Below are 72,089 nucleotides of genomic sequence, written 5' to 3'. Positions count from 1 at the left end.
CATTTTCTTTATTGCATTTTAGGGAGAAGTTTGGAGGAGGTGACCAATTACTGATGTTTTTACCACACAAGTAATATATTAATGCATACTCCTCATAAAAGGTTCAAACAACGCAGGAATATTCAGAGGGAAGCACCATAGCCTCCTTAACCACATGCTCCCATCCTTCTTGCTTCCTGCCACAAGTGCCAAGCACTGTGAACACTGCTTTGCATTCATTCAGTCCATGTACATTGTTTTGTGTATTTTATGTACAATCTATATTTTTTGGTACATTGATCTTGTATTTTGCAAATTTGCTGACCTCATTTATTAGTTTAATAGTTTTTAGTACATTCCTGAGGATTTTCTCAATTCAAGATCATGTCATCTGCAAACAGATAGTTTGAGGGAAGATCACATAAAATAGTGCATGTATCTGGTGCATGGTGAGCCCTCCCTGGATGACAGTTTGTCTCATGCATTCCTTGTTAGAGTCAACATCCCCTCAAGCTCTTATTGTTGAACCCAAGTTTGTGTGCCTGATGCTCAGTGAGGCCAAACAAACCAAAACTCTAGAGTTTGGAGCAGAGAAAGGTTTATTTCAGGGCCAAGCAAGAAGAACAGGTGGCTTGTGCTCAAAAGACTTGAAGGTTTTGGGGGGGAAGAGTTTTTAAAGGCAAAATTTTGGATGAGGGCTACAGGGTGTGTGACTTTCTTCTGATTAGTTAATGGTGAGGTAAAAAGGTGGTGTTTCAGGAATCTTGTGCTCAGCCTGTGTGGTGAAGTTACCATCCTCCACCTGGGTGGGGGACTTAGTTCCTGTAGAAGAACTCAAGGACATATTGTTATGTATATCCCTTGAGGAGGAGCTAGGACTCTGCTTTATCACTCTACTATTGTTTGATGCTTTCTCTTTGTTTCTGCATTCCCTCACTTCTATGATTAATAACTGTTTGAATCTGCACTTTGGAAATCAGGGAAGGTCTAGGAAGCTGCAGCCTTTTTCCTACCAATAAGAAACAGAGGACACGGAAAGGCTTTTGTACCAGTAGGGCCCACAGGGTTATGCTCATCTCAATCCCTCCTTTTCTTTAATACTCCTCAATCTTGAGGGGAACAGGTGTTGGACAAGAAAGGGAATAACATTTTAGATAGAGAGGTTAATCATAAATTTGGCAGAGGAACTCAGTTTTACAGCAACTCAGTTTCAATCCCCACTCCTGTTTCAACCTTTCCCAAATCTTTGAGAGAACAGGGCAACAACTGCTCTGGCTACTTCCTGCTGAAATGGGGTGTAGTCCTGCCTCAATTTGGGGAATGGACACCAAATTGGAAATATTCCCGTGTTCTAAGTTTTGGGTCCAAGTCTTGTATGATTAAGACTCCTGTCAATGCAATTGACAAACTTGGTTATAATAACTAGAATTATGACTGATAACATTTTATCAGGACATACCATATTTTTAGGAATTCCATATTGCTTTTAGAATATCTATATTAATAACATTTACCCACACAGTATAACCTAAGAAGGCTTATCATTCATTTGACAATGCTTCCCGTGTAATTTAACTTATCAAATAATCCTAGTTAATTTAATCTCTGAGATGCCTCAGCATCCCAGAGTAAGCTGGAGGTCAAAAGAACATCAGTTAGAATTTGATATTTGGGAAGTTTGTCAAAAATATCAAAAAGGTTTCAAAACACTTGGTCAAATAGGATCACAGGTTATGTGTAAAAAAACTTATTCACTCAACCAAAGTGACAAAAGATTTCAAAAGCAAATACAGATCACTTAAAGGCAAAGAACCTCACACAGTTTGTTATCAAAAGCAGCATTCCAAGAAAACTTTGTTCTCTTAACAGAGAAACCAATTCCAGTGCTGTATCAGCCTACTCTTAATAACAAAATCCATTTACCTAATTAAATTTAATCCAGTCTTAGCCAATTCTGACCATGTAAAAAACTCTTTTCTCAGTGTTCCTTTTCCACAAACCTTGTACAACTTTCTGTATCTATATTATTCTGTCCCTTATTTTCTTTTTCATTCAGAAACAACCAGCTCTGGGGTAAAACTACCTTTTTTTCCTTTAACAAGATGCATTTCCATTCCTCATACCTTCTTTTACTGAAAAAACACATCCTACTTTTTCTGGCATACTGAGATGTTTCCCTCATTATTATTTTTTAAATTATTTTTTAAAGTTTACCTAAAAAACCTGCTTATCGGGCTTCCCTGGTGGCGCAGTGGTTGAGAATCTGCCTGCCAATGCAGGGGACACGGGTTCAAGCCCAGGTCTGGGAAGATCCCACATGCCATGGAGCAACTGGGCCTGGGTGCCACAACTACTGAGCCTGCACGTCTGGAGCCTGTGCTCTGCAACAAGAGAGGCCACGATAGTGAGAGGCCCGCGCACCGCGATGAAGAGTGGCCCCCGCTCGCCACAACTAGAGAAAGCCCTCGCACAGAAACAAAGACCCAACACAGCCAAAAATAAATAAATAAATAAATAAATATTTTTTAAAAAACCTTCTTATCTTATTTACATTTAATTTACTCGTTTCATCATATCAAGTCATTTTTCTTGTTGACAAATTTTATAACAGAAACAATATGAACTTGTTGACTTTTAGTAAGTACAATAAAAATATTATACTTAATACTGATGACTCTAAAGACATGTTTATATTAATCAAACCAACAAGCTTCCACTAGCTTTAATACCAGATATCAATTTAATATTGAATATCTCCAAGATCAGGTGAACCTAAAATTCATTCTGGCCAGTTTCTTTTATATTTCTGAGAACTTATATAAGTGCTTAATTTCTTTTAAGCCTTTTAAACGGAGCTCATCCACAAACCAATCTTCGCAATGCCATTTGGAGGCAGAGACACATCATATTTATAATGTACACATAAACATACATACATCTATATAGACACAGACAGATAACCCACAGTTTTCTTGCTTGAGTTTAAAAAGGCCTCTTTTTTTTTTTTTTTTTCTTCAGTCTCAGTGATCACAGATGATTAGATAAAAGTTCCTGAGAGCCCAGGTAGATCATTTACATCTCAAAGGCACAGGGAGAGAAGTACAAGTTCCTCCTAGAAAGCTACCTTCTACTAACTGCACATGCAAAAAAGAGTTTTAGAAGGTCAAAAGATCCCCATCTTGGCCATTTTTAGGGTGAGATTTCCTTCAGTTTCTAAATAGCCAATTCAGTTTAAATCAATAACAGTAATAGACAGTAATACATATCATTCACATGCCTCACTTCCAGAGAAACTTGAACCAGCATTTAAGTTACCAGGACCGTCTGACAAAGGTCAATACCAGGAAGAGAAAACAGGATTTGGACTCATGTACTGAGACACTCACACACACACCCAAGATAAAAGCCAAAGCAATTCCAAAAGACTCACTTTGTTACAATAGAATAAAAGCCTAAACATTAGGAAGTTCATCCTATTTCCTTTCCCTTTCAGAAAACAGTTCTAGTTGAAAGATGGTGTTATAATTTAGAGAATAATTAGGGACCATTGTTCTCCAGACCCCAAGGAGTACTGAGGCCAAGCAGTGTTACAATAAAATATCATTTTCTTTCATTCATGGAAGATAGCTGAAGCTCTCCCAGTTTTGCAGAATACACCCTAGAGGACTACAAGGTGGAACAGAGCTCTGATCACCCATATTTAATTACTCACTGCTGGTGTTGTCAAATATCAAGCAAACAGCAAACACTGCAATGCAGAACGTCTCTCAGGGTCACAGTTCCGTAGCCCTAGAAAGGGAAAATTCCCAACGAATGCTCCACTGTAGGTGAAGGCAATGCAATAGGGACAAATACTCTGGTGTCATCACATGCAATCTCTGTTACCAGAGATGTCTCAACCAGCCAATGCAAGTATTGATATACACACAAAGATACAAACAACAAATACAGTCACACAGACAAAAGATCAGATGAGATAGAGTCCAAATTCCACTCCCATTCCCAGACGGAGGCCTCCAAAGAGATTGCCCCAGCTCCCAAGAGGGAATGGGTCTAGATTGGCTCACAATGAGCCCAGAGTGGCTCAGTTCCTGAAAGGGAATGAACCCAGTTGGTGGGGACAGAATTCCCAGCCTGCACAAGTTGTAGTGACTCACACCAAAACAAAAGTAAAGGTGAACTGTAGATCAGGACATTTCTCAGCTCCAAACAGCCTTGTGCTGTGGTGGTTGGTGTCTGTCAGAGAGAGTCCCTCTGAGTTCCCCGAAACAAAATGAGCTTTAGCAGCTGCTGGGGACTCAGGGAAAGGACTGCCCCCAGCCAGGGTTGACCTGTCACAGGCACGGGCTCCTGGCTGGCTCGCCAAAATTGTTGTCGAATGCAAGTTTGTGTACCTAACACGCAGTGAAGCCAAACAAACCAAAACATCAGAGTTTGGAGCAGATAAAGGTTTACTGCAAGGGCCAAGCAAGGAGACTGGGCAGCTGGTGTTCAAAAGACCTGATGTTTTTCGGGGAAGAGTGTTTAAAGGCAAATTTGGGGTGAGGGCTGCAGGGTGTGTGACTTTCTTCTGATTGGTTAGTGGTGAGGTAACAGGGTGGTGTTCTAAGAATCTGGTGTTCAGCCTGAAGTTACCATCCTCTACTTGGATGGAGACCTTAGTTCCTGCAGAAGAACTCAAAGATAAGGAGTTCCTTGAGGAGGAACTAGGACTCTGCTTTACTTCTCCACTATTGTTTGACTGCCTTTCCTTTGTTTCTGTGTTCCCTCAGCTCCCTGATTGGTAAATGTTTGAATCTGCCCTTTGGAACTCAGGGAAGGTCTAGGAAGCTGAAGCCTTTTCCTACAAACAAGAAATGGGGGACATAGAAAGGCTTTTGTTCCCAAGAGGGCCCCATAGGGTCCTACTCAGTTTCACTCTTAGAGGTGGGGGCCCTTCTCCTCTACAGAGTCAGTCCTCTGAAGGCTGTCCCTGCCTGGCTGTATTCCCAAGAGATGAGCTTCATGGATACCACCCTTGCCTAAACGAGTTTACTCTAAGAGCCCCTGAGCTCCATCATTTGTCCCTGGCTCCAGCTTCTTCTGCCAGGCAGAAAGCAATTCCAGACCCGAAATGTGCCCACCCCCATGGTGTCTCCAAAATAGAGAAAGAAGAAGGGAAGTGGGGTTTTTCACAGCCCTGCGTTCCTTCTTCACAAGGTTGGCCTCCACTTGTGAGTCCTGAGGGAAGTGGGTTCTTTGAGGAGGGGGCAGAAAAAATATGGGAGAAGAACCTACCTTAGCATAGGGTCTTTAAAACCAAATTCTGCATGACTCCGAATAAACAGAAGTAAAAAGAACTGTATGAAAGCAATTTTATATTAAACATCTTAATACCTAGAAATTCTGCACCTATACATATTACATAACTATACAGCAGTTTCCAAAAACTCAACACACTTTGATTGCTTACCCATTGGGGCTGGGCCCTGATCCTGGTGCCAGGACCATGGCCTCATTCTGAGGTGCCCCTAGGTCAGCAACAGAGATGAGGTGAGCTGTGCCAGGTGGGCTTTGCCTGCTCCCTAAAAAGAGTCCAGCTTGAGCCAGGTAGTTCTTAGATAGCTCTGTGGGTTTGGGGGGCTTTCAAGTGCACAGTCTCTTCTTAGTCAAGGACACAGGCACAAGGGTACCTGTGGCCATTGGACATGCTTTGGGTCCCCTGGCTGCTCCCAGAGGGGCCCAGGCCTTGATGGGGACAAAGGCCCTCCTGCCTCTGAGAAGCAGATGGTTTCAATCAGCACCACGCTAGATTCCCCACCAAGCTCTGCCCTAGCTGCCTGGTGCCCAGTCCCCTATGTACACAGATGTTGCTGAACCCAAGTTCGTGTGCCCATGCACAGTCACAGTGAGGCTAAACAAAGGAAATGCCAGAGTTTGGAGCAAAGAAAGGGTTATTGATCAAGAGGGCACCAACCCAGAAGATGGGAGATGTAGGTTTGCCTCAGATCCATCTTATTGGCTGGCTGGGGTGTAAGGTATTTAAAGGCAATATTTGGAGTGAGGGTTGCAGGGAGGAGGACTTTCTTCTGCTTGGCTGGTGGTGAGGTAATAGGATGATGTTTCAGGAATCTTAATCATCAACCTTTTGGGGTCTGGGGTCTACAGTGTTTGTGCTCAGCATGTAGTCACCATCCTCCACCTTAGCTCCTAAAGAACAACTCAAAGATATGTGTCAGATTGTTATGTATATTCCTTGAGGAGGAACTAGGACTCTGTTTTATCACTGAACTATTGTTTCTTGACTGCTTTTCCTCTGTTTCTGCATTCCCTCACTTCCCTAATTAGCAACTGCTTGAGTCTGCCCTTTGGAAATCAGGGAAGGCCTAGGAGAGTAAAACCTTTTTCTACAAACAAAAAATTGCAGCACGGAGGGGCATTTGTATCTAGGAGGGCCCCACAGGCCACACAGGTTTCACAGACAGTGAGGGTCAATTACCTTCCCTCCTCCTTCCTGCACTGAGCACAAGGGTCCGTGGTCAGCACTGTCAGGTCGCTTCCTCTGAGTCAGGTGCTGTGTCTGCTTGCTTTTGAACAGAGTCTAATTCAGTCCTTGAGTCTGGGCGCCACATCCTCCTGCTCACTGGAACACAGAGGTAAGTTTTGGCTCCTCTGGAGCACTGTAATCAGGAAGGCCAGGGAGGAAACTCCAGGCAGAGGAACCCCCAGAGCCCAGAGCCCCCAGCCCCACTAGATGGATGCCATGCCCAGCTTCTGTGCTGCTCAGCCCATCTCAGAAGGCACAGGGGCACATGTGCTGATTCTGTCCCAGATTCCACCCCCACCACCACCAGTCCCTTGCCAACCCCAGGTAATCACACCAGCTGCACTCCATTGACACAGGCCTTCTCGAGAGATATTATTCTCTACGATGAAACAAATAACAACACTATTATGAGCAGAGCCTGATGAAAGAAGGGCTGAGAGCATTTCAAAGATGAATTGCTGTTAGTCGGTTTTATGGCACATTTGCATTTAAATAGATTCTTTAACTCTTTTTCTGAACTTCAAATAAGACAGCCTTAAAAGTGCTGACTAAGAGGGAGGCGTGTTCTTAATTTTCACTTTAATTTTAATACGGATACATTGTCTTATCACAGCCATTCCTGCTCAAATGACACTTGCAAATGCAAGTTTTAAATTAGTTTTCCTGTTCTTTTTGGTTAAAAATCAGACAGTTCTTAGACCTGTGTTACAGGAAAGATGCCCATCTCACAGGCTGACCTGGCTGGCCCTGCTCTAAGCTCTTCTTAGGAGTTGCCCAGTTGTGTTTCCTCCACAGCTTCCCTAGGAGGAAACAAGGCCTCTCAACATTGGGAAGCTGTGCGTCTTGCCGGAGAGCTCCATGGGAAAGGGCTCCTTGTGCCAAGAACCAGGACCCGTGCTCAGCATCAGCCAGTGATGTGTCAGAAATGGCTTGTAGGGATCCGCCTGGCAATGCAGGGGACATGGGTTCAATCCCTAGTCTGGGACGATCCCACATGCCAGGGAGCAACTAAGCCCATGTGCCACAGCTACTGAGCCTGTGCTCTAGAGCCCACGAGCCACAACTACTGAGCCCATGCACCATAACTACTGAAGCCCCCGTGCTCTAGGGCTCGCGTGCCACAACTACTGAGCCCATGTGCTGCAACTACTGAAGCCCGTGTGCCTAGAGCCTGTGCTCTGCAACAAGAGAAGGCACCACAATGAGAAGCCCGTGCACTGCAATGAAGAGTAGCCCCCACTCGTCACAACTAAAGAAAGCCCTCACGCAGCAACAAAGACCCAACGCAGCCAAAACAAAAAAAAGTAATGGCTTGTACCACCTTTCAAGAGCTGATTATTAAATTTTCTGGAAACGTGCAAGCTAGTTCTTCCACAGTCATTATTAAGAATTAAATTATGTAAACTTAAAAGTAAACAAATTATACTAAAAATTAAAGTGAAAAATCCTCAAAACTCATTACTTCGTTATTGTTGTACTACTATCGAAACAGAGGGTAATCATCAGTAAGATCCATTACACCTGTAACTTGCCTTCACTGACCAAGCTCAGTTTATTTTTACAAAACCTTGTGTGTCCTCCAAGCCTCATGTAGCCTAAACAATAAGATGTTTGCCCAAGTTTTATTTTCAGAAACTTGGACTCAGCTATGTCGAGTTTGAGCTCGAGCCAGTGAAGACTGGCTAAGACCACTGACCCTTCATCTGGGCATGCGCAAGAGTCGGCTCGGTGACTTTTTGATGTCAAAGGGCCCAAAACTCCACCCTCAGAGCATTTGGGCCTCACCATTTTCTGAGCACACATCTCATGAAGAAGTCTGTAGCTTAGTTGCACCTGTGCAGAATGACCATTACCTCACTTTTTTCTTATCTCCAATTACCTTTCCCTACACTTCCCACACCTCAGCTTTTTTTTCTTCTTTTTTAAAAAAATATTTATTTATTTATCTATTTATTTGGTCCCAATGGGTCCAAGTTGTGGCAGGCGGGCTCCTTAGTTGCGGTTCACCGGCTCCTGGTAGGCATCTGGGGCCTAAGGCCCAGCAGGTCCTCTGATCCTGAGGACACCCCAAGGTTCCTGTCTCCCACCTGGATGGCAGGAGCAGCATCTCACTGATTTCTCAGCCTTCAGCCCTGCCTAACCTGCCAGATCTTCACCCCTTGGGACTCGTGATATCCCTCCTCTCCTCTAGGACCTATGCTGGCTTCCTACTGCCTGCAACAACTCTCGCCATCACCCCTCTCTGGCTCTCAGGGCCCCACACTACTCCAAAGTGTAGTCACCACTCCTTAGAATGAGGCTCAGAGAGTGAGCAAGTAACAAACATCTTTGCACATGTTAGCTGGTAAAAAGAAAAAAAAAAAAAGGAACATTTGCCCATTCTGACATCACCAAGGCAAAGTACCCTTTTTATCAAAAAGAGACTCATTGAAATTTCTTAGATGTCAATTCCTGGAGCTTTCTGCCCCATGGTCTCAGATGTTGCTCTCACCTCCTCCTGCTCCCTTTCTAAACCCTGCCCCTGGGTGGGGCCCACGTGAAGGCCACCACCACCTCCCATCCTTTGTACTATATGATCCAGCAATCCCACTCCTGGGCATATATCTGGAGAAAACCATAATTCGAAAAGATACATGCTCCCCAATGTTCACTGCAACACTGTTTACAATAACCAAGACATGGAAACAACCTAAATGTCCATCAACAGATAAATGGAAAAAGAAGATGTGGTACATATATACAATGGAATATTAGCCATAAAAAAGAATGAAATAATGCCATTTGCAGCAACATGGACGGACCTAGAGATTATCATACTTAAGTGAAGTAGGTCAGACAGAGAAAGACAAATATATGATATCACTTAAATGTGGAATCTAGTAAAAAAAAAAAAAAATGATACAAATGGACTTATTTACAAAACAGAAACAGACTCAGAAATCTCAAAATCAAACTTATGGTTACCAAAGGGGAAACGTCGGGGAAAGTGATAAATTAGGAGATTGGAATTAACATATACACACGACCATATAGAAAATAGATAACTAATAAAGACCTACTGTATAGCACAGGGAACAATACTCAATATTCCGCAATAACCTATATGGGAAAGGAATATGAAAAAGAAGGGATATATGTATATGCATAACTGATGAACTTTGCTGTACACCTGAAACTAACACATCATTGTAAATCAACTATACTCCAATAAAACAAAAACAAAGGGCCATAAATACATGTGGAATGGGATATTCAAAAGGCAGTTAAGGCAGAGGCACCAGATTTATCAATACAAGCTGCCCCGTTTTCCAGGGTGGGACACAAGCCCACGATGCAGGACTACTTCAAAAGCCCTGTGACTCTCCCACCCACACCTTGTCCAGGGCGTAAAAGGCCCAAGATTTGGTATGGGGGAGTCCTCCTTCACCTCAAGTATAGAGAGGGCTTCAGCAGGGCACTTGAAGAGCTTGATTCATGTTCTCTGTGGTTTGGGGGGCAACATGGATGCATGTGCGATGCTGTGCAGGGCAAGAGGTTTTCAGCACAAAGCAGAACAGGGTGGGGGAATGGGACCCTTGTTGCCAGGGTGACACCAGAGAGGGAGTGAACTGAGTTTTAAAGGGTGGGTGGGATTAAGAAAAGACTAGAGGGAATTCCCCGGTGGTCGAGCGGTTAGGACTCTGCACTTCAACTGCTGGGGAACCGGGTTCGATCCCTGGTCAGGGAACTAAGATCCCGCAAGCCACGTGGCCAAAAATAAATAAAAACTTATGGCCACTTGGTCTTTCCGGGCCCCCTAATCTCTCTAAACTTAATGCCCCCTATGCTGTGACCTATCCCAGTTCATCCTCCATCCCCAGACTCCTCCAGTGGCACTGCCTCCCTCACATGCCACTTAGATGTCCAATCAACTTCTTAAATCCAACACATCCAACTCGGAACTCCTGATTTCTCCCTCAAAACCCATTCTCTCGTTTTCCTCGTCTCTGTGAATAACATCACCATTGTAGGGGTTCAGAACGACCCTCCCCCGAAATGTGCCACTTTTGAGCTCAAGGCAATTGACACCCTGTGGGCTCAAGAAAAACTACTGGTGCTCCCTTAACCACCTCGAAGAATTTAAATTGAAGATGTTTCCCAGAAAAAGAGTTATTACCAAAAATAAATTTTATCTGAGTAGCCCTATCCATATAGAAGGGCAAACATCTAATTATCAAACATCTGCTCTTCTTATTATCTTCCTGTGAATGACCCTCCTGTCCTCAGAAGCCCCAGGCCCCATCCCATTCCTTAGCTGAGGATGGCATATATACCTCATTTTACCCTTCTGTCTCTGACCCTCATGTTTATGGTGTTCCTGAATGTATGAAATTAAACTGATTTTCTCCTATTAATCTGACTCATGTCAAGTTAGACCAGCCGGAAGAACCTAGAAGGGTAAAGGAAAATTTCTGCCTGCCCAACACCATCCTTCTAGCCAGAAGTCAGGGGCCATCCTTGAGTCTGCTCTGTCCACATCAGATTTATCACCACTCCTGGTTGACTTCTTCCAGGGATCACTCATCTCCAGTCATTTCTCAACATCCCTAACTCACCATCCCCCCAAATCAAACAGCCACCATCATCTCTTGCCCAGACAACTGGCCTCCAGCTGTCCTCTCTGTCCTTCACTCCCAAGTGGTTTATTCTTTACACAGCAACCAGAGCAATTTTTCTGAAAATGTAGATCAAATCATATTCCTTCATGGCTTAAACCCTCCAATTACTTCCCATAGCATCCAGAATTAAAGAAGCAGCTCTTTACCCTAGCCTAGAAAGCCCTATATCTGGTTCCTTCTTATGCTCCAGGCCAATCATGTGTCCTCACCATGGCACACCTCTCCTGACCTGAGATTTTGCACATGCTGGTCTTCCCTTCTGAAATAATCTTCCCCAGGTCTCATTCTTCAGGGCTCAGCTTAAAGCTCTCCTTTTTTGTGGACCCCTTCCCTGATTTCTCCCCGCCTCCTTCCACTGAGGTTTCTTCCCTCTACCCCCACCCTTTAGCCACCATTACAGCACTCATTTTCTTCATAGTATTTTGTATTTAGCTTACTTATTCGTTCCTACATTAATCCAGTCGCTAGTACTGAGAGCTGTCCTAGGTGCTGGAGACACAGCCAGGAACAACCCAGACTCACACTCTCTTGCCCAGCTGCCTGTCCGCTCCACAAGACAGAAACTGCATCTATTCTTCGGCCTGCAGGCCTGGCACAGGGAAGGGGCACAATAATAATTTGTTAAAAGAATTCGTTGTTTCATTAATGGACTTGTGAAGGAAGTAGGCTTGAACTGATTAAACAGTGTCTTAGCTGTGAAGTCTCATAGAAATGGAATATTTGCAAATCAAATAAACCAACTGGAATTTTGGAGCCCAGAGCAAATCCTTTTTTTGGAGCAAAGAGTTCTTTTGTGATGTAAATGATCCATCGCTTCCTCCCAGCTCTGTGTTGTTCTTGTTCAGGAGCTTTCCTTGGGCTCATGAACCCTCTAAAATGATATGTAAAATATGTGTGGGTGAGCATTTTGTGCATTTTTCTGAGGCATTCATATCTTCCATTAGATTCTTGACAGGTCCATTACTCCAAAAAGCTCAGGAGATGTGACTCTGGCCTGTGCCTATTTTTCAGGACTGTTCTGATGTGCCCTTTCCTGGTGAATGAATTGCACTGATAATTGTCTATTTTTAGAAAGCAGTTCTTTATAAGCCACAAACTTCCATCTAGCCATCATTAAATGAATCCCCAGTTCCACACACTTGGTGAAAACCCTTATTTGTACAGCATGAAGGTACTACTCTCTATTACTAAGGTGGAAAAATATTTTTTCATTGTACTTCAAAGAGGCTGAAAGCAACAAGTCTCATAAAAATATGAAAACCTAGGTAAGTTGCTCAAAAGCAAGAGAGCCCTTGGACGTTTCCTGGTAAAGAAAATTTCTGTTTCAAGCTGTCTCTGGGTCTCACAGTGAACTTTAAAATGAAGAATTTCTTCCTCCAAGATTAACATCATTAATGTCAGAGGGAGTTGTTTGAAGTCACAGCCCCTTAAGCAACATCCCTTAGAGAAAACTTGAGCAGCAGCTCTTTGCTTCCAAGCGTCAAATCCCACCCCCAACCTCCACTCTGCCAGCAGCTCAGCTGTCACAAATGTAACTGTCCTCTCCTTCCTGGTGCCCACCTCCCACTTGTCACCTGGGTCAGTGGAGAGTTCCCTTGCATCAAAGGCAAGCCACCTCCCTACCCTCACCCAGGGCCAATTCTGACCCCAGAGCTACCGCCTGCATTTGGCCCTCCAGAGGCCCCTGCAGCTAAGCTGCCCAGTAGGGCTTCCTGAAGAATGGAAGGGCCTTGTCCCCGGATACCATGGGCTCACTCAAGGGTGGGAGCAGAGGATGCAGGGAGGAGAAACAGCCCTGTACAACTGTGCTCGGGGCTGCCCTCTTAACCTTCCTGCTTTAGATCCTCAATAAGATTTATGACATTTTCAGAGAGCTTTCTAAAGCTTTCTTCCTGTGTCTGTAGGCTTTGAGGACCACTGTTCTCTGACACCTTCCTGGCTAGGGACAAAGGGAGGGTCTGAATTAGCTGAGGCATTTTTTCAAGGTTATACTTTAGGAGTTCTTATGTTTCGTTTTTGTTTTTGTTCCCTCTCTATTATGGGAATTTCCAAACATATGCAAAAGGAGAGCTAATAGAATGATGAACCTCTGTATACCTCCCACCCAGTTTTGACAATTCCATATCTGCCAGTCCTGGTTCATCTTTACTCCGCTCCCCAGATGATTATTTTTAAGCAGAATTCAATGTGTTTCACCTATAAATATTCCCATATGTATTTCTGCAGATAAGGAATCTTTTATGTCATTATAACCACAATACAATTGCCACATCTAGAAACTTTTGATGGTAATTCTCTCATATCCTCAAATATGCTGTCAATATTCATCTTTCCTTGATTGTTTCTGTCAGGGAGGAAGAAAACTTTACTTTTCTAGATTATTCTGGCTGGTCTAAGGATTAAATTGATATGAGATTAACAGCCAATTTAATTTCATACATATAGGAGTCCCACATACATGAGAAGGTCAGGGACCCCATTGGCAAACCCAAGTTCATGTGCCCGATACATAGTGAGGCCAAACAAAACAAAATGTTGGAGTTTGGAGCAGAGAGGCTTATTGCAGGGCTGAGCAAGGAAAACAGGGCAGTTCATGCTCTAAAGACTTGAACTCCCACATGCTTTTCTGGAAAAGAGTTTTTATAGGCAAAATTTGGTGGGGGGGGGGAGGTCTGCAGAGTGTGTGACTTTCTTCTGATTGGTTGGTGGTTGAGGAGCAGGGTGGTGTTCCAGGAATCTCAATCATCAGCCTCTGGTTCTGACCAATCTGGGGTTCACGTGCTTGTGCCCAGCCTGAAGTTACTACCTTCCACCTGGGTGGGGCCTTAGTTCCTGTAGAAGAACTCAGAGATGCGGATCAGGTGGTTCTGTATATCCCTTGATGAGGAGCTAGGACTCTGCTTTATTGCCTCACTGCTGTTTCTTGACTACTTTCCCTTTGTTTCTGCTTCCCCTCACTTCCCTATTAGTAACTGCTTGAATCTGCCCTTGGGAACTCAGGGAAGGTCTAGGAGGCTGAAACCTTTTTCCTACAAACAAGAAATGGGGGGACTTCCCTGGTGGCGCAGTGGTTAAGAATCCAGCTGCCAATGCAGGGGACACGGGTTCGAGCCCTGGTCTGGGAAGATCTCACATGCCGCAGAGCAACTAAGCCCGTGAGTCACAACTACTGAGCCTGCGCTCTAGAGCCTGTGAGCCACAACTACTGAGCCCACGTGCCACAACTACTGAAGCCCGCATGCCTAGAGCCCATGCTCCATGACAACAGAAGCCACTGCAATGAGAAGCCTGCGCACCGCCAACTAAGAGTAGCCTTGCGCACAGCAATGAAGACCCAATGCAGCCAAAAATAAATACATTAATTAATTAATTAACTTTTAAAAAGAAAAAAAGAAAAAAGAAATGGGGGACACAGAAAGGCTTTTGTACCCAGAAGGGCCCTACAGGGTCCTGCTCGGTTTCAACTACACATACATGAGAGGTTCAGAGACAGAATGGTAAAATGAGGTTTATGTGCCATCCTGAGCTAAGGGATGGGATAGGGGCATGGGGCTTCACAAGCCAATAAGAAGACTGGAAGGTCTTCACAAGCCAATAAGAAGAGCAGATGTTTGGTAATTAGATGTTTGCTCTGCCACATAGATGGGGCCACTTAGATAAAATTTATTGCTGGTAATAACTCTTTTCTGGGAAAAATCCTCAATTTAAATTCTTCCAGGTGCTCAAAGGGAGGGGCAGTAGTTTCTTTTGAACCTGTAGGAGCTCGATTGCCTTTAGCCCAAAATAATCCTCATGCAAAAGTGGCACATTTAGGAGAGGCTGGTTCTAAAGCCCTACTTTTCATAAATTTTTTTTTTTATGGTGTGTTTGAATCAGAATCCAGGTAAGCGCCACACTTTGCTATTGGTTGATAAAGCTCTTAAGTCTCTTTTAATGTTTAATTTCCCTTCCAACTCTTTTTTCCACGTCATTTATTTGTTGAAGAATATACTTCAGCTTTAGACATTCTATTTTTTGCTTTTGTCTCTGCTTCCAGTGAGATTCTTGATTTTTCTTTGCTTTGTCTTTTCTGGGAACCAGGTGGGGGAGGAGGTTGGTAGTCTCGCTATGATGTCATTCATTTAATGCCCCGTTTGGAGAACCCACCACTTCTTCCGCAGGGCCTGGCACTCCCTCAGGTCCCGCAGGCTCAATCTCTCCAGGGCACCCAGCCACCCCAGCTGCCTGAAATGGTGTAGGGGGTGGGGTCTGGGGCCTATGGATGTTCATCAGTCAAAGACCACCAAGAGCGCACCTGCCGTCAAAGTTGAGTTTATTGTCTTGTTGAAATGAGAGAGCCGGACATCGTGGAGACCTGCGGGCGTATCTGAAAGAGTGTTATGAAGAACTTAGAATATGATTTGGACTTGAGTTAGGTGATTTGGAAGAGGGCTCAGGGAAGTGTGGTTTGCTCTGGATTGGGTGCTGTCTGGATATGAGGGGTAATACTGTGACTGCTTAATGAACCTTATCTAGGAGTCAGGAGGAATGAAGTGTAATCAGTAAAGAAGTCTCAGTCGCTTTCTGAGCCAGAAGAGGGGTCTCTGGAACATTCTTCAGGTCTCGGTTGTTCCTGTTCTTCTTGATGCTCAGGCGTGGTTGTGGAATGGTCTCGTTTTTAATCTTCATCTGTCACGTGACCGAGTGGCCTTGTCTGACGGAGGTGTCCTAGGAAACTGTCTTTGTTCAACAGGAGAATATCATGGCCTCGTTGTGAGGGCCAGGCCAGCTCCCAGCTGTCAGGGGCCGTTTTGTTCTTCTCCAGTCCTAGGTGCCTCTGTGTTTTCAGCTCCCTGATGCCTCTCTTCTGAGCCTTGCAGGCTCTGGGCTCACACGGCTGGCTTCTCAGCTTGCCCCCCTGCTAGCTGTCAGCTCTCAGCTTCCTGTGTTTGCTAGGTCAGTGACCACTCAGAGATCTTTTTCCAAAGTTTTGTTGCCTTCTCTCTCTGCTGTGATCTCTTGGCCTAGTCTCTTTACCTTTTGGGGGCTTATGCCTTTTTTTTGTCCCTTTACTTTTAGAGGACTATGGGGACAGAGCAGCTGCAGGTGATCGCATCCCCACAGCATCTGTAACTGGCAGTCGTGTCAGGTTTTTGTCTGGGGCAGGCTTTTGTCAGAGAACTGCTCCTTAGTGAAGTCCTTCTGCGCTTAGTGAGGGGATGCTTCGTATTTATTCCAACAAATCCCCTCCTTGATAATGTGGGGGAAATGTGTGGATCACAGGCTGATATTGGGATCAAGAAGGTTCCAATTCCCTCACTTAATGAGAATTGCATTTTTTCTGCAGGCATCCCACTTTATCATCTGATTCTGTACGGAGGGCTGTGTCATCATGGGGGAGTCTCACGGACTCATTTGTTTACCAAAGTGGATTCCCCACGGCTGAGTAACTTTGTTTCCTTATATCTGGAGCAGTAGAAATATCTGCTTCTTAGAAACCGTCAAGGTAGCAAATGCACACTTTAATAAGAACCATACTTCTCATCTGTGAGACCCAGTATTTTTAATTAGCTGGCTGGACAGCTACTTGTCTTCTTTAAGGTATAAATTATTAAAGGCCAAGGGGGGAAACGTCTGTTTAATGCAATGACACGCTTATACCATTCGTCTCAGCAACGTGGCTCCGCTCAGTTGTACTCTGTGGAGAAATAATGGCAATTTACAAAAGAATCATCGCTAGGATGTGATCCCAGGGAGCCGAAAATGTTCCACCACAGTCATAATTACACATCCCATGTAATGGGTTAAAGGTGGAGGAAATATCTTTGTTCCTGTCACTCAGATGGAAGTCGGCACAGAGGATAGAAAGTCTGATTCCGGTTCTGCAAATCCTCAAACGTTTAACGGGGCTCATGGGAGACCCATCAAGAGGTCAGTGGTGCAGGAGCTGCATGAAACGGTCTGTGGCGAAATCCACTTATAACACCTTTTTTCTTTAAAACCTTGCTTTTCTATGTATAATTGTATTTTTAAAGAGCCATATTTGCATGTAGACTGGGATTTGTTGTTGGAAGTGAACATAACCTCTGAATATGAGGAGGGCATGTTAGTAGAAAATAACCATTGTCATTGATAGTGGGTAAAATTTTGACAATAGCACCACCTGCTGTGATTTATAGGCTGACCCTTGTATGCCACATACAGTGCATGTCTCATTTTCACAATAGCTCCATTTAGCCAGTGAGGAAAGAAGGCCAGAGAGGTTGACAATGTTACACAGTTAGGGAGCAATGAAGCCTCAGTTCAAACCTGAGTCTGACTCAGCTCAGGTCACCTCCTCCAGGAAGCGTTCCGTGACCTCCACACACCCTCCTCTATGACACCTGCATCATACCCCGGATCCTGCTATGTGTCTGCCACAAAAGCAGGCTGGAACTTCTTCCTCATTTATTCCCAGTCCTGGCCCAAAGCAGCCTCTGGATAAATTCATTCAAAATGAACCTGATGTCAAGCCAAGCCCCTCTTTCCTTTGTGACCAGGCATTGCCACTGCCCTGTCCCTGTGTGGTCCTCTAGCTCATGCACCCGGGGACCTGGGATGAGAACTCTGTGAAAGGGGCCATCTCTTACAGATACAAATAAAGTGTGAAGTCATCAGCACTGGGGCTGAGTTTTTTCCAAAAAAGGAATAAAATAAAGGAGAAGGGGCAGAGGTTGAGAGACGGCCGGCAGACAGTGAGGACACCCTCTGTATAGAGACCCATTGTGTAACTGAACTCTTGCTGGCAGCTCCCTACACATAGGCAAAGGTAAGAAGGGTTCAGGGAGTCCTTTGTGAATGCCAGAGGTCTGAGGAGTTAGAGAAGTGAAGACAGCCCAGGACAAGCCCCAGAGGACTGAGGGGGCAGAGAAAGCCTCATTTTAAACTTAGAACCATATCCATATACATATTTGAGTCTAAGACACGAGGGAGAAAATAACATTCAAAAGAAACAGGTTCCTTGGTTCTAGCAGGAAACGCCAGGTTTAAGCAGATATCAGACATTGTAGCCAAGTACAGGCTCGGAACTTGGGCCACCCAGGTTTGGATCCCAGCTGTGCCATGTTCCAGTGTGTGACCTTGGACTAGTTGTTAATCTGTCTGTGCCTCAGTTAAACCTTCTGTAAAATGAAGGCAATGATAGTACGAATTTAACTGAGTTGTTTTGAAGATCAAGGTTAATACCCGTGAAGGGCTCAGATCACTCAGCATAGCCAGCATGGGTTGAGCACCTGCTCCGTGCTATCCCTGTGCTCATTCACAGGATCCCCTTATCACCCCAGTGAGGTCAGTACCTCTATTAGCATCATCCCCATTTCACAGATGCAGAAACTGAGGCACAGATTGCTGACTATCTTTCCCAAGATCATTCAGCTAAGAAGCAGCAAAGCCAGAGGTTGAATCTGGACAATCTGGTGCCAGAATCCCTCTCCCAACTCCTTTGCTATGCTGCCTCTCAAAAATACTCTTTTTGTAGTATCAAGGTACCTGTTGTAGGTTGAATTGTTTCCCTAAGAAAGAGCTGTTGAAATCTTAACACCTGGGACCTGTTTGTGCTCATTTGGTTGGTCTTTGTTTTCTTCCACATGTGTCTAAATTTGTTAAGAATATTTCACATATACCAGTATTCAGATAACTGGGATGAGACTTAACAAATGAACAGGTCCTCTGTGATAATAGCACACGCAGCCTTGGGTGACGGAAGCAAACCCAGTAAATGAAAATTCCACTTTACACTGAAATGAATTTTTTTCTTTTAAGAAGAGTTGATTAAATTCCAGCTCCACTGTTACCTTTGAAATATTGCTGGCCTCCTCTCCCCTCCCCCACCATCTCTCTCTGCAGGAAGAAGAAATGGTGACAGTAAGGACAGACTTTCCTTGTCACTTCTGTCTGACCAGGAAGCAAGAACTGGTCGGTGATGTGGGAATGGCAGGACCCAGAAGCATATGCCCTGGAGACAGGGAAGGATGGGGGTATAGGGCACATCGGGAGTGCCCCTAGGTCTGAAGGAACAATTTGAGTAGGCAAGTGTAAGCTCAGCAAGAAACTTCTGCTCTGACAAAGAAGTATTGAGCAGGTAAAAGCTAGACATCTCTACAGCCACTGAAGACCACATCTGAAAGCAGGAAGGCAGGGAGAGGAGGAGGAGGAGGAAGACAGCACTTTTGTAAAAGAATGGAAGCATGGATACCAACTGCCATATTACAGAGGTTAATTCTAGCGGGGGGCCGCGGGATCACAGATGGCCTCTGTTTTGTTTTAATTTTATTTTGTTCTGTGTTCTTTTGGGGGCTTTCCGTGTGTTCTGCCACAAACACCTATGACTTCTGGAATTAGGAAAGTTATTTTTAAGAATATGAGTGTTGGGGGGAGGGGGCAAGATGGTATATGTTGTAAGAGAGCATGATGTGATGGCAGAAGGGTTATCATATAAAAGATCACTACTGAAAGGCAAGCTGCAAACTTTAAGTTTTTACTGTGAGAAAATATTTTGCAACTGATAAGGAATCTTGAAATCTTGGAGAGTGAAGAATGTGTCAATATTAGAAATCACAGTGAGCACGCTCCTGACTCAGGGCCCTTACACTCACCGTTCCCTCTGCCCCAACACTTTTCCCCCAGACTTCTGCCTGGCATCATTCCTCACTTCAGGCAGGTCTCTGTTCCAATGTTTATCAGACGCCCCTGCACAGAAAAGCAGCCCCCATACCCCAACACATGAATGTCCCTTCACCAGAAAGTCATTATCAATGACAGCATGGATGAGGACTATCCTGGGGCCCAGAACAATAGCGACAACAGGCAATCATCATAGTATTCCTTGAATGAAAACATGAAGTCACTTAGATGTTTCGGGGGCGGGTGCAAGTGTCATTTTCTGGCCTTAGGTCAGGAGCCCCAGGTCTCTCTCTTCTTGGGGGCCCCTGAGGATGACACAGACATTGGACTCCCAAAGCAAAGCAATGGCATTAGCCACAAACTCCAACATATTCAGTTCCTGGTGAGTTTTCCATGAGAAAAGAGTTTAAAGAAATTACACACATAGAACACAGACTTTGGCCCCAAAATGCCAACTCCCACTAAAATGAACCAGGATTAAATGGCTGATTCCAGATCTTGGGCCAAAAGTGTATAAGATGAACCTGGGCCATCTAGTCCTGCCTGAAAAAAAAGAGATCTCAAAGGGTCACGGCAAACAAAGACCCAAGAGTCAACTTGAAAAGGCTCCGTGGCCCAAATGCGACCATTTGAATAATGACAATGTTTTGAAAGACATGGAATATATTAAAATATATGAGTTCATATTAATATTCCCAAAAAACCCCTAGAACAAAACAAAACTCATTGATTACCTTAGATAAGGCACAAACTTGTTATTCTGAAAACTGATAAAGCAAGGGAAAGAATTGAGCTTTATCCTGCTTTTCTCTACAACCTATATTTCAAGATAACCAAGTAAAGAAGGAAAATTTCTTTCTATTGAAAGCCATTCAAGCTAATAAATGAATAAGCAGTGAGGTAATTAGAAAATCACCATTTTGTAAATCCCCAATGAAAAACGGACCTAGGTAGCAATAATTAATGGCTGCTAACCATTCAGTGAAAGTCAATGGAATGTATTGGAATGAATGGATCAGGGTGAAAAACTAAACCCACTGATCAATGTGAGTTAGTGTCACCAAAAGTGGGCAACTTTGCCTCTTGGGGTGATGCAATAGGAAGCACACAGCACTACCTAGGAAGTAATTTTGGTGGAAAAAAAAGCCTGAATCTGACCAAGCCCTCGACCATACTCCCAGGAAAGGAAACGATCAGGGATAGAGGAACAGGTTAACAGATAGTTCTAGAAAGCAGTAAGCCAAACTTGGAAATGTAGAAAATTCTACAGGACAAATGACCCAGTTTCTTCAATGAAGATATGGTTTTAAAGAAGAGAAGCAAATTGTTAGATCAAAGGAGACTTGGGACATCACAATCAAATGTGGTATGTGGTCCTTATTTGCATCCTGATTTGAAAAAAACAACTACAAAGATATGTTTTTGAAATAATCAGAGAAAAGTGAATATAAACCAGGTATTGGACACTAATAGGAATTACTTATTTTGTTGACTGTCATGATATTATAGTTAGAGTTTTTAAGTCACTACATTTAGAGATACATATTGAAGTATTTGCATGTGACATTATATGATATCTGAGGTTTGCTTTAAAATACTCCAGCAAGAAAAATATAAATGGGAGAGCACCTGAGACAAGAATGCTGAAAAGTGGATTTCTGTGGAAGAGAATATTGGCCCCTGCAGTTTTACACCCCTGTAGCTTCTCATCTACCTGGGAGAGAAGACTGCTTTGCTTTTTTTTAAATTTCCAATTTATTGTAGACCAAAACTTTTGTAAAATACAATAAAAGTGAATTGCCAAAAAAGTTAAATGATAAAAAACCAGACATACAGCATATAAGTTTAAATTTTTCATTGGGTTCAACACACATACAATTATATTGAAATTAATACAGTCAGAACAAATATACTACATGGAAAGCAAAAATAATTTTTTAAACCTGTTTTGTGGCTGTTTTTCACTGAATGCGCCTATATAAGCAATGAATATGGAGAATTGCTATTACATTCATAACTTTTTGTCATTCCATAATCATAACTCATCAGAAAGTTATGAGTGAGATAGTGATTCCCCATATTAAATGCCTCTGCACACAATTTGAACAAAAACCACACATATCAATATTTAAAGTTTTTAATGTGACAATTGAGCTTGCTTCTTGCTTGTTAATTTATCTAAACTAGTTTGGATTGATGACAACACTACTCACAGAGGATAATGTGCCTCTAAACTTTTCTTTGTTTCGTTGTCATAACACTTCTAGTAGAGAAATCAGACTAACAGAGGTGTGAATGGCAGGAGAGAGTTTCAAGTCATTTCAGCAGGCTCAGAATATTCATTTTTAACTTGTATCCAAAATGAAGCAAATAATGATATATTTTCAATATTTGTCTTCAGTCCTTAATCCTAACCAGTGCCATCAATTTATCCTGTAAAGCTGTACTTCAATTTAAATTATCCATACCTTTTGATGAAAAATTATTACAGAGCCATAGATTTCTTACATGTGCATTGTATTTTGGTAGAAAATAAAATTCATATTCATAGGTGTATGAGTGTAGAGTAACAGGCCACTACCTACATTCCTGATTGTTGTTGAGACATGTCATAAAAATCATAGAAATCCTAACTTTTGTTTTTGCCTTTTTGATCTTTTGTTGCATTCCTTTTTGGGTGGAAGTTTTAAGATCATTAAAAATATCTAAGAGATCAGACAAATCAGCAAGTCTGGAGCTCTAGTTCACATCTTTAAACATTGGATCAGGGGCTACCCTGGTGGCTCAGTGGTTAAGAATCCGCCTGCCAATGCAGGGGACATGGGTTCGAGCCCTTGTCCGGTAAGATCCCAAATACCACGGAGCAACTAAGCCCATGCACCACACTACTGAGCCTGTGCTCTAGAGCCCGTGAGCCACAACTACTGAGCCCTCACCCCACAACTACTGAAGCCCTCGCGCCTAGAGCCCGTGCTCCACAACAAGAGAAGCCACTGCAATGAGAAGCTCACGCACCACAACCAAGAGTAGCCCCTGCTCGCTGCAACTAGAGAAAGCCCGTGTGCAGCAACAAAGACCCAACACAGCCAAAAATACAAAAATAAATAAAATAAATAAATTTATAAAAACAAAAAAACACATTGGATCAAACTGATTCCTTACCTTACAGAAAAATGATGAATTTGTTCTGCATTGTATTCCAAAAGAATTCTCCCTGCAACAAGCATTGTGCCTCAGCATGCAGTAAGAGATTATTATGCTCCACATCCATACATCACATAAAAGTAGAACGATTTTTTTAATGAAGTATAGTTGATTTACATTATTTTGTTCTTTTTTATGGTTGAATAGCATTCCATTGTATATATGTACTGTATTTTCTTTATCCATTCATCCATCGAGGGATATTTAGGTTGTTTCCATGCTAATGCATTTTGCTTTTATGTAATTCACAGATTTTTAATTAATCATTAAATACATTAGTTCACATGATTTTTTAATTTGTTTGTTTTGGTAACAAGACTTTCTCAATGAAGGAAGCAGTGCATTAATTCACAAGCTCCTTAATCCAGGTGACTGGTCCAGAATATTCTCCCATCATTGCAACTATGCTATCAGAACACACTGTCCTACACAAAACAAACTCCAAACTACATTTGTTGATAATATATTCTTTTGTAATTTTATATAGTTCAGAACTAGTTGCATTTATTGGCAATGAAGTTAGAAAGAATACATATCACCATCATGTTTAAATTTCACACATACTAGAATTATCATATTAACAAATCTGTGCATTCTTTATGCTACAATTAAAAATTCTTTACTGGCTTTATTTGTTCTATGGGTTGGTTTTCTTTATACTAGGCAGTTCCTCCCTGTATCAAGCTATGGTCAATGAAACATGGGGTCAAATAACATAGGGTTAAAAATAAATCATTGGATTGCTATTTTCCTAATTAAGCTAATAATTTTCTAAATTAAAAACAGACAAGCTTGATTTAAAAAAAATAGCAAGTCATAAAAATAAATAAATGCTTACACTAGTAGTTTTACAACTTTTAGATTTCAACTGCCAAATTAAACTGAAAATTGTATATGTTGCAATGTGTATCTGGTACATCGGTCACACCGTACACAATTCATAATGTAAGTTTAAAAAATCCAAACTGTCTATCCTGCTTCTTGAGATGAATCCAGTGACAGGCACTTGGAAGTCATGGCAGTGTCAAATTTCTGTGAAAGTTTCTCAGTGTTTAATCTCAATTTCTGTACTTAATGCCTCATGGATCAGAAACAAACAGACTGTGGACACCATAGGTCCATGGACTATAGTTTGAGTAGCGCTACATTGTACTATTCTCTCTACTTTTGTGTGTGTATCTGTTTTCTATTACTGCATAACAAATTACCACAAACTTAGTGGCTTAAAATAACACAAATTTACTCTCTCACAGTTTTTGTGGGTTAGGAGTCCAGGAATACCTAGTTGGGTCCTCTGCTCAGGGTCTCACAAGGTGACAGCAAAGATGTCATCTGGGCTGCATTCCCATCTAGAAGCTCAACTTGGGAAGAATGAGCTTCCAAGCTCCCTCAGGTTGCTGGCAAATTCAGTTCCTTGCAGTTGTAGGACTGAGGTTTGTGCTCTGATTGGCTGCTGCTCTCCTTAGGCAGTTAACAGCATGGCTGTTGACTTCATCAGGGCCAGCAGGAGATAGTCTCTGTTGCTTTGCATTTCTTTTAAAGAGTTCCTCTGATTAGGTCATGCCCATACAGGTAAATCTCTCTTTCCATCAACTTGAGGTTGGCTCATTAGTTCAAGATGGTGGAGTAGAAGGATGTGCACTCACTCCCTCTTGTGAGGGCACCAGATCACAACCAACTGCTGAACAATCATTGACAGGAAGACACTGGAACTCACCAAAAAAGATACCCCACATCCAGAGACAAAGGAGAAGCCACAGTGAGACGGTAGGAGGGGAGCAATCACAATAAAATCAAATCCCATAACCTCTGGGTGGGTGACTCACAAACTGGAGAACACTTATACCACAGAAGTCCACCCACTAGAGTGAAGGTTCTGAGCCCTACGTCAGGGTTCCCAACCTGCAGGTCTGGCAATCGGAGGAGGAATTCCTAGAGAATCAGACTTTGAAGGCTAGTGGGATTTGATTACAGGACTTTGACAGGACTGGGGGAAACAGAGACTCCACTCTTGGAGGGCACACACAAAGTAGTGTGCACATCAGGACACAGAGGAAGGAGCAGTGACCCCATAGGAGACTGAACCAGACCTCTCTGCTAGGGTTGGAGGATCTCCTGCAGAGGTGGGGGATGGCTGTTCCTCACTGTGGGGACAAGGACACTGGCAGCAGAAGTTCTGGGAAGTAATCCTTGGCGTGAGCCCTCCCAGAGTCCACCATTAGCCCCACCAAAGAGCCGGGTAGGCTACAGTGCTGGGTTGCCTGAGGCCAAACAACCAACAGGGAGGGAACCCAGCCCCACCCATCAGCAGACAAGCAGATTAAAGTTTTACTGAGCTCTGCCCACCAGAGCAACACCCAGCTCTACCCACCACCAGTCCCTCCCAACAGGAAGCTTGCACAACTTTCTTAAATAGCCTCATCCACCAGAGGGCAGACAGCAGAAGAAAGAGGAACTACAATCCTGCAGCCTGTGGAATAAAAACCACATTCACAGAAAGACAGACAAAATGAAAAGGCAACGGACTATGTAACAAATGAAGGAACAAGATAAAACCCCAGGAAAACAATTAAATGAAGTGGAGATAGGCAACCTTCCAGAAAAAGAATTCAGAATAATGATAGTGAAGATGATCCAGGACCTTGGAAAAAGAATGGAGGCAAAGATCGAGAAGATGCAAGAAATGTTTAACAAAGACCTAGAAGAATTAAAGAACAAACAAACAGAGATGAACAATACAATAACCGAAATGAAAAATACACTAGAAGGAATCAATAGCAAAATAACTGAGGCAGAAGAACAGATAAGTGACCTGGAAAACAGAATGGTGGAATTCACTGCCACAGAACAGAATAAAGAAAAAAGAATGAAAGAAATGAAGACAGCATAAGAGACCTGTGGGACAACATTAAACGCAACAACACAGTATAGGGGTCTCAGAAAGAGAAGAGAGAGAGAAAGGACCCAAGAAAATATTTGAAGAGATTATAGGGACTTCCCTGCTTGCACAGTGGTTAAGAATCCACCTGCCAATGCAGGCGACACAGGTTCAAGCCCTGGTCCGGGAAGATCCCACATGCCACGGAGCAACTAAGCATGTGCACCACAACTACTGAGCCCACGTGCCACAACTACTGAAGCCTGCGCTCCTAGAGCCCATGCTCTGCAACAAGAGAAGCCACTGCAATGAGAAGCCTGCGCACCACAAGGAGTAGCCCCCCCCCCGCCACAACTAGAGAGAAAGCCCACGCACAGCAATGAAGACCCAATGCAGCCTAAATAAATAAATTTATAAAGAAAAAAACAAAAAAGAGAGAGATTATAGTTGAAAAATTCCCTAACATGGGAAAGGAAATAGCCACCCAAATCCAGGAAGCACAAAGAGTCCCAGGCAGGATAAACCCAAGGAGAAACATGCTGAGACACAGAGTAATCAAATTGACAAAAATTAAAGACAAAGAAAAATTATTGAAAGCAACAAGGGAAAAACGACAAATAACATACAAGGGAACTCCCATAAGGTTAACAGCTGATTTCTCAGCAGAAACTCTACAAGCCAAAAGGGAGTGGCATGATATATTTAAAGTGATGAAAGGGAAGAACCTACAACCAAGACTACTCTACCTGGCAAGGATCTCATTCAGATTCGACAGAGAAATCAAAAGCTTTACAGACAAGCAAAAGCTAAGAGAATTCAGCACCACCAAACCAGCTCTACAACAAATGCTAAAGGAACTTCTCTAAGTGGGAAACACAAGAGAAGAAAACGACCTACAAAAACAAACCCAAAACAATTAACAAAATGGTCATAGGAACATACATATCAATAATTAACTTAAACGTGAATGGATTAAATGCTCCAACCAAAAGACACAGGCTTGCTGAATGGATACAAAAACAAGACCCAGATATACGCTGTCTACAAGAGACCCACTTCAGACCTAGGGACACATACAGACTGAAAGTGAGGGGATGGAAAAAGATATTCCATGCAAATGGAAATCAAAAGAAAGCTGGAGTGGGCTTCCCTGGTGGCGCAGTGGTTAAGAATCCACCTGCCAATGCAGGGGACACGGGTTCGAGCCCTAGTCTGGGAAGATCCCACATGCCACGGAGCAACAAAGCCCGTGTGCCACAACTACTGAGCCTGCACTCTAGAGCCTGTGAGCCACAACTACTGGAGCCTGTGAGCCACAACTCCTGAAGCCCGCATGCCACAACTACTGAAGCTCACGAGACTAGAGCCCATGCTCCTCAACAAGAGAAGCCACCACAATGAGAAGCCCGCACACCACAATGAAGAGTAGCCCCTGCTCGCCACAACTAGAGAAAGCCCGTGCACAGCAAAGAAGACCCAACGCAGCCAAAAATAAATAAATAAAATAAATAAATTCAAAAAAAAAAAAAAAGGGGGCTTCCTTGGTGGTGCAGTGGTTGAGAATCTGCCTGCTAGTGCAGGGGACACGGGTTCGAGCCCTGGTCTGGGAAGATCCCACATGCCGCGGAGCAACTAGGCCCGTGAGCCACAATTACTGAGCCTGCGCGTCTGGAGCCTGTGCTCCGCAACAAGAGAGGTCGCGATAGTGAGAGGCCCGTGCACCGCGATGAAGAATGGCCCCCGCTTGCCGCAACTGGAGAAAGCCCTAGCACAGAAACGAAGACCCAACATAGCAATCAATCAACTAATCAATAAATAAATCTTTAAAAAATAAAAAAAAAAATTACAAAAAGTCTTGAAAATGTTTATTAAAAAAAAAAAAAAAAAGAAAGCTGGAGTAGCAATACTCATATGAGATAAAATAGACTTTAAAATAAAGAATGTTACAAGAGACAAGGAAGGGCACTACATAATGATCAAGGGATCAATCAAAGAAGAAGACATAACAATTATAAATATATATGCACCCAACATAGGAGCACCTCAATACATCAGGCAACTGCTAACAGCTATAAAAGAGGAACTCAACAGTAACACAATAATAGGGAGGGACTTTAACACCTCACTTACACCAATGGACAGATCATCCAAAATGAAAATAAATAAGGAAACACAAGCTTTAAGTGACACAATAGACCAGATAGATTTAATTGATATTTATAGAACATTCTATCCAAAAAGAGCAGATTACACTTTCTTATCAAGTGCACACGGAACATTCTCAAGGATAGAACACATCTTGGGTCAGAAATCAAGCCTCGGTAAATTTAAGAAAATTGAAATCATATCAAGCATCCTTTCCGACACCAACACTATGAGATTAGAAATGAATTACAGGGAAAAAAACGTTAAAAACACAAACACATGGAGGCTAAACAATATGTTACTAAATAACCAAGAGATCACTGAAGAAATCAAAGGGGAAATAAAAAATACCTAGAGACAAATGACAACGAAAACACGACGATCCAAAACCTATGGGATGCAGCAAGAGCAGTTCTAAGGGGGAAGTTTATAGTAATACAATCCTACCTCAGGAAACAAGAAAAATCTCAAATAAACAACCTAAGCTTACACCTAAAGCAACTAAAGAAAGAAGAACAAAGAAAACCCAAAGCTAACAGAAGGAAAGAAATCATAAAAATCAGAGCAGAAATAAATGAAATAGAAACAAAGAAAACAATAGCAAAGATCAATAAAACTAAAAGCTGGTTCTTTGAGAAGATAAACAAAATTGATAAGCCTTTAGCCAGACTCATCAAGAAAAAGAGGGAGAGGACTCAAATCAATAAAATTAGAAATGAAAAAGGAGAAGTTACAACAGACACCACAGAAAATACAAAGCATCATAAGAGACTACTACAAGCAACTCTATACCAATAAAATGTACAACCTGGAAGAAATGGACCAATTCTTAGAAAGGTATATCCTTCCAAGACTGAACCAGGAAGAAATAGAAAATATGAACAGACCAATCACAAGTAATGAATTGAAACTGTGATTAAAAATCTTCCAACAGAGAAAAGTCCAGGACCAGATGGCTTCACAGGTGAATTCTATCAAACATTTAGAGAAGAGCTAACACCCATCCTTCTAAAACTCTTCCAAAAAATTGCAGAGGAAGGAACACTCCCAAACTCATTCTATGAGGCCACCATCACCCTGATACCAAAACCAAACAAAGATATCACAAAAAAAGAAAATTACAGACCAATATCACTGATGAATATAGATGCAAAAATCCTCAACAAAATACTAGCAAGAAGACTCCAAAAACACATCAAATGGATCATACACCATGATCAAGGGGATTTATCTCAGGGATGCAAGGATTCTTCAATATACTCAAATCAATCAATGTGATACACCATATTAACGAATTGAAGAATAAAAACTATATGATCATCTCAATAGATGCAGAAAAAGCTTTTGACAAAATTCAACACCCATTTATGTTAAAAACTCTTCAGATAGTGGGCATAGAGGGAACCTACCTCAACATAATAAAGGTCATATATGAAAAATCCACAGCAAACATCATTCTCAATGGTGAAAACTGAAAGCATTTCCTCTAAGATCAGGAACAAGACAAGGATGTCAACTCTCGCCACTATTATTCAACATAGTTTTGGAAGTCCTAGCCATGGCAATCAGAGAAGAAAAAGAAATAAAAGGAATACAAATTGGAAAAGAAGTAAAACTGTCACTGTTTGCAGATGACATGATACTATACATAAAAAATCCTAAAGATGCCACCAGAAAACTACTAGAGCTAATCAATGAATTTGGTAAACTTGCAGGATACAAAATTAGTGCACAGAAATATCTTGCATTCCTATACACTAACAATGAAAGATCAGAAAGAGAAATTAAGGAAATGATCCCATTCACCATTGCAACAAACAGAATAAAATACCTAGGAATAAACCTACCCAAGGAGGTAAAAGACCTGTACTCAGAAAACTATAAGACACTGATGAAAGAGATCAAAGATGACACAAACAGATAGAGAGACATACCATGTTCTTGGATTGGAAGAATCAATATGGTGAAAATGACTATACTACCCAAAGCAATCTACAGATTCAATGCAATCCCTATCAAATTACCAGTGGCATGTTTTACGGAACTAGAATAAAAAATCTTAAAATTTGTGTTGAGACACAAAAGACCCCAAGTAGCCAAAGCAGTCTTGAGGGAAAAAACGTAGCTGGAGGAATCAGACTCCCTGACTTCAGACTATATTACAAAGCTAAAGTAATCAAGACAATATGGTACTGGCACAAAAACAGAAATATAGATCAATGGAACAGGATAGAAAGCCCAGAGATAAACCCACGCACCTATGGTCAACTAATCTATGACAAAGGAGGCAAGGATATACAATGGAGAAAAGACAGTCTCTTCAATAAGTGGTGCTGGGAAAAGTGGACAGCTACGTGTAAAGGAATGAAATTAGAACACTCCCTAACACCATACACAAAAATAAACTCAAAATGGATTAAAGACCTAAATGTACGATCAGACACTATAAAACTCTTAGAGGAAAAACACTCTTTGACATAAACCAGGGCAAGATCTTTTTTGACCCAGCTCCTAGAGTAATGGAAATGAAAACAAAAATAAACAAATGAGACCTAATGAAAATTAAAAGCTTTTGCACAGAGAAGGAAATTATAAACAAGACAAAAAGACAACCCTCAGAACGGGAGAAAATATTTGCAAACAAATCAATGGACAAAGGATTAATCTCCAAAATATATAAACAGCTCATGCAGCTCAATATTAAAAAAAAAACAACCCAATCATAAAATGGGCAGAAGACCTAAATAGGCATCTCTCCAAAGAAGACATACAGATGGCCAAGAGGCACATGAAAAACTGCTCAACATCACTAATTATTAGAGAAATGTAAATCAAAACTACAATCAGGTATCACCTCACACCAGTTAGAATGGGCATCATCAGAAAATGTACAAACAACAAATGCTGGAGAGGGTGTGGAGAAAAGGGAACCCTCTTGCACTGTTGGTGGCAACGTAAACCGATACAGCCACTATGGAGAACAGTATGGAGGTTCCTTAAAAAACTAAAAATAGAATTACCATATGACCCAGCAATCCCATTACTGGGCATATATCCAGAGAAAACCATAATTCAAAAAGACACATGCACCCCAATGTTCACTGCAATACTATTTACAATAGCCAGGTCACGGAAGCAACCTAACTGCCCATCGACAGACGAATGGATCAAGAAGATATGGTACATATATACAATGGAATATTACTCATCCATAAAAAGGAACAAAACTGGGTCATTTGTGGAGACGTGGATGGACCTAGAGACTGTCATACAGAGTGAAGTAAGTCAGAAAGAGAAAAACAAATATTGTATATTAACGTATATATGTGGAATCTAGAAAAATGGTACAGATGAATCGGTTTGCAGGGCAGAAATAGAGACACAGATGTAGAGAACAAACGTATGGACACCAAGGGGGGAAAGTGGGGCAGGGGGGTGGTGGTGGGATGATTTGGGAGATTGGAACTGACATATATACACTAATATGTATAAAATAGATAACTAATAAGAACCTGCTGTATAAAAAATAAATAAATAAAATAAATAAAGGCAAAAAAACCCAGCTTACTTTATTGTATAACTACAAAGAAAGAAAATGTATTCAGCAAATATATTGTTATTTGGATACACAATGATTTTTACCTCCCCCTGACGTATTTCATGTATCCAGGACTAAAATCTTCTTTAGAAAAAGAGAATAAAGGAATAAAATATTTTTTTAAAAAAACAAAAAACTTGAGGTCTATTGCTTAGGGACTTTAGCTACATTTGCAAAATACCTTCATTTTTGCCATATATGAAACCCAATCATGGGCATAACATCAGGGGGTGGAGATCATGAAACTGTCTTAGAATTCTGCCTACAAGGTGTGTTTTAAATATTCTTAATAATAATAATAAAATAAATTATATATATAATATATAATATAGAGAAAATAAATAATTTATGAATTATACATAGAAGACCCTAAAGACGCCACCAAAAAACTGTTAGATTTAATAAACAAGATCAATAAAGTTGCAAGATACCAAATCAATATACAAAAATCAGTTACAATTCTATACAGTAAACATGAATTATCAGAAAGAGAAATTAAGAAAACAATCCCATTTACAATTGTATCGAAAAGAATAAAATAGCAAGATTAAATTTAACCAAGGAGGTGAAGAATCTGTACACTGAAAGCTATAAGACTCTGATGAAAGAAACTGAAGAAGACACAAATAAATGGATAAATATTTTATGCCCATAGATCGGATCAATTAATAGTTAAACTGTCCAAATAAAAAATAGTTAAAATGTCCATACTACCCAAAGGGATTTACAGATTCAGAGCAATCCTTATCAAAATACCAATGACATTTTTCACAGAAATAGAACAAACAATCCCAAAATTTGTATACAACCACAAAAGACCCCAAATAGGCAAAGCAATCTTGAGAAAGAAGAACAAAGCTGGAGGCATCACACTTCCTGATGTTAAAAAGAAACAAGCCCCAAATGGAGTCACCCGTGCTAAGACCCACCAAGACTACCTAACCTAACTGCAGTTTCAGCTTCTCCCAAGAATGGAAATTTAAACAAATCAGTCTTGATTTCCTGGTCAGCACTAGTGAGGTAATCTGCCTAAGACCCACTGCCTATCCCTAAAGGAAGATAACCTTTCCAGAAGTAATCTACTCTTTTCATTTCCTTGTCCCACTCTCTTTTTACCTATAAAAACCTTCTATTTTGTACAACTCCTTGGAGCACCTTTCTGCTTACTAGGTGGGATGCTGCCCAATTCATGAATCTTTGAATAAAGCCAATTAGATCTTCAAATTTACTCAGTTGAATTTTGTTTTTTAACATTGATTTCAGACTATATTACAAAGCTATAGTAATGAAAACATTATAGTATTGGCATAAAAACAGACACATAGCTCAAAGGAACAGAATAGAGAGCCCAGAAATAAACCCATGTATATACAGTCAATTAATTTAGGAGCCAAGAATATACAGTGGGGAAAGGATAGTCTCTTCAATAAATGTTGCTGAGAAAACCAGACAGCCACATGCAAAAGAATGAAACTCAACCACTATCTTACACCATACACAAAAGGCAACTCAAAATTGAATAAGACTTAAACATAAGGCCTGAAACCATAAAACTCCTAGAAGAAAATATAGAGGATAAGCTCTTTGACATTGGTCTTGGCAATGATTTTTTTGGATTTGACTCCAAAAGCAAAGGCAACGAAAGCAAAAATAAACAAATGGGACCACATAAAACTAAACAGCTTCTGCACAGCAAAGGAAACTATCAACAAAATGAAAAGGCAGCCTACAGAATGGGAGAAAGTATTTACAAATCAAATATGTGATAAAAGTTAATATGCGAAATATAAAGAACTCACACAACTCAACAAAAAACAAAACAAAACAAAACCATTTGGTTAAAAATGGGCAGAGGAAGTAAATAGACATTTTTCTGAAGACATACAAATGGCCAACAGGTACATGAAAACGTGCTCAACATGACTAATCACCAGGGAAATGCAAATCAAAACCACAATAAGATATCGCCTTATACCTGATAGAATGGCTCTTATCAAAAAGACTAGAGATAACAAATGTTAGTGAGGATGTGGAGAAAAGGCAACTCTTGTGCACTGTTGGTGGGAAGGTAAATTGGTGCAGCCACTATGGAAAACTACTGTATGATCCAGTAATCTTACTTCTTGTATTTGTATAAGAAAAATGAAAATATCTTTAAAATGAAAATAAGAAAGAGCAGGCTTTGTAAACTTAGTAGAACAATAGTGTCACATGACCCACCTTCTCATCACTGCCGGTGCTAGAGAGTCCGGAGGCCAGGGGAATGCACAGAGTCTTTGATGTCACTGTGAAGTCTTTTATGGAATGAAATGATTAACACCCAGGGGCATGATGAGGTTGATGGATGGATTTGCTTCCAGGGAAGCAATGTTCCTGCAGTCTGTTGGTCAATGGTTTTGATGCCATTAGTGGGGCTTCCACTTAGAGCTCCAGGGGCCTGTCTCTGTCCTTATCTTGTCAACATTTTTAGCAATAACTTTGATGGTTATTCCATTTTCTGACAAAACAGAGCAGGGAAGAAGAGATAAAGTGATAGACAACAGAGTGAAGATTGAGAATTTTCTTGGGAGTCAGGAATGTCAGGTTAACACTAAAAAAGATTAACTTGCACAAAAATGAAGGTCAGGCTTTATACAGACATCTTCCTAGTCACTTGTAAATTGTGAGTGTGGGGAGACTTGAAAGAATTCCTGTGAAAAAAAAGATCTGGTGATCTCAGTCAATGCCAAGTCCAAGAGTTTGATGTGGCAGCTAAAAAGATGAGTCCAACCTGGGTTTGCATCAACCCTTTCTGCACTGCCCTCTCCATGGACCACCACATCTGGGTGTTACACTTGAGAGCCTCCTCACTGGGCTCACAGTTGCCCAGCCTCCCTTTTCCCTCTTCCCTGGCCCGCATATCATTGTATGTGAGGGGACCACTTCTACTTCCCAACACGCTAAGCCTCAGCAACACCTCATTGCCTACCAAGTCACGCACAAAACCTTGGCCTATAAGGCAAAGAGCTTCATGTTTTGGCCAGCTCCTCTTTCCAGCCTTCTTCTTCCCACTCTCTCCTACATGTTTCAATTGAACTTGAGATCTCACCATTTCCTGACTATATTCCAGTTTCTCCCCACCTCACAGGCTGTCATCTCCCTCCTCAGCCTTCCAGCTGCACCTGCTGAAAGTTCCAATTCTTCCCATACCTTGCCTTACAACTTCTACCTCAACCCCCAATCTCTCACCCAGGAAACTCCATGTTTTTGTTCTCCTTTTATGGGTATATATTTTTTATTATGTCTGCTGTGTGAGTGTTGGGATTCTGGGTGGGGCTCTGGTGTGCACCTGGTGGAATGAGGCACAGGGTCCCAGGAAAGTCTGTATCATGCTTCTCCTCCCCCCACTCCTCCTCATCGTGGCTCAGGCTGAGGAATCTGTGTTTAAAGAACAATAGCAGAATGAGAATAAAGTGCCAGGATTTAATGTGAACCAATGCCCTTGTTCTACAAAGTAGAGCCCACTAGGAAAATTCAGTTAGAGTAGGCAGATTTGGTTCGAGGTCAAAGTGGGATACTTACTCTTCCCACCTGCACCTCCAGTGCAGAGAGAGGGGAAGATTGACGGAGAGACAGAGAGAGATGGAGGGGGTTCAAGTGGGCAGAGTCCACTTACCAGAGTGGACACAACATAGAAACAGTGGATGGCTGGCCTGTCACTAGGCTCCAAATCTTGCCTTAGGGAAGATGGACAGGGCGCCACAAATGGGTGGTATCTTTTAAGGCTCAGCCACCTGGTCCCCTAGTAAAACAGGACAAGTGACTATCCTGGGATTTACCCAACCACAGGCACAACTTCCCCCTTAGAGGGAGACTGGGGTGGCGTGGAAAGAGAAGCTTGGAGAGAGGCGCAGAATTGGTCTATTCCCAATTGGAAACTACTGGAGGACAGTAAAAGTTAGTCAATCTAATTATAGAGGAAATAACTGCATTTTGTTTATTGCATATTTGGTGTGATTAAAAATTTACTGGAGAAAAATCATCCATGAAACGTATTTTAACATTTTTCTGAATGCCTCGATGACACTTGGTGCAAAACAAAAAAAGTGATCTCTTTATAATAACAAAATTTTAGCATGTACCTGACACAATGCTACTCAATAAATCTGTAGAATTGAATTTGTGACTTACATTTTAAAACTGGTATTGACAAGTTTGAGTCAGTCAGGGCTTTGGTATCCAGAATGGAAGGAAGTCGTCTGAAAAACGTACAATATGAGCAAGATTCAGGTCATTTCTAGGGGTGAGAGGGGCTTTTTCTGAACTACAGAAACAAGGCCAAACAAGGTCAAATGATTATGGGACCCTACAGGGACATGGTTTAAGGCTCTAACAACATAAAGGAGATGTTTCCAGCAATGAGCCCTTCAAATAGAGGAAAGGCTGCCTTGAGAGGCTGCCTGCAATTAGAGCAACAAAAAGAAGATTCTGGTTCTGAGTCAGGAATTAGACTCAGCTTCCAAATCTGAGTCTATGAAAACTAACTTCATGTGGGATTTGAGAGAAAGATAAAAGAATGATTTAGCTAAACATTTGAAAACCAGATTTACATTCTTAAAGTCTCATTTAAGGAAAAAAAAAAAAGAAATCCCGTTTCTTTTCTCTTTATCCACGCTGCAGATAATGTGTTTCAGAGACACTCACACCCCCGTGTGTTTAATTATGTTGTATTATCATTGGGTCTTTAGAGTCAAATATAATCAGTCTCTGGGAATACTGGGTTTTTTCACCATTATGTCTTGAAATCATTTATATCCAGGCTTAAATGAATTCAAATACACATACTTTTTCTCTAAAAGTTCAGGGTTATCTATTACTTTGAAGTTGGTAATTAGCTTTATTTATAGGGCCATAGCTGACATCTGACTGAAAAAAAATGCTGCAACAGGTTTGACTGTGGGCTTCAGTTAAAGAACAGATATTACTTAAATTTTCATTTTTTTCCTAACAAAGGATTTGTTGCAAAATTAACAAATCTGAAATAGTGCAGGGCAAATGATAGCCTGTATATGCGTAAATATATGAACTAATAAAAGCTATCATCAGAAGCCCAAGAGAAAGCCAGCTATTTGTAATTTGACAACTGGGTGAGTGCTGTTTTAATTAATGTGATGAACTTGTGAATTTAATCAATTTAATTATAGAGGAAATAACTGCATTTTGTTTATTGCATATTTGGTGTGATTAAAAATTTACTGGAGAAAAATCATCCATGAAAGGTATTTTAACATTTTTCTGAATGCCTCAATGACATTTGGTGCAAAACAAAAAAAATGAACTATATTTTGTGTGTAATATTGGGTTATATTTCTTCATCACAATCTGAGCTAGATTTGGTCAGAATCAGCCTGTTGTAAATCAGCAGCTGCTGCCACAATTCACCAGAATAAAACAAATTATGGAAAGATTGTTTATTAGGTTGAGCCCCATCTTTATTAGTCATTTGCTACAATTTTATTTTATAGTCTCATTTTATTCTAATGCTTTCTCTGTCATAAAAATGTTAATAATTTCTCTTAGTATTTCATATTAATTTGTCAAACCAAGCTTACACAACGCCATAAGCCTGTCCTGCAAGAGATTTGGTGGTGGATGGGGAAGCCAACTCAATATACCAGTATTATGGGCCAAGGATCAAGTCCAATTTCTAAAAAAAGGTTATTGAGCACCTTCTAGCACCTTCTATGTGGCAGGCACCATCCCAGGCTAGCAGTACTGGGTAAACAATATAGACCAGGTTCCTGGCTTTGGGAACTCACAAGTCTGATGGTGGAGATCTCCATGTAAAGAAGCCATTGTGTTACAAAGCAGGGTAGCCATGGTGGGAAAGAAGAGGGACACCAGGGTCACCAGCCAGCCAACCCAAGGAAAAGCACAGCACTGAGGTATCATTTTAGAGACTTCTTGACTTGGGGGTCCTTCGCCAAGTTTAACTAAATTAAGAGTAGTAGAATACATTTAGATCCCACTTTATTCTGAAATGTGAAATAACATATGTAATGGTTAATTTTATGTATCAACTTAACTGAACCATGGGATGGACAGATATTTGGTTAAATATTATTCTGAGTGTGTTTGTGAGGGTGTTTATGGATGGGATTAAGATTTGAATCAGTAGACTGAGTAAAGCAGATTGCCCTCCCCAGTGTGGGTGGGTCTTATCCTATCAGATTAAGGCCTGAATAGAACAAAAAGGCTGAGTGAGGGATTCACTCTCTCTCTACCTGTCTCTGAGTTGGGACATTGGTCTCCTCTTGCCTTTGGATTCAGACTTGCACTGGAAGTTACACTATCAGCTCTCCTGCTTCAGACTCGGGCTGGAACTTCTTAGCCTTCATAATCATATAAGCCTATTCCTTATAATAAATCTCTTTACATATATATCCTGTTGGTTCTGTTTCTCAGGGGAACCCTGACACCATAACATAGTCAACCTGTGAATATCCATTAGTTTCCAGTAGAAATGGTGTAGTTCTGCCTCCCCAGAGGGCTTCTCAACTCGATTAAACAAATTGAACTGATATTAAAATACTCCTTTCATTGACCTAAAGTGGGCATGTGTGTTAAGTGGAATGTGTCAATTAATTAAATTTTCCAGTTATGTGAGGACTGATCCATGTCACTTCCAAAGACTCCAAAGCATTCTCCTTTCTTCTGTGACTTCCACCTTCAGAAATGAACACTGCAATCAGAAGAAGACAGAACTAAGGTGGCCTCTAGGACAGTGATTCCAAAATGGGATGCTCAGACCACTCACGGCCCTGTTAAAAGTGTGGATTTCCAGGCCCCCTCTGACACCTCTGGGGAACCCTGTGGGGGTGGCTAAACTCAAGGTCCTCACTGCAATTGGAGCACAGTTCAGCGAGAAGGTCTCAGGACATGTCCTGACACCCATTTTCATCGCTGCCTTTTACAATTAATTCTAGAAACACATGTTTTCTAAACGCACCATTGTTTTGTTTTGTGTGGTCTTTTAAAAAGAACCATCTCTAGTTTCTGCCACTTCCAATCAATCTTAGCTCTTGCAGCCCTGCCAGTTCTCATGGACACCTGACACTTCCTGCTGTCTGCTGTAGAGTAGCTTTGGGGATAGAGATTATTTCCTTTCCTCCTTCTCAAGCCCCACCCTAAGCTTCTTCTGTTTAACTAAGAAAAATCAGAAATTGGTTAAATCTGTATTTTTAGGGAATCTTTCCCTAGTTGTGTTAGGGCCATAGTTGTTGATCTGGTGACAGAAGAAATTCCTGACTGATTAAATATGCTATGTCTAGATGCTCTGGCAATAAAATTGTGCCCTTGAAGTGAGAGCCTGGCCCCAGATGGGGTCCTGTGGGAAACCCCTCAATGTGGGAGCAAGACTGCTTCAGACTTGGGAGAGGCCCCATGCAGGGGAGCCCTTCATGTCTCCCCCCACTCACTATCCCTGCCTCCTGGGACGTATGTCCCCTCCTCAACCTGGAGGAGAGAAGGCAGTTTGTAGATTGAGATGTCAAATTGCCCCAGTAAAATGCATAAATGGGCTGGCATGACTTTATTATGTACAGCTCATAACTTAATTCACAGCCTCTCCTCCCTTTGGCTTCAACCCAAATGCCCATCAACTGATGAATAGATAAACAAAATATGGTATATCCATACAATGAGATATTATTTAGCTGTAAAAAGGAATGGATGAAGCTGAAAACATTATGATAGATGAAAAAAGTCAGTCACAAAATGTACTTGAAGGGCCCTGCAGAACCAAAGCAAGAGCGCAAATCTGCAGTGAGGGATCTGAGGAGAGAAACTCTGAAGTACAACTCAGCAATCTGGTCCTGGGCTCCAGCCTTGAAATTTACTAGCTTTATGGCCTTAGTCAAGATTCAAATTTTTCTAAACTTGAATTTTCTCATCAGTAAAATTAGGAAAACAGTGTTTTCATTTGTGAAGATTGAATAAGATTGTGTGTGTGTTCAGTGCTATGGTAGTTTATTACAGAAATGGGCCCCCAATTACTTCTTCCTGTATCTTCACCCTTGGTGGTCTCATCCCACATTGATTCTGGGATTAGCCACGTGACTTGCTTTGACTGATGGCACATTCGCAAACATAATTTGAGCAAAGGCTTAACATACTGTGCATTGGGACTTGTCTTCTTATACCACACAAGTCTACCATGAGAAGATGCCTGAGCTAGCCTGCTGGAGATGTGTGGCTCAGCTGTCAGCCAGCCCAACCACCAGCCATGCGAGTGAGGCCGTCTTAGACCATCCTATCCCAGCTGAGCTGCCAGATGACTGGAGCCATACAAGAGACTCCAGGTGCAGAAGAACCAGCCAGCTGAGCTCAGCCCCAATTGCTGACCTACATGTCAAAGACCACTAGGAACACACTTGTAGTCGAGCAAAGTTAGCTTTATTTCGAGTTCTGCATCAATGGAGAGTGTACACCAGAGGAACCAGGAAGGAGAAGCCAGGAGGGGCTTATTATAGGATTTGGGTGTCTGTTGGGTGATTCCACAAGGCATTTAGGGAAGTGGGAGCCAGTTTTTGATTGGGTGCTTTCAGAAAATGGGGCCACCTTGGTGACTGGATCTCTTGATAATTTTTATCTCTGAGGCAGGAGGATTAAAGTGGGACTACAGTTGTCAGTGGTAACTCATATTAGCTGGAAGGAGGAGATGTTTAGTTATTTTTGAGTTGCAGAATGTCCTTGTCTCTGTATAGTTTCAGGCATGATCACAAAATAGTCTTGTTCTGTCTTATTCCATCATGGTCAAAGAATGGCCTTGTCTGAGTATTGTTTATATGCTGTGAAAACTGTTTATATACATTCAGGAACACTACAGCTGCCAGCTGTTGGGGCCACTTTTTACTTTCTTACACAGAATCATAAGCAAATAATTGCCTTAAGCCTCTAGGTTTTGGGGTGGTTTTTAATTCAGAAATATATAACTAATATGAGCTCTTTGTAATGCCTAAAGTGCTGTGCAGGCTTTCTGATCCCTTCTGGGGTTATATATGTAGAAAGCCCTGACTTCATGGGATCAAAGTAGAGGAAGTAGCAGAATGTGAGGAAGTTAACCAGGACCAGCTGAGGACAAGGGGCAGGTGGGGGCCTCAGAGGCCCAAGGTGGCCACATACATGCAGCAGACAGGGCTGGTTTAATCATCTCCTGCTTGAGTCTGATGCTGCCTCTTTCAGATACTGCTTCCCAGGACCAGACCATGATGTTCCATCTTTCCTAGGCCCTCTCCATCCAGGATCCACTCCTGGCTTGAGGGGTAGCAGGCCAAGGGTAGGTTCCCCAGGACCTTTTCTCAGCTAACATCTCTCACAGGCACATGAAAGCCTCTGATGGTCTGTGCATGAACAATCTATTCTGTTCACAGACCCTTCTGTGGGTTCAGCCATCATAAACAATATTGGAGCCTATTTTATTTTTGGTAGAAAGATATACCTACCCTTGCTCTCGGTACCGGAGGTACTGACCCATTTCAAGGAGGTGTGACAGGGGAGTCATAATTCTTGGTTATTGTCTCACCTCTTGAATGACCAATAACCCAAGAGTGAACTCTTCTGTTTGTTTTTTTTTTTAATAAATTTATTTATTTATTTTTGGCTGTGTTGGGTCTTCGTTGCTGCGCGCGGACGTTCTCTAGCTGCGGCGAGCAGGGGCTGCTCTTCGTTGCGGTGCACGGGCTTCTCATTGCGGTAGCTTCTCTCTGTTGTGGAGCATGGGCTCTAGGCGCGCGGGCTTCACTAGTGTGGCACGCAGGCTCAATAGTTGTGGCCCATGGGCTTAGTTGCTCCGTGGCATGTGGGATCTTCCCGGACCAGGGCTGGAACCCGTGTCCCCTGCATTGGCAGTCGGATTCTTAACCACTGCACCACCAGGGAAGTCCTCTTCTGCTTTTTGACCAGGTACTTTTAGCTTAAATCACTGCCAGTCAGGCTCTGGTCATAAATCTCCTGAGAACAGGTCACGCTTCCTGCAGTTACTTCTTCTCTAGCCAAAACCTTCAGTGAAGTTCAGGGAAGAAAGAAGGACAGTAAATCTTATTTTCCTCTTACAAATACTCTCTAGGCTAGTCCCTACTGACAGCTTAAAAACTGACTCAAACTTGATCAACTTCTGCGAGGTACTCTTTCACTCGGCTACAAGAATGTGTTTTTCCATTCACCCTCAAAGCCGGAGGCAGCCACTTTATCTGTCAGAGTATATCACAGTTGGGTACAGAAAGATCCAGATGACTGAAAAGCAACCATTCATACTGGCTTCACAGAAAGGAAGAAAGTAAATCCCCAGTGGGAACACTGGGACATTTGTCTTGGTTCAGTAGGTCCTTGAAAGAACATGAGAAGCCCTTTCTTCATTTGAGGGTGTTGAATTGCATTTTATATGAAAATTTACCATTCCAATCACAGGGGACTTTTGAATTTCAGTGAATCCTCCCTTCCTTCCTTCTTACTCTATCGAACCAGCAAAGAGCCGAATATTGGCTAATTGCAGAGCCAGAGTGTCAACTCAACCACAAAAACCTGGATCATCCACTCTTGGCTGCACAGTTTGCCAGACAATGTCAATATTAAGATAGGAAAGGATTCCATACTTTGAAGTCACAATCACTCAGCAATGATTCCACCCACTTCTACCCATGATGAAGGGCCATTGGCCAGATTCCTGGCTCTGTACCCCTCTGGCTGTCACATAACGGTTTTGTATCTCAGTGCCTTTGTTTGTATCAATAGAATGTGTTTCTACCCATCTCACAGCATTGCTAGGAGGAAAGTACAAAATTTCTTTGAGGCATATAAAGAATGATAAACATATGCTCTGTGAAATTTTATACATTTATTTAATGTGTTATTCCATGACATTTCACCATAATTCTATCACAGTAGGATAAATGGCAGCAGCCAAAACACATCCTTCCCACAAATAACAAGAATAGTTTGTGAGCTCCCCAAGGCTAAGAGCCATGTCCACTCATCCGTATATCCACTGTGACACACATCACCCAAGGAAACATCCCTAGGATAGGTTTGTTGAATAGATAGATGGAACACTGAATGAATGGATGGATGGATGGGTGGGTGGGTGGGTGGTAGATGAATAGATATGGTAGATGACCGAATGGATGGATGCAGGACCAAGATGGTTTGCAACAGCATGGGCATTCAGGTTGTCGAAACATTAAAATACTTCCACATTGGTTGGTAAATATGTTGCTCCCTGAGCTCTTCAAGTGCTCCCTGTTGTCCTGACTACCTTGATCCTCCTCCTCCCACAAAGCCCCCAGTCCTTTCCACAATGGCAATTGTAGGGTTATCATCTGGCACAGAATTCCGTGCTGATAGGAAATCTAAGTGGTTGATGCCAGTGGCCCCACTTAATTGTAAAATATTTTGAATGTCCCTCTTGCTTGGATGGGTGACCATTTCATTACTGGGCTAGTTTTAGGTCACTGGCCCTAGGACGAGGCTCTTAATAAATCCTATGAATGAGATTTAAATTTGTCAGTATTTCCTAACTCATAGGATTAAACTCCATCATAACTTGAGGTCCTCTAAGGTTTTAATCTTTGTTGTTGACTTTCTTTTCTTCACCACACTCCAAAATTTCCAAATAGTGATTTGCCACATGTAGGGCTGGGACTTTTCCCTCGAGTAATTCCTTATTACATTAACTCACTTTCTTAATAGCATGGGTTTGGAGCACTTCTTATTAATTAACTTATTTCCTTTTCCCCCCAGCTTTATTGAGATATGATTGACATACAACTTTGTATAAGTTTAAGGTATACAATATGATGATTTGATACGTGTATATATTGCAAAATGATTACCACAATAAGGTCAGTTAGCACCTCCACCTCTCACATGATTACCTTTTGTGTGTGTTGTGAGAACATTTAAGATCTATCGGCAACTTTCAAGTATGTAATACAGTACTGTTACTATGGTTACCATGTCGGTACATTAGGTCCCCAGGACTTACTCATCTTAAAACTGAAAGTTTGTACCCTTTGACCATCTCCCATTCTCCCCCAACCCCACCCCTGGCAACCACCATTCTACTCACCGTTTCTACGTAAATTACTTTCTTAGTAGTACGAGTATGGATGATTTCTATTCAAAATAGTTACTTATTATTTTAACTCAGTTTCTTAATAGCATAGGTTTTGGGGAGAAATGCTGGCTAAGTGTCATGACCAATGGGTTCATCTAGAATAGTCCTTCATTAAACCCTGGAAGAACTTGTGACAACTGTATATTTACCTCTCCAGGCAGAGCTCATGTCATGTTTTGAAAGAGATGTTGGTCTCACACAGGCCAAGATCCAGCCATGTTGCTGATGCCTCGTTATGTGTCTCTCAGCTCCCCATGGCCTTCGGCTCCTCCACTGGGGACTACCACTTGGAATTTAGGGACTGCTGCCCTCCACCTACACTATGGCCACCATGCATGGCTTTGGTGGGATTGAGCCCCCCTCCCCCCACTCCACTCAGTTCCCTGCAACAATCTTTGGGCAGTAATGCTCACCACTCCCAACACACACACACTTCCCAATAATGAATAATAATCTCCAGAAGAAAACAGTGTAGCAATAGGAAGGCAGAACGTGGGCTTCCCTGGTGGCACAGTGGTTAAGAATCCACCTGCCGATGCAGGGGACATGGGTTTGGGCCCTGGTCTGGGAAGATCCCACATGCCGTGGAGCAACTAAGCCCGTGCGCCACAACTACTGAGCCTGTGCTCTAGAGCCCACGAGCCACAACTACTGAGCCTACGCAGCACAACTACTGAAGCCCACGTGCCTAGAACCTGTGCTCTGCAACAAGAGAAGCCACCGCAATGAGAAGCCCGTGCACCACACTCGCCGCAACTAGAGAAAGCCCACGTGCAGCAATGAAGACCTAATGCAGCCAAAAATAAATAAATAAAATAAATAAATTAAAAAAAAAAAAAAGGCAGAAAGTGTTTCCCATAGACCTCTTCATTAACGTGCTGAGCACCAGCTGAGCCATTTTGTCCATGCTCTTCTGTCCAGACCATGCCCAGAGTACAAAGGAAGGGGCTCTTTCTCACCCCTTATCAAACAGCTGAGAGATTTAGTTTTCAAACTCTGGGGCAGGGCCTTGAAATATAAGTTCTTTCCCTTGGGCCAGAGTGGAGTTCTTAGGTGGCCCCTCTCACCCCTCCCCTCCTCAAGGAGGCAGAAGGGTTAACCTTCTCAGAGTATTGGTCTCAGGGTTAGAGGGCAGGAAAAGGACTCTTCCAGCCCCAGTTTTTCTCTGTCTGCTGCACATCACTTCCTTAAAAGTAAAGGATGCATCATCTACTATTTGGAAAAGTTTTATCAAAGGGAAATTGTTCTAAGAAACATAATAGTTAGCATCTAGAATGTACACTTCACAGCTGGGCCAGGCAATGAAATGGATCAGTGGCTTCTGCATCTTGAAAAGAGAAAAACATAGTGGCTGTCATCCTTCAACAGAGAGTATATTGAATGATATTTTGTAATTAGCTCCCACGCATCTGAGACAAAGAAGAAAAGAATTCCCTCCATCCGAGCATCAGGAAAGAAGCAGTGCAGTAATATCAGGACAGCCACCTTCAACAGTACCTGCCAGATTTTAAGAGGAGATTTTCTTCTGCCAACATCATTCTCCTTTCCCCTACTGCTAGAGAACTGGCTGAATTTCCCCTTCTAACGTAGCATCTTTTTTTGATAAAGTATAACAACTATAGTAACACATTAGAAGAAATAAATATCACACAGAGGAAAGGCTTCAGTGTTTGCTGAAGGTACCAACTGCACGGGTCTCCAGGGTTACTGGGTTGATTTGCATCAGACTCCTGCTCTCTTTCCCACCACCCCAGACCTTCCCTGCTTCCTGGAGACCCTGTGAGACAAAGTCCCCATCCTAGCAAACGGCATTTGCACATTTCTACACAGGACTCACCACCACCACCCCCCCACACACACACCAACTCACAGCTCTTGCTGCCAGCTCCTGGTTTGACGCATCCACACGTTTCCAGGCAGCTCATGCCCAGTGAACTGAAGCTTTGAGCCATGACCTCAGCAGGAAGGACTTGCAGCCTAGCTCCCAGTCAGGTTGCAGTCATCCAGGAATAAGAACTGTGTTGACTTCACATGTTCATCTGACCCTCTTGTGCAGGAGCTGAGGGTCTGGGGAAAAAGAGGGGGACAGTCCCACAGTCTGAGTGGAGGGTCGCATCACTGATGCTCAGAGCTTTCCTCACTACCAGGTAACTTCTATAATCATAACAAATATAGACTTTAAAAAGAAAGAAATGAGCTCTGCCCTCCTCACTTCCAAGTTGGGCAGGGAGGAAGAGAGGAACAAAAGTCTCTTCCTTTGTCTAGGCAGTATGGTTCATAAAGCACTTGGTGAGAGCTGGGCCTGCCCAGGAAAACAGAAATCCCTCTAGGTCTTTGAAAAGAGGACCTTAATACAGGGGATCAGTTGATGAAGCTACAGGAGCGCAGAGGAATTCAACAGGAAACAGTGGAAAAGCAGAGATTAGCCACAGCAGGAAGCCACAAACACACCAGGGCCCGTGAGACAGTGCGAGCATAGGGTGGGACCAGGGGCCAAAACCAGGTCTCCTGCAGATACTGAAACTGTGAGATGGCCCCATGGGAGCTGGGACCATAAGGGAGGGGCTGCGTGGCAGAGGCTGGAGCCTTGAAGGGAACACAGCCACCCCTGAGATGCAAGAGCAGAGAGAGAGACAAGGGAGTAAAGCAGTAGGGAATTTCCTCCCCTCCCTCCAGTTTTCCACCAGGCCTCCCTTGGCATGCCTACCAAGGTCAGTGGTAAAGAAGCCCATGAAATGTAGTTCCTTACAACCAAAAGAGGAGCACAGGAAGGGCTGGGGTGGATCTGAGGCACACCGGGCACCCAGTCTTTCCTTTCACCCTGGTTACAGACCAGGAAGACTAAGATGAAGATCAAAAGGTTAGATGGCCATCCCACAGTGAACACCAGCTTAGCCCTTCTGGCACCATCACACCCTTGGAAGTGAGACAGGAGATAGCTGGGCCCCAGGCTGAGCAGCTGGAGCTTGTCTCCTGCAGACATTTCAAGGGAAAGATAAAGGCAGGTGCAGAGAGGAGCTGAGCTCTGCTAGAGTAAAAAGATAAGACGACCACATTTTTCATTCTTGAGGTCAGGGAGACCTCCCCGACTACAAATGCGCAAAAAAAGGTTCCTCAGGAGTCAAAAAAGGGAGGGGGTGTTAGCCCATAGTACGTCCTGCCAACCTCCCAGAGCCCTCGCGCTGGAATCCATCTTGGCTAAAAGATGTGCGCCCACATCAGGGAGTGCCCTGAGTCAGACCAGATATGGGCACAAAGCAAGATGAAGCAAGATGATTGGCTAGAGGAAACCGACAAAACTGCCCCCATATAAACAATTTAAGCCACCCCCATATAAACAATTTAAGCCGCTCCCAAAGCACGTGACTCTCCGAGCCCCCTCGTGTGTCTTTCCGCACATACTTGTTTTCTAATAAACACTTTACCTGCTTCACTACCTTCTGTCTCCTTGTTGAATTCTTTCTTCAGAGAAGACAAGGACCAAGGTCCTGTTTCAAGCCCGCTGGCCCTTGTGGTCTAGGGGTTAAGATTCCTGGTTTTCACCCAGGCAGCCCGGATTCAATTCACTGTCAGGGAACTAAGATTCTGCTTCAAGTGGCCGCACCGTGGCCCCCAACCCTGCCCCGCCTGAGCTGAGAAGGAGGAGCAAGAATATGCTCTGAGGTGGGGATGAAAGAAGATCCCGCAGAGACTTCGGGAGATCCCAGGGCAAGGGCTGAGAGGGCCACAATGCAAGTTTGCTCACTGGACTCCTAGGATGGGTGAGTTCTGGGGTCTGGACTCCTAGGATGGGTGGGTTCTGGGGTCTAAGAATTGGGATGTCTTGGACAGCAGCAGAAATTTAAACCCTCAAGTTCCATTAGAGGGCCTGTACTAGAGGTGGTCCATGTTACAGCAGAGGGAGAGAAATGAGACTGGGCTTCCAGCTGTGTAAAGGTGCTTTTTTTTTAAACCATGTCATGGGCTTGCACTGGACAACCTATTTGTTATTTGAACCCCTAATGCTTTGCACTCTAACGAAATTGTCCCCCCACTTTGTAAGGCTGCTGGTGGGTGTGCTGCTGTGACCTGAGCTAGTTTACCGGTTATGAGTCCAGGTGGGCCGGGGCCAGAGTCCAACACCACCGTCACAGTCCTGGCCATGGACACCTTATTGAACCTTTCAGGTTCCTCTCCTGGAAGATGGGGGTGCTGACATCTGCCTCGCAGAGAGCCATTGTGAGGACTACATGAGACAGTGAACTTGGCAACAAAGCACTTAGCACAGAGCCTGGCTCCCGGAAAGGGCTCAAATAATGGCAGCGCTGGTCCGCGGGTGAGTGAAAGCTCTCACAGCCTTACCAGGATCACCCACCCACCAGGACCCCTGGATGCTCTGATCCTGGGCTAGGCCAGTGAGAACACACAGCAAGGAACAGGCTCCTTGCCACCTGCCTTCACGGCTGGGCGGTAAAGGGTTGAAGGCAGCAAATTGCCTTCCCAGCCTGTGGCTCCTTAGTCACAACAAACAAACAAATCACAGCCTGTCAAGACAGTCCCAGAAGTGAATGAGATCAGAAGAATGCACATTGGCTGGCAAAATTTATCACCTTCAGGTGCCCATGGAAGTCCTGTTATGTTGAGAAAGAAAGTCAAAGGACTTCGCGGAGACGGGGAAACCTGACGCCCCTTCCCACTGTCGAGGGGTTCGGGCTGGGTACTGTGGGGGACGGGTGGGGTGAAGGAGCAGTCAGGGCGCCTGTGGTAATGGACAGACGCCTCTGAAAGTCACGGGTCGCCGTCTGTCCTCTGTGGGCGGTGCAGGAGCCGCGAGGGCCTCCCTGGACCCGGTGACCACAGGGAGGGCAGAGGCTAACGGAGGGGGTTAGCTACTGGTTATCTCAGGGCCTGGGGGACCAGCACACAGGGATGGCAGAGGCAGGGGAGGGGGAACAGGGCGAGAGGGGCCTGAGCTCTGTGGCAAGACCCCGTGGGTGAGTCAGACAAACAGCAGTGAAGGTCACAGGTACGGTCAGCCCTTCACTCACCCAAGGGGGTGCCCAAGGCGGCCTGTAAGATACACAATTTCCACTAAGCCTCCTGCAAACATGAATGGCTCCTGGAGGGACCTGCTCAGCATCGTCTGGGCTTTTCAGCCGTGACTTTAGGACGGGGTTTTCTTTCCTTCGAGTGGATTCACACAACCCCCCATCCCACTCCCCACCGCTGTCAGGGTGCGGTCACAGTAGCTCTGCAGTTCTGTGTATTGTCAAGATAATGACCCTTAAAGAAAAAAAAAAAAGAAACTACCGTTCTTGGAGGGATGGAGAAAGAGAGGACAGAGGAGAGAAAGCTCTAGAAACTCTAAGGAGGGCCATGGTCTCTGGCCAGGGTGAGACAGAGCTTCAGCAAAGGGGCAGAGGTAGGACCACAGAGCATATTCTGGACACAGTTAAGTTTTTCTATGTGTCTGGAATGGTGCGCCGGGGAGGTATCTTCTGTCAGCGGGTATATATTGGATTAATGATAACACGTAAAACACGTAATCCAGGCTTTACCGATATTTGTTCCATTGAATTTGGGGGGAAGAATCTGAGCTTCATCTTACTGAATCAACAGTCAAATGGTGACCCCCAGGCATTCTTGGGGAGGTGGGACCATGGTGGCTCAGCAGCGGGGGGCCTGGACGACAGTCCCTTATCACAGGGTCACAGGGGGCGACAGGCCTTGTGGGCCAGCCTGATTCAGTGAGCACTGACAAAGATTCTTTGCTTGACCAAACTTTAGTCGGGTTCCCAAACCTTCTCCAAGCCCATCTCTGCACTTCCTTGTAAAATACAGTTTCAGCAAGAACCAGCTCTCCTAACCTCAATATCTGATCAGGTTCCTCGTCCCCCTCATTTCCCAGGTGGTATATGATCACCCTGGCCTGCCCTCAGCAAGAAGCCTGTTAGTCTGGTTTAGCCAGAGTTCCCTCTTACCCCTGATGTTTCCTCGTAGGAATTTTCCACACACTGACTCCCACCCTGATCCTTGGCTACAAATTCCCACTTGCCTGTGCGGTATTCAGAGTTAAGTCCAGTCTCTTTCCCACTGCAGAATCCCATTGCAGTGGTCTCTCTACCTATTGCCATGGTCCTGAATGAAAGCTGCCTTACGTTCTTTAATAAACAGCATGAATCATTTTTTCTTTAACAGGCCCACCCGCCTCCCCACTCGTCCCTCACCTGTCACCACCAGCCACAAACATTGATTTCCCTCCCCTCTTGCCACACCTGTGGGTCTGATGGGAGGCCCCCAGCTCGGTGCTGCTCTTGCCAATGAAGGCACTTCTCCACCTCTGCCCCTGGCACCTGAAAGTTGCCATCGTGGTGCCTTTCCACAGGTACAATGCCGCAAATTGGGCCCTGCCCCTGAAATATATTCTATACCATGCAAATACTAAAAGTGGTCACAAAAGTACATTAAAATAAAATATAAACAGATGCTTTAACAAACATTTGTTAAGTGAAATTAAATGTTTAATATACAAGCTGCCATGAATAGTATCTTAGGCAGTTTTTTGCCTAGACCAAACTGGCTGACACTGTTCCTTTTTTTTTAAGTTAACAGGAAATATAGAAGTTTTCCTGCACTTTTTCCTCTTCCTCATTCCCTTCCTCTCAGTTCAACCTTAAAGCCCTCAGGTAGGGCAGAGCAAGGTGGGAGGAAGTCATGGTGGCTCAGGGCAGTGTGGGAGAGCCCAGTCGGGGTCTGGAGGATGTCTGGTGAGGGCACAGCACAGCACGGGATTTCTGAGCCCAGGTGACATGAGGAGGGCATCAGAGGGAAGTCTGAGGTGGGAGACTGACTACGTACATACGTGGATATATTCAGGGAAAGGGAAGCCAGGTTTCTCACTGACAGAAAAGAAAGTTACAAATAAGGAAGGAAAAAATAAAATGAATCCTGCGGTGCTGAAACTGACAGTGTCAGTGTGAACTCACGTTGTCATATATATAGGAATAAAGACAGAGAGAAATATAGATGCAAATGTTTGTGTGTGTGTAGATAAAAGTACATATATATATTCCCTAACCCTGGCCACACCTGGAAGTAGTGGTACCACAAAAGCAATGAGCCTACTTAGCTCCCCGATCTTGGCTTTTAAATATCATTCCCAACTGAAAGAAACCAGGGCTCCTTAGAGAAATGGCTGATTCCAGGGCTGGGGCAGGGAACCTACAAGATGAGCCTGGGATATCTTATTGTGCCAGAAAGTAGGAAAGTGCTCAGAGAACAATAGGGATATGTCAAAAGGACTTTGGTCTACAGGTCAAATCTGAGACAATTTTAGCATCAAAATAGATGATAGTGTCAATGCCTATAGTTGAACCAGTTGGGTTTACTACTCATTACAGTGAGGGCGAATGCATACCATAAGTAACCATGGGGTATCTCAGTAAGAGGATATCAGAAAGAAACTATTACAGGATCTGGCTTTTGTTTTGGAGGGTTTGGGGAGAGTCCAAGAACATGGGATTCACTCTGGATCGCACACTGTCAGGCAGTAGAGACATTTCTATGATTGGTGCCTCAACAAATCTTATCTATAGGGAGGGCAGACTAGAGCGGGGATCAGGCTGTAACAGTCAAGAAGAAGCAGTCACTCATATTAGCCGGGAGAGAGGGATATTTGGTATTTTGTGGGTTGCATCTTGTTTTTGTCTATGCCTAGACAAAATTATTAAGTGGCCTTGTTTTGTATCAATTTGCCATGGTCTCAAAGTGGCCTTGTCTGATGTTGGTGCTCTGTGAGATGACTTGTGCCCGACAGAAGAGGATACGTGGCCTAGTTTGAGCACCAGGCCAGCTTTGAACAGTGACGTCCAGCTGAAAGCATCACACCAGGTCCTAGATCTCAGGAATGCCTTTTTCTTTATCAATAATAATGACATAACTTATGGGACAAAATAAGACTCTATGAATCCATATAGATATAAAGTAATTGATTAATTAACTAAATTAGGAATATGATCAGAAATTTCTTTAAATTAATAGACTTTGTTTTAGAGCAGTTTTAGGTTTATAGGAAAATTGAACAGAAAGTACAGAGTTCCCATATATTTCACACACACACACACACACACACGAGTTTCCGCTATTATTTACATCTTGTATTTTTGTGGTACATTTGTTACAATTTATGAGGTAATATGACTCATAAACCAAAGTCTATAGTTTATGTTAGAGTTCACTCTTTGTGTTGTACATTCTGTGGGCTTTGACAAATGTGTAATAAATGTATCCACCATTACAGTATCAGCAGAATAGTTTTACTGCCCTAAAATCCCCTGTGCTCCACCTGTTCTTCCCTCGTTCTGAACCCTGGCAACCACTGGTCCTTTTACTGTCTCCCTAGTTTTGCCTTTTCTAGAATGTCACATAGTTAGAATCATACAATATGTATTCTTTTCAGATTGGCTTCCTTCACTGGGCAATATGCTTTTAAGTTTCCTCATTGTCTTTTTATGACTTTATAGCTCATTTATTTATTTATTTATTTATTTTCCCCCAAACTTTTGGGTTTATTTATTTATTTATTTATTTATGGCTGTGTTGGGTCTTCGTTTCTGTGCGAGGGCTTTCTCTAGTTGTGGCAAGCAGGGGCCACTCTTCATCGCGGTGCGCAGGCCTCTCACTATTGCGGCCTCTCTTGTTGCCGAGCACAGGCTCCAGACGCGCAGGCTCAGTAATTGTGGCTCACGGGCCTAGTTGCTCCGCGGCATGTGGGATCCTCCCAGACCAGGGCTCGAACCCGTGTCTCCTGCCTTGGCAGGCAGACTCTCAACCACTGCACCACCAGGGAAGCCCTAGCTCATTTATTTTTATTGCTGAATAATACTCCATTGTATGGACGCACCATTTGCTTATCCATTTACTTATTAAAGGATATCTTGGTTGCTTCCAATTTTTGGCAATTATGAATACAGCTGCTATAAGTATACACAGGTTTCTGCATGCATATGTTTTCAACTCATTTGGGTAAATACCAAGGAGTACAATCGCTGGATCGTATGGTAAGCCTATGTTCAGTTTTGTAGGAAACTGCCAGACTGTCTCCTAAAGTGGTTGTACTGTGTTGTATCCCCACTAGCAATGAATGAAACGTGATAATTACATGTGTTGTGATATTCTGGATGGGATCTTGGAACAGAAAAAGAACATTAGGCAAAAACCAAGGGAATCTGAATAAAGTGTGGACTTGAGTTAATAATGTATGCATACTGATGCACTGGTTGTGACAAATGTACCACAGGAGTGTAAGATGTTAAAATAGGGGAAACTCGGTACAAGGTACATTGAATTCTCACACTATCTTTGAAATTTTTTTGTAAATCTAAAACTATTCTGAAACAAGATGTTTATTTAAATATTTTAAAAAGAAATGGCAGAATATCACCCTATACCCCAGGGAATGAATACAGGCATTAAGCATCAGTGACTGCTATGATCACAAAAAGAGAGACAACCAGACATTATGTGTTTCCTGCTGTCTTGCTAAAAGAATTTAACTTGAATCTGGTCCAATTTCTGGCTCCGGCTGTCAATTTGTAGGAAATGCAGAAGACAGAGGAACATGTTGCTTTGTACCATAACCAACAGAATCCATTATCACCTATCAATAGTGAAAGAAACTTCAAAATGAAAAACTAGGAAAGAGAATGTAGCAACACACGAAAAAACAATACCCCACCATCACCATCTATTTTTAAAGACTAAAAAGAAAGAAGAGGTTAAAAATAAACAAAAAAGCAGACCCAAAATTAATTTCATTTGGAGATGATATAGATGTATACCTGGAAAAACCAAAATAATCAACTGAAAACTATTAGAAATAAGAGAATTTAGCAAACTGGTTAAAAAACTTAGTAAACAAAATGATTGCTTTGCTACATGCAACAATAACTAGCTAACAAACGTAACAGAACAAAAGATTCCACTTCAAAATGACATAAAACAAAGTAAAAATTGCTGAGAATAAGATTATTAAAAATGTGCAGTATGTAGAAAAATTTTAAACTCTACTGACAAAACTGAGAGGACAATTAAATAAACGGAAAGACATATCCTGTTCAAGATCAGAAAATCTACCCTATAAAAGTGTCGATTCTCCCTAATTTTATCTACAAGTTTAATGTGATCCCAATAAAAATAGCATCAGTTCAACATCCAAATAATAGGAATTTCAGAAAGAACAAAGAAAACGGTGGGAAAAAATTATCAAAGAAAAATACAATTTCTTGAGCAAAACATTCTAGATTGAAAGGGCCTTTTGAATTCTCAGTATAATAAATAGAGAAAAAAGACCCACACCAAAGCATATGATTAAGAAATTACAGAACAAAAGTAATAAAAAGGAAGCTCTTAGATACCAACAGAAAGGAAGAAAAATAGATTATAAAAAACCCAGGATCAGGACTCAGAAAAGCATCAGACCTCTCAGAAACCAACCTTACTGTGAGAAGACTCACAGTGGAGAAACCCCTTCACAATTCTGAGGTAAAAGAATTTCTATCTTATAATTCATATCCAGCTGAGGTATCACTTAAGTCTGGGGAAAAACCAGTGCCTTTTTATTATTGTTTTCCTCATTAAAAAAAAAAATTATGGTGGAAAAGTTCAAACATGTAAAAGTAGAGAGGACAATAGTATAATAAACTCCCATCTACTTAACACCCAGATTCAACAATGAACAGATCATGGCCAATCTTGCTTCATCTACACCCTGTTTACCCCTCTGTTCTATCAATGAGTCTCTCTAAAAGAGAAGGACTTCAAAATATAAGAATAATGTCATTATTACACCTAAAATAAAATTGAACAATATCATCAGATATTCAGTGTTCAAATTTCCAACTGCTTCATAAATGTCACACACTTTTTAGAAATATAGTTTGTTTGAATCAGGATCCATATAAGGTCCACATCTTGTAAACTGTTTGCTTTCTAAATCTTTTAATCTCTCATTTTCTCCTCTTATTTTCTGTACAAACTATTTTCTTGCAAATGCTTTTTTTCCCTCTTGAAATTTATTTGTTGAAGAAACTGGGTTGTGTGACCTGTAACGTTGCCCATGTTCTAGATTATTTTGCTGACTGCATCCCTATGATATCAGTAATCTCCTCTGTCCTCTCTATTTCCTGAATTTGGAAATATTTGGACCTAGAGGAGAACAAGGACTTCCCTTGGCATGCTTTCCCAGGAAGCCAACGAAGATGTGTTCCACTAAAAACAAAGGCAGACCAAAGACCTGGGATCCAGCTCAAGAGAGAGGCAAGGATGGTCCTCCGAATAACATGGAGATGAGTCCCCGAGGATGTGGAGGTGAATCTCAGACGACAGCTATGTAACAGATACAAGGAGCAAAGTCCAGGTTAGAGCAGGAGAATACTGAGAGCTCGAAGGAGAATGTCTCCAAGAAGAAAGTGAAATTGTAGTTGTATTTGACGTGTTTAATCATGTTGAGAGCAGACTTTCAGTTCTATAGCAAAGTTTAGGACTTGTCATAAAGAAGACTAAGGAATAGAAAAAGATATCATTGTACAAGAAAGGAAATATAAGCATAGCTCACTGCTGGTTCAGCCATGAATAATATTTACCCAGTCATAATAATACAAATGCTGAATATTGATTTAATTTAAAAGAGCAGTATAACTCTATTGAGAGGAGGAGAGGAGGGAAGAGGCTTCAAGAAGAGTCTGATGTTACGCTTGCCAGGCGTGCCCACTTCATAGTACTTATTACTGGAACGAGATAGAACTCAGCAAAGATTCTACTCCTATTTTTCATTTTCACTGATGTAAGTACTCTTATTCATACAAATAAGTAGATGGGAATGGGAGGAGATTTGTTACAGCAATTCACTCAATACTTTGAACTCCTTCCAACTTTATGTCAAAACTCACAAAGGAATACATCATCAGATAATTGAAATTTAAAACTTAAAAAAGCTTCCTGTGACAGTAATATTCCAAGTATTTAAATACTTCTTAAATTTAAAAATTTCTGGATTGGATTAAGATTACAATGACTAGTAGTATGTATTTTATCAAAATGATATATCATTCTATGCATTATGAATTTTGATAAGCAATTATTAACACAGAGGATTAAGAAATACACTTCCAAAATGTTATTTTTAATTATTTGCTTTCAAAAAAATTGAAGCAGGCACTATGGTCACAGGAAAAATTTTTTAAGTTTTTCATTGCAATTATGATACATGTTCTTTATTACAAAGAAGCGTGTTTGGCGATGAATGAAGCTTAAGTATTTTATAATAGGATAAAGTTTTTGAGAAAATGGAAAGGAATGGGGGCACTGACTGCTGGGGGTTAGGGGCAGGGGCTGGGGCTGGGGCTTGGAGCTGGAGACCCAGGATCTAGGAACTGGGGATTCTGGGGGCTAAAGGCAGAGGATTCAATGCTGGGGACCGGGGTCCTGGAGTAACCCCTCTGTACATTGACCTTACCTACCAGGATCTCAGGTCTCAGTTCCTTCTCAATATACTATTTTTTTTAAACAGTTCTCTAAAAAAGACATTGTTCTGTTTTTCCATTATTTCATGTCATTTTTTCAGTATGTTCCTATTCTTCCATTATCCCTTCCAAATGCTGAGAGCATTTAACCATCACAAGAACCCTCTTGCTCTCCCAATGGGACTTGGGGTAGCCATGCCCTGTGAGGGGACTTTTACACCTGCCTGCCTAAGACCAAAACATAGAGAAGCAAGTATTTGATGAGTCCAGGGCCATGTGCCTCCCGGCAGGCTTCCTCCATTCTCCTTAAGACAAGGGGCCTGAACAGGGACACCAAGGGCACCTGAGTACCTCACAATCCAGGGTTTCAAAACTGGGCTCTCAGAACCTCAAGGGGAACCTGGAGGTCAGCTCCCCTCTCAGAACCAGAAGTGCTTGCCTCCTTCTGGAAGATCACAGTGAAATGGAAATGTTAGGACTCTGGGAAACAGAAATTGGCCCAAGGGTTTCTCCCACCATTTATTCTCTATCAAAATTCAGAACTAATTAAATAGAGAGCATTTTCTAATAATAACTAAATGTTAGCAATGTGGCTTTAGCAAAATATAATCTGTCATGAAATTATTGCTTTTGAGTTTTGTTGCTTTTATATTTGAAAATTTATTTTAGTTTTATATAGCCATGGATATATGTTATATGCTTGCACTTAGTATAAAAATAATTTAAATTCACACAGGGGGGTGTGCTTTTTCTCTTCTTTGAATAGGGTCTGTTCTTTGCTCAAACTTGAAAAACACTGCTTTAGTGTATTGTCATGAGAGATTGTGCAGAGCAGCTGTAAAGAGAAAAGGAAAGCCAGACCCTGAACAGACATGCTCAGTGTCAAGGCTACCTCAGAGAGAGGGGCCAGGAACTGGCACAGGAGGTCCTCTTGGGGCCCTGTGAGTAAAGTATGGGAGGGCAGTTTGGGGAATGTACAAGGGGATAACTGAACCATCACCCTGCAGAACTCGGGGCGCTCAGCTGCTATTGACAAAAATCCCAACTCAGACCCAAAGGGAATGTCCTGGCTTCAGGAGGGACCCAGGCCAGCTGGAGTCTCTGGGGTGTCCTCAGGACCCTTCCCTCTTGTGCCCCATTGCCCTCTGCATCTCAGCTTCATTCTGGTCAACGGCAGGAGGGATTCCCCCATTGAGGGGATGGAGGCAAAGCCCCAATTTAACATCTTCCCAGCTTGCCAACCTCAACAGAAGATGTCTTCTTTCTGCCACTGTCTGGGTATCAGGCCCAGCACATGTGGACCAGCCTGTGTCCAGGGGTTGGCCTAGGCCCAAATCCTGTGCCCACCTGTGGCCAAGGAGAAGGGCTGGCACTGGGCTGGCCAAAGGCAATAGCTCCATCCCAGGGTGCCTGCTGGGCAGTATTGCTGTGAGCCCCAGAACTCAGCTATACCAAGTCCTGGCAGAAGGAGTGATGTCCTGTAGAAGGGTTAAAGGAAAAATTATTCTGACCCTTGTTAAAGCAGTAAGGAAGACTTCATTCAAGACTACTTCAATAAGAGAGAGAGACAGAGATCGGGCTCAACTCTGCATCCATCAAAGACAGTGGGGATTTCTAGCCAATGGGCAGGGTGAGGGGCCAGTGGACAGAAAATTACTAAGAGGAGATATCAAGGGGGGGGATTCTTGCTAAACTGACCTAACAGGATTCTTGCTAAAGGCAGGCCAAGGACTTGGGACAGCAAAGTTTGAGGACGAAGAACTTGATCGGATATCAAGGGTAGGGTATTCTCTATAAACTGACTTAGTGGGGACTCCTCAAGGATGGACTCAGAAGGCCAAGGCTGAGGCCTAGTCGAGAAGAGGGCTTATAGGACCCTGAGTAACATTTGGTATAGGGGACAGTCATTGTCAGAAGGGCTGCTATACTGGGGCTTGGGGACAAAAAGGCCCAGCGGAGAGCAACTTCTGGACTGCATGATTTGAGGCAACGTCAGCTGCAAGGACATGTTCCTGGATGAGAACATTGCCATGCAGGTCTTGGGGCTGCCCTGGGGGTGGGGATGTAGGGGAGGAAAAATAATTTTCCCTCTACCTTTCTAGGTTCTGTGAGAGACCCCCGTGTAATAAAGGACAGATTAACAAGAGAAAAACAAACACAAGTTTAATAAAATGGACACCAACTGTATAATGGGGGATACCCAGGAAAACTGAGCAAAACTCACTGAAGTGGCCCAAACCACCACCTTAAATACCACCTTCAGCTACAGACAAAAGAAAGATATTGATAGGTGGCAGACAAGTTATGGCAGCTTCTTAGGAAAAACACAGTAAACATGGGTAAGGTTGTTATGCAGATTTAAGTCAGACACACTGATAAGAGCTTCTTGTGATTTAGTCATTCTCTTCCTGATACAGAGAGGGGGGACATCCTTCAAATGGAGATTCCCCCCATCAGTGTACATTTCCCTTACAAAAGAGTAAATTCTACTCTGTTTTTAGAGCTTCTTCTGTGACTGCTTTTTCTCAAAAATAATTGGTTCCAAATAATCCTTATGCCAAAAAACCATATTTGGGGATAGCATATTCTGCTACCCTTCAGGGACAATCTCTAAAAGTGTGAAGTATTTAAAAGTAAGGCAAAAAAATGTAAAATAGATAGCTAGTGGGAAGCAGCCGCATAGCACAGGGAGATCAGCTCATTGCTTTGTGACCACCTAGAGGGGTGGGATAGGGAGGGTGGGAGGGAGACGCAAGAGGGAGGAGATATGGGGATATATGTATATGTATAGCTGATTCACTTTATTATAAAGCAGAAACTAACACACCATTGTAAAGCAATTATACTCCAATAAAGATGTTAAAAAAATTTTTTTTAAATAAAAGTAAGGCAAAAGATGACTGCATGCCCTTTCAAACTCATATAGGATCATCGTCTGACAAGCCTCAGGGCTTGCTTCTCTAGAGAAATGTAACCTGGTTTGACACACTATTGGCATTCTGTCGACTACTGATCACACTGTGACATTAGATACCGACTGATAGATGATTAATATGTCATAAATGGCCTCTGCCTGGTGGCGTTAGGGTTTTCTTGCTCTGGGGACATCAGCCAGCTCTGTACCTAATTCAGCAGTCTCATCTCTGCATCCTTTCTTTCACGGGTTGTATACACTGGTGTCATTTTAAACCACTTCATTGCTTAGGCAACAGACTCAACCAAGTGTTTGTCAACAAGTTTATGCAAATGCTGGAACAAAGCTCTAACAAAGGACAAAGGTCACTCCCTGGAGGATCTGAGCATTCCACTTGCGAAAGAGTTAAAACACTGGGGGGCGGGGACTGCGGGGATTTTCTGGGTCTCCACTGGTACCAGTCTCAGCAAGGACAGTGGGAGCACTCTATTTGCATATCTCACACTTCCTTGGTTTAGAAACTTATTGATTCAAATATGCAAAAAAGCTCGGGGCAGGGACTGAGTAGGTGTGAACGACAGCCTGATGGCTCTGCTTAGCATTAATTAGCATTTCAAAACTGTCAAGTTGCTGGAAGACCTTATTTTAATTGCTGCTAATCGGAGGTTCTAGAGGGGCCAAGGAGCTCTCCGTGGGTACAAATCCTGTGCAAGAAGAAAGGTACCCAAAGAGAAAGTGAGGGGGTGGGTGGCATGGGGGGTGGGCTGGGGCTTCAGTCGTAAGCACAAAGGGGCACTTATTTCAGGGGATTTCGGAATCCTTAAAGCTCGATTCTTGAGTTTTCCCTTCAGTGGAGCCTCGGTCCCAGGGTGGCCACTTTCCTTTAACATCTGCGTGGGTAATGCAGAGACAATGCCAAACACTAAGAAAAAAAGATGCTTTTCTGTTCCTCTGCTGTCATTTTATTGTGTTCTTTTAAAGGAAATACAGCCCATCACCATAACATCGCTCCCTTTCCATTACTGAGGATATTTTCCCTTTGAGCAGTCAAGGGTAGGAGGGGCAGGAGCTGAAGAGCTGGACGACTTACCCGGTGTGGAAACTTCCCGAATGAGAACAGACAGAGGCTATCTATTCAGAGCTTGCTATGGCAAGGGAGCCAACCAGCCACCATCTCTTGTGTTGGCAGAGACTCCAAGGCAGGCAGGGCAGTGGGAAAGCTTTAGAGTGGAAAAAAGGAAGGCTTCAGGTATGCTCTCATTGGAGATTGTTGGCATGGGAAAGCTAGAGGCAGGCTAACGAGAAGTGGGGCATCCTATGGGATTGCTTTGGGGAGCTTAGTTGGCTTTTTCGAGTTGGTCCTGAATTGGAGGGAGGGGGGTGATTTAAAAGACAAAAAAAAATAGGAAGCTACAGTCACTGCCCAAGTGCTGACCTTTCTGCTGCAGAGGTTGTGGATCAGAGTTCCATTGTCATATATGGTCTGGTCATTGTCTGGGTGTATGTCCAGTCTCTCACCAGGGTTGTATTTATCATAAAAAGTCAGATCAAGCAGAAGAAATAATTATTCTTGGTTCAAGGTAAAAGCTCCTGCAAATCTGGAGCACAGATGGCAACCAGTTCAGGAACACCTATTATTACACCTGAAACAGCATGTGGGGAATGCTGGTCTCCCAATCCTGTTGTCACCAGGAAAATGTGCTCCTCAGGTTTGCTGCCAGCAGCAGTCAGACAGGCTGGGTTGCTGTGCTGTGGGCCCAAGGGTCTGAGGATACACAGCTGCCACAGTGCCTCGCCGGGGCTTCTAGCTCAACAGGCTTCCGAATGCTTCATTTTAGGGGCCTCTTGATCAAAACAGCACATCTGGTAGGAATGCCCTGCTGTGGTCAGAGCCAGGAATGTGCAACACGTCTCCGTGGTGAGTCAGGGACAAGGGGTGGGCAACCATGGGGACTGAAAGCTGATCCGCTCTGGATGGTGTACTGACCTGGCCAAGAGGGAGGAAGAGCTGGAGAAAGGTCCCATGATGAAAGACTGATCAATCAACAGAAGAAATGAACCAAAGAGAGCTAGAAAACCAGAATAACTGCTGTCACCACAGTTCACTAAGTTGGAACGGAACCTGTTTTGTACTCAGAGCAACATGATGGCAAATGGAAGACGTGCTCTCAGCAGCGGCCGGTCACAGATGTCCAGAGAGACAGACTGCCCAAAATGAACCTCGCGTCCTCTGTTATTCTTTCTCCTAGCGGAGAGACACCACTGCTTACACTGCTCACAGCTGGCGTGTTTGGCAGAAATGTCTTTCTCATTTACCTCCTTCCCCAGAGCCCCTGAAGCTGGACACCCAGGCTAGAGAGGAAATGTGAGGGCAGTGGAAGCCGTTCCTGGAAACCCTGACCTGGACGGCTTCTGTCTGCTCTTCAACTGAAGGAAACCTGGCCCTTGAGACTAAGTGGAAAGAACTTTGGATCTAGAATCAGGAGTTGACCTCAATATTGCATGACCCTCGCTATGGCACTTAAACTCTTGGTGTTTATTTTAGGACTTGTCAAAATTAGGGATGTCATCCCTGTCTGAGCCACGTCACACTCTCATTCTTTTTATCACAATGCGATAGAAAGTCAGGACGCTGGGAGACAGATGGCAGACAAAGGGTATCTATCTCTGACTCCCTATGGAAGGCAAGTCCCATAAAATTCACACATTATCTGGTTACAACTTCCTCTATCTGAATGTGAGATTGTGCAAATGTCCTGGATCTGGCTTGGTTCACTTGTCTTTGGGAACCAAAAAAAAAAAAACCAGAGAGGGCTATGACTGAGGCTGTGTCTCTACCACCTTTCCTGGGGGCAAGGGATCCTGTCTTATTTCTATCTCTTTCTTCAGGGCAGAAATTCTAGGTTAAAAGTGACATCTAATCACAATGCTCTTCCCTCATGTGGGACACAGTGAGACACGCTTCCCCCTAGTCTTGACTACAAACGTTTTTCAACAAGCAAGCATAATTTCTAAACAAAGAGGGGAAATTAAAAGGAACTTTGCAAAATTGCGTGTACTTTTCCTTGCTGCAGATACACAGTACATGTCCTGGAAAGGAACGTATCATCCACTGCATGATCACTTAAGAAAAAGACAATTGTTCTATTCATCCTATCTGCTGTCAATGAGAAAGAAAAATCTCCAGCACCAAAAGAGATTTTCTCCAAGGTTTCCCAAAATAGTGCCAGAGTTTTGCTACCAGTCAATTGCTGCACCAGCTTGGTCTGCATTTGCATTCCAGGGATAGGGCATGACCGAAAAAATAGATCCTATGATGAAAAGAATTCTTCTTTTCCTTGCAGACAGGGGATGTGTGTTGACAGAGAAAAGACCATTCTTGCTTAGGTTTGGGGGGAAGAAGGCCAGGAATAAAAGCCCCAACATTTTCTTCTTACCAAAAGTGAAGCTTTTGATCTTATCAAAGGAGAAGGAGCTTGCTGAGGAAGGGAAAGTGGCCCACTGAGTTGCTGTGGAGTTGAGTCTGCAGGGGACAGAATGGTGGAGTGGGGTGTGAGTGAGCTTCTCAGTGTCCTCTCAACATCACCCCACCTCTGCCCAAGAGCTCACACGGTCTCCTCAAAGCTGACCCCACAGGCCACAGCCAGACAGTTAATGGACTTGCTCAGGGTCACTCTGACCCAGAGACTGTGGTCATGGTCATCTTGGTTTGCATCCTAGGTGGTTATTGCAGGAAAGACCATTTGGGGACACATCATTAAAAGAGTTCTGGGGGTTTCCCTGGTGGTGCAGTGGTTAAGAATCCGCCTGCCAATGCAGGAGACATGGGTTCGAGCCCTGGTCCGGGAAGATCCCACATGCCGTGGAACAACTAAGCCCGTGTCCCACAACTACTGATCCTGCGCTCTAGAGCCCGCGAGCCACAACTACTGAGCCCAGGTGCCACAACTACGGAAGCCCACGCACCTAGAGCCCGTGCTCCCCACAAGAGAAGCCACCACAATGAGAAGCGTGCACACCGCAACAAAGAGTAGCCCCCTCTCGCCACAACCAGAGAAAAGCCCGCGTGCAGCAACAAAGACCCAACGCAGCCAAAAATAAAGTAAATAAATAAAATAAATAAATTTATATATATTTAAAAAAACAGTTCTGGAGACCGCAGTATGCACAGTTGTCCCCATGTCCCAGAAGCATTTCTAGTGGCCAAGCAAGGCCCCTGCAGGCCACTATGGGCTGCTGTGTGTGTGACCAGTGACTTGGAAGAAGGCCAACAGGATCTGAGCATCAGCCTGTAGATGCTGCTGCCCAGTCGGAGGGCCAGAGATGTGGCTGCTGTGGAAATACTGATTCCAGAAGCTCTTATCACCCCAACAAATCTGATAAGACGACATTCAATAGGGGCAAATGTGAGGTTCTGTGCGTGAGCTCAATGCAATTTTCTGAGAAAGAAAATTAAAAATTTAACTTCTCTTCTACACTTAGATTAGAGTCTTGGTGGATTTATGCAGAAACTTGGGGCTGAGAGAAACATAAGAAATCCTCTAGCCCAACCAGATGTAGTACAGATAAGGACCAAGAGAGACTGTGACCTAATTAAGACCTGCATTTCAGTGCCGTCCTCAACTCGGATGGAAGTGGTGCCATCGTGTGTGCATGTGTTTGGTGCCATGTCAGGAGTCAGTATAGAGCAGTGGTTAAGAGTACAAGCTTGGGCTCCAGTTCTGGCACGCACAGGCTGTGAAAAAATTTGCACATGCTATTTAACCTCTCTGTTCCCTCTACTGAAAATGTGATAAAAAGTCAGTGATGGCTCATAGAAAATTTTCAATCAATGTTAGATATTATTTGCATGCTGTGTTTAGCACTTTCTGGAACTCTTCACATAAATGAATATAGAGGTACATTTAGAAATATATATACTTGCACAAACTATTTAACCTCTCTATTTTCTCATCTGAAAAATAGGATAAAAAGTCAGTGTATATGTACGTGTGTGTGTGTGCATGCAACTGTAGGTTGAAGAGGACCAAGGACCTGACTCTGAAAAAAGTCCATTTGAAAAATTTAACAGGTTTCAAATAAATGCAAATTCAACAGGAACAAAGGATATGATTAGGCTGCTAAACAAGCTAATGACACTCAAGGCTCCATTAGAATTACCAAGAGAGGAAACAGCCTCAATGTTTTTTGGGTTAATCAGACCATCTTTAGACCAATGGTCTCAGCTACAAATCACAGGGGCTATCACCAAGCTGACATCCAGGATGGTGGGGAATCTGGAAACCTTGTCCTATAAGGAAAAATGGAGGTAATGGGGAGTACTTAGCCAAGAGAATACTTGGTGCCGGTGTGGCATATGTTGTAATATCTAAAGTCTATCATGAGGATGACAATGATTCAAACAATAAAACCAGGACAATAGATGGAGGTTAAAGGGATGAATATTTCACCTCAATATAAGGATGGAATTTTTAGCAATTACAGATATTCACAAAGACATGGTTTTCCATGCTGTAGAGGGTGTGTGTTTGAGCAGTAATTAGCTGTTGTAAGTGGTTCCTGCATTTAGTAGTTAGAAATGATAACAGCTACTGCTATTATCTCTAATTCTTACAACTCTATAAGGTAAAGCATATTGTCTTCATTTTACAGTTGAGAAAACTGAGGCTCAAAGAGGTTATTGAGCTGGCGCAAAGTCATACATCTAGTAGTGGTGAGATGAGATGAACCAAGATGAACCAAGATTCAGACCCAGATCTGATTCTGAATTGCACATTCATTTCATTATGACATGATGCTGACCTTCCAGCTCATTTTTTCCCATTTCCACTCATCCACCCTATTTCCACCCGGTTGGTCAGAATTAAATGCAGAGTAACAAATTCCCTCATTGCTTTATCTATCTCTGATCAAAGTAGCTTACAATTTTTTGAAAGAACTCCTAGGATCCCTAGAAAGGAAAATGCAAATAAGGAAATATTCTTAAGAGTCAAATTTCTTGAATGTAAATACAAAGACAGTGCCTTAAATAGAAGACAAAATATATCCCTTAAAAACCGAAATGAACACAGGTCCAGATTGGCAGTGGCCTCTACGGAGTGAAATGAATATACTGTCTTGTCTTTTGTTTTTGCACAGTTACCATACAGGTGCCTGCTGCTGGCTGCACGGGGCTCTAGCTTCTGACTGGGAGGAGAAGCCAGGACTTATACAAGTGTCACAGAGATGACCAGGAACAGCACATCAAGGGAAACTTCCAGGTCTTCATGGGATGTGAGAACAGAAGTTTCTTAGTGATTGCTAAGAAAATCTCTTTCACTAAGATCACTAAGGAAGGTCTCTTTCCTTCTCATTTTACAGGTAAAAAAAACTGAGGCCCAGAGGAGTAGAGTGATTCTTCCCAGGGCCCAGAGTAAATTGGTATCAGAATCTGGGACTAGAACCATGGCCTTTGAACTATAGCAGTGGGAGCTATATTAAAGCTGCAGAGGCCAGGTCCCACTCCAGCATCAGTGAACATATATGGACATATTTAATGCTCTACCGAATAATTTACTGTGCATGCATGATTAAACATTTGCACAATTGCTTTTCTATCTGTATTTTTGTCAATTTTTCTTTATATTTATTTTGCATTTGTTTTTATAAGAAGTTTATTAAACTATAAATCACATACCACACAATTCTGTCATTTAAAGTGTACACTTCAATGGTTTTTAGTATAATTCAGAATTGTGCAACCATGACCACAGTAAATTTTGAGTATTTTCATCATCCCAAACCCCATATTCTGTATTGCCCTTCAACCCCTCAAGCCCTAGGCAACTACTAATCTACCTTTTTACCTCTACAGATTTTCCTTTTCTGGATATCTCATATAAATAGAATCATACAATATGTGATCTTCTGTCACTGGCTTCTTTCACTTAGCATAATGTTTTCAAGTTTCATCTATGTTGTAGCATGGATCAGTATTCCATTCCTCTTTATTACCAAATAATATTCAATTATATGGATACACTACCTCTTGTTTATCTTTTCATTAGCTAATGGACATTTGGGTTGTTTCTAGTTTGGGGCTATTATGAATAATGCTGTTATGAACATGCATGTACAAATTTTTGTGTAAACATATGTTTTCATTTCCCTTGTATATATGCCCAGGAGTGAAAGTGCTAGGTCATATGGTAACCCTATATGTAACTTTTAAAGGAACTGCCAGACTGTTTTCCAAAGCAGCTTCACCATTTTACATTCCCACCAAACAGTGTAGGAGGGTTCCAACTTCTCTAAATCCTCACCAGCACCTGTAATTGTCTTTTCAATTATAGCTATCCCACTGTGTATGAAGTGGTATTGCATTGTGGTTTTGATTTGCATTTTCCTAATCTATCAGTTTTTTATTTTATATTTTAAAACTATATCTTTAGACATATAATATTGTAGGATTATTGCATCTTCTTATTGGAATGTAACTTTTATCAATATGAAAAAACTCCTTTATCCCAGAAAATGCTTTTTGCCTTATATTCTATTTTGTCTGATATTAATATTGCTATGTGTACTTTTTGTTAACATTTTCCTGGCATATATTTTTCTATGTCATTTTGTTTTAAAGAGCCTCATACATAGCACAGAGCCGATTTATTCATCTATTTATTGTAACCACTCTGAATTTTAATAGAATATAGTCCATTCATATTTATTGTGATTACTTAAAGGTTCTACTTTATTCTTTCAAATTTACTATAATTTTTAGTATTTTTTTCTTCCCTGCCTTTTATAAGATTGATTGAATTGTCCTTATTCCATTTTGTTCTTTTAGTGGTTTTCCTTTAAAATGTAAAGCATATATTTATACATATATTTCTGTTAATTAGTATCTTTAACTTCTCCCCTGAAAAGGAAAAGAAACTTATCAAGCTTCTCTTTCCCTCTTACTCATCCCTGCCACCACTCATGTCAGAATTATCTGGGACTTCAGTTCCAATAATAAGAATACTGTTAGTAATAACAAACAAAACTAACATTTATAGAATGACTTACTCTATTCCACAATGTATAAGCATAAATTCTTCTAGTCTTACCAACATGTTTATGAGGTATACATATGGTATGTTACTTTCCAAAGATAATACAAGTAATGGTAGAGGTTATATTAATGTTATTCCTCAACATTTATGTAAACTTAACTCAATAAGTTTCATTGGTTGTTAAAATGGTCACACTACCCAAAGCAATCTACAGATTTAATGCAATATCTATCAAATTACCCATGACATTTTTCACAGAATGAGAACAAATACTCCTAAAATTTATATGGAACCATAAAAGACCCAGAATTGCCAAAGCAATCCTGAGGATAAAGACCAAACCAGGAGGCATAACCCTTCCAGACTTCAGACAATACTACAAAGCTACAGTAATCAAAACAGCATGGTACTGGCAAAAACAGACATATGGATCAATGAAACAGAATAGAGAGACCAGAAATAAACCCACACACCTATGGACAAGTAATCTTTGACAAAGGAGGCAAGAATATACAATGGGGAAAAGATAGTCTCTTCAGCAAGTGGTGTTGGAAAAGTTGGACAGCTGCATGTAAATCAATGAAGTTAGAACACACCCTCACACCATACATAAAAATAAACTCAAAATGGCTTAAAGACTTAAATATAAGACATGACACCATAAAACTCCTAGAAGAGAACATAGGCAAAACGTTCTCTGATATAAATTGTACCAATGTTTTCTTAGGTCAGTCTTTCAAGGAAATAGAAATAAAAGCAAAAATAAACAAATGGGACCTAATCCAACTTAAAAGCTTCTGTAAAGCAAAGGAAACCATAAACAAAATGAAAAGACAGCCTATGGACTGGGAGAAGATATTTGCAAATGATGGGACTGAAAAGGGCTTAATTTCCAAAATACACAAACAGCTCATACAACTCAGTAACAGAAAAACAAAACAACCCAATCAAAATATGGGCAGAAGACCTAAATAGATATTTCTCCAAAGAAGACATACAGATGGTCAATAGGCACATGAAAAGATGCTCATCATCACTAATTATTAGAGAAATGCAAATCAAAACTACAATGAGGTATCACCTCACACCAATCAGAACGGCCATCATTAGAAAGTCTACAGATAACAAATGCTGGAGAGGGTGTAGAGAAAAGGGAACCTTCCTACACTGTTGGTGGGAATGTAAATTGGTGCAGCCACTATGGAAAACAGTATGGACGTTCCTCAAAAAACTAAAGTTAGGTTCCATATGATCCAGCAATCCTACTCCTGGGCATATATCCAGACAAAACTATAACTCAAAAAGATACACGTACCCCCTATGTTCATAGCAGCAGTATTCACAATAGCAAGATATGGAAACAACCTAAACGTCCATCAACAGATGAATGGATAAAGAAGATGTGGTACATATATACAATGGAATACTGCTCAGCCATAAAAAAAGAATGAAATAATGCCATTTGCAACAACATGGATGTAACTAGCGGTTATCATACTAAGCGAAGTAAGCTAGAAAGAGAAAGACAAATACCATATGATATCACTTACATGTGGTATCTAAAATACGATGCAAATGAACGTATCTATGAAACAGAAACAGACTCACAGACATAGAGAACAGACTGTGGTTGCCAAGGGGGAGGAGAGGTGGGGAGGGAAGGGTTGGGAGCTTGGGATTAGCAGATGCAAACTAGTATACACAGGATGGATAAACAACAAGGTCCTACTATATAGCACAGGGGACTATATTCAATATCCTGTGATAAACCAGAATGAAAAAGAATATATATATGTATGTATGTATAACTGAATCACTTTGCTGTATAGTAAAAATTAACACATACTCATACTCAACCATACTCAATAAAGTTTTTTTTAAATGAAAAATAAATAAGTTTCATTGGTTCCTTTGCTTGTATTTACTGGCTCTTTTGGATTTTTTTAACTTATTTGTTTTACTGAAAAAATAACGAGTATTTCTTTCTGAGATAGTTTAAGGGTATTTCTTATATGTTTAACTATGTCTCTATTTTTGCTCTCACTCTTATAATACTAGGTTGGCTAGATATAAAATTATGTCTAATATAATTTTCTTCCAGAATTTGGTTTTATTGAGTTAAGCATCCAAGTTGTCTTTGGAAATCCTGAGGCAAATCAGATTCTCATTTCTTTGTAGATATTCTGTTTCTCTCTCTCTCTCTCTCTCTCTCTCAGCTGCACATTATTCCATTGTATGGGTGTACCATAGTTTATTCATCCAATCTTCTATATGTGGATATCTAAGTTGTTTCCAATATTTTATAATCACAAACAATGCTACAGTATATAACATTTCACATATGCATTTTCAAATTATTGAAGGTGTATCTTTAGGGTAAATTTATACAAGTGGGACTTCTGGATACAAAGTAAACTCGTGTAGTTTTGTGAGATATGGCAAAATTCCCCTTCATAAGGGAATTGCATGCTTTTGCATTCACACCAGCAATGTATAAAAGTGCCTGTTTGTCCACACCTTTACAAGCAGTGTGTTTTTATGTTTTTTAATTTTTGCCAATCCGATACATGAGAAATAGTAACTCAATAGTTTTGACTTGCATTTCTATAATTATGAGTGATTTTGAATATCTTTTTGTGTGTGTGAACTGTATGTTCCTATTTTTAATCCATTTTTCTATTGGGTTCTTTGATCGTTTTCCTTTAACTAGCTCTTTACCCGTAATATATGTTGTAAATATTTTCTCCCACTTTGCCTTTCATTGTTTAACTTAATGGGTTTTTTGTTTGTTTACACCATGCAAAGTTTGTTTTTTCTTTTTAAATGTAGTTAAATTAATCAATCGTTTCTTCTATTGTACCTATATTTGAAGTGACAGTTAAAAGCTTTTGCCTATATCCAGGTTATAGATACCCATGCTTTCTTCTACTAAATGTATGATTTTGTTTTTATCTTTACATATTTGATCCCTTTGTAGCTTATTCTTATTCAAGAAGGGTTCATTGGGTCTCCCTGGTGGCACAGTGGTTAAGAATCCGCCTGCCAATGCAGGAGACACAGGTTCGAGCCCTGGCCCGGGAAGATCCCACATGCCGCGGAGCAATTAAGCCCGTGTGCTACAACTACTGAGCCTGCACTCTAGAGCCCATGAGCCACAACTACTGAGCCCGCATACCACAACTACTGAAGCCCGCGTGCCTAGAGCCTGCGCTCCACAACAAGAGCCACTGCAATGAGAAGCCCGTGCACCGCAAGGAAAGGTAGCCCCTGCTCGCCGCAAATAGAGAAAGCCCGCATTCAGCAACGAAGACCCAACACAGCCAAAAATAAATAAATAAATTAATTAAAAAAAAAAAAAAAAAGAAGGGTTCATTGAATACAGAGTTCTCTGAGTTCTTGAATGTTTTAAACTGTTCTTCTACAGCCTTGATCCTTGAAGGACAGCTTGGCAAGATACAGAATTTCTGGTTCACACATTTCTTTCCTTGAATTTCTTATAAGTCCCTTCCTTTTTTGCTTTGCTTTGTATGTTGCTCTTGAGAAGTCTGATGCTAGCCTAATTCTCTTGCCCTTGCAAAGTCATTTAGTCTTTCCACCTGGAGGCCTGAGGATTTTTTTTTTTTAATCTTTAGTTTAAAGATTAAGTCTAATAGTTTAATCTTAAGTCTAATAGTTTCACTAAGCTATTTCTTGGAGTCAACCATTCTGGGGGAATTTTCCAAGGTACCCAGTTGGATTTATCAATATGTAGACTCAGGCCATTTTTTTTTTTTTCCAAAATATTTTCTTGGATTATAGTTTAAACATTAGTTCTATTATATTGTTTGTTTTTCTGCTTCAGGGACTCTAATTATGCTGAATTTGCTTTGTCTGTCTTCTATTGCAACCACGTTCCCCATGATCCCTTTTACATCCTCTGTATCTCATTTTCTTGGTTGTTTTTCTGCCTTTATTCAATGACCCGTTATTAAATATCCTCCCAAATCACTCTCCACAGAGGATTGCAGTGTCAGCTAGAGAGAGAACTCTGGTGGAATTTAGTGTTTATTTTTCTACTGACAGATTATTTGAAGTTTGTCATGTTTTCCTGTCTCTTAGTTATCCTAAAGGTATCTGTTTCATGTGGTTTTATTTGTTCCTCTTATTGATCTGCATACTTTTTATAGGATATATGGAGTGATTTGGATTTATGCACTGCCATTTTTCTTGGGTTACCTAGAATTCTCAATATCATCTTTTAACTCCTTGAAGAGTTATTTTAAATCCCAGACTGATATATTAATTATCTGAATCTCCTGTGGACCTGTTTCTACTGTCCATTGCTTCTCTTATTTTTGGTCATATGGTCTTGGTTTCTTGTATCCTGTAATTTTTTTTAAGCACTAGACATCATATTTTTTAAAAATCAGGACTTCCTTGGTGGCACAGTGGTTAAGAATCCACCTGCCAATGCAGGGGACATGGGTTCGATCCCTGTTCCGGGAAGATCCCACATGCCACAGAGCAATAAACCCATGTGCCACAACTACTGAGCCTGCACTCTAGAGCCTGTGAAACACAACTACTGAGCCTGCGTGCCACAACTACGGAAGCCCGCATGCCTAGAGCCTGTGGTCCACAACAAGAGAAGGCACCTCAATGAGAAGCCCACGCACCGCAACGAAGAGTAGCCCCTGCTCGCTGCAACTAGAGAAAGCCCGCACGCAGCAATGAAGACCCAATGCAGCCAAAAATAAAACAAATAAATAAATAAATAAATTTATAAGAAAAGATCCATGAATCTTAAAAAAAAAAAAAAAATCAGATATAACTTGAGGCCTGGATATTGGTATCCTTCTCCAGAGAGGATTTACTTTTGCTTCT

At 42.1% G+C, this 72,089-nt stretch overlaps 1 long non-coding RNA gene across 1 annotated transcript; it reads right to left on the bottom strand.

Annotated features, from left to right (window-relative positions):
• Positions 1 to 38,139: 38,139 nt before the first annotated feature.
• On the bottom strand, positions 38,140 to 52,285 carry LOC309610893. Its single transcript, XR_014234212.1, has 2 exons — positions 45,650 to 52,285; positions 38,140 to 41,666 (listed from the first exon to the last, which is right to left on the bottom strand). It is a non-coding gene; the product is annotated as an uncharacterized lncRNA (long non-coding RNA).
• Between the last annotated feature and the right edge of the window lie 19,804 nt (positions 52,286 to 72,089).

The sequence above is a fragment of the Balaenoptera borealis genome, assembly GCF_965194805.1.
Source record: "Balaenoptera borealis genome assembly, chromosome: 14".
NCBI classification, from domain to species: Eukaryota; Metazoa; Chordata; class Mammalia; order Artiodactyla; family Balaenopteridae; genus Balaenoptera; species Balaenoptera borealis.
Note: the sequence above shows the minus strand (reverse complement) of the source record. Positions and strands in the feature narration are given on the sequence as shown.